The sequence below is a fragment of the Enhydra lutris genome, unplaced genomic scaffold (assembly GCF_002288905.1).
Source record: "Enhydra lutris kenyoni isolate GAN:26980312 unplaced genomic scaffold, ASM228890v2 scaffoldscaffold12, whole genome shotgun sequence".
In the NCBI taxonomy this organism is placed as follows: domain Eukaryota; kingdom Metazoa; phylum Chordata; class Mammalia; order Carnivora; family Mustelidae; genus Enhydra; species Enhydra lutris.
Window position 1 is genome coordinate 68,405,399 of NW_019154096.1, and position 63,451 is coordinate 68,468,849.

Sequence of the window (63,451 nt, forward strand, 5' to 3'; positions counted from 1 at the left end):
TAATAAATATAAATTTTTAAAAATCTGTCTATAACCAAAAGAGAACTCCTACTGCAATTTATTTTTTAACAAGAGGACTTGGAGTTCCGCGGTTGACCCTACTTTTGGAATCTTGCTTTTTTTCAAGTTAGAAATCAGCCTGTTGGGGTCCCCCACTGGGCAGGGGGCATGAAGTCCTTCAGAGTGAACACCCTGATGGGGAAACCCTAACCAGCTCAGTCCTTGACAGATGATCCCAGCTTCGCTTTTGCATTCTACTTTGCCCTTCACAGAGGTGACCCCTGTGTCCACAAGAATGACCCCTCTGCCACTTGACTAAAGCTGCTTCCCCAAAAGGAGGCCATCTCTGCCCCCCGCCCCCAGCCCGCCAAGTGCAGCTGCTGCCCACCTGAGTGTTCAGATCCTCCCTCCAAGTTCATGTAATGAGAACAAGGGTCACAGGCTCCGGACCTCAGAGGAGAAATGTCAACAGAGGTACTGCAAACAGCACCCAGGAGGAAAGCAGTTTGGGCCCATCTCCCTCCGCCAGACACTCTATCTCTGAAACTTCAAGCAAGTATTTTTTCCTAGAGTATCCAGGAGCATCCGTTAGAAAACCCAGCCTGCACGGTCTCAAACATGAGCGGATTCCCTTGCCTCAAGTGGCAAGAGGCCCGGAAGGAAATCACTGGTGCAACTAAGCAAGGACTTCATCAAGGCCCCGCCTCCCCTGTCTTCCTGCTCTCGGGTCCTGTGGGCTGTGGACCTGCCATTGCTGTCACAAGATGGCTGCGGCGCTCCCTGCATTTGGTCCGGTATGAAGGAGGAGAAGGATGAAAGGCTAACGGCCACATGCCTTCTCCACAGGACGTTTGTTTCCCAACATTTAACTTTGAAACGGAATGTTTACCATATGGTGAAGCTGAAAGTGTATTACAGGAGGCGTTTGTCTACCCAACACCTAGATTCTATCCTTAACCTTTTCCCATCCTTCCCTTATCACGTAGCTAGCCAGCAAGCCAGCTCTCTGCCTGTGCTTTAATTCATGGTGTTGGTTTTTGAGGCATTTCAAAGTACATTGTGGACATTGGTACACTTCCTCCCAGACACTTTGGCATCTTCATGAGGTTTTGCCTTGCCCATTCATCGACCAGCAATGTATCAAATGGGCCACATTTCTCCCAGCAGGCTGGGAGACCATCTATTTTAAGTTGTCTCTGCATCCTGAATAAAATTAGGATTACATAAGGAAGAAAGACAGGGCAGCGGGCTTTGGACAGGCAGCCACCAAGTGCACATAAGCAATAGCTCTCTATAAAGTTTGGCCCCCCTGGAATCTTTACCACTCTTTGAAAATGTGCCCAGAGCCAAGCGCTGATGTGGAAGATCATGAGGAGGAGCTTTTGGGGTGGAGCCCGTAACGATTTGGTGACCTAACCCCTGGCACATTTAGTAGCTGACCCCCTTGGGGACACATACAGACCGAGGAACTGCCCCCTCTCTCTGTCCCTTTGCCAGCTGCTGGCATGGTTCTCCATCTCACTGTCTCAAAAAGTTCACTGGAACACCAGGAGTTCCACATTTGTCAGTTCATAGGTATCTGATGGCCATGCTTCCAGAAACTCAGCCACCCAAAATGTAGGATAAACCGGAACAGAAGCATGTATTTCTACTTCCTGAGAGAACACATGGCGAGGGAAGGTCCTGTGGTGAGCACTGGGACTTGGGTTCGGATCTCAGCTCCGCAGCTAACCAGCGCGCCATCACCAGCTCACTTCTTCCAGACCCTTCCCTCCTTTGCTTGGGATGTAATGTATGTGAGCTGACAAATAGCTCTTCCAGATGAGCCGTTCTCTAGATTGTGCCTAGGATGATTTTATTGCAACCACATGATCTCTATCTTTACGAATTTGATGTCTATACAGTTGAACAAAACCTATTTCTTTACCCTGCAGGCCATACATTGATAATTATGAGTAACATAAGGCAGTAACTAGGCACAGCACAGTAAGAAATGACAGCCTAATGGAGAAAGGAAATAAAAGTACAAAAGCATCGCCGTATGGGGTCATTTAGTGAAGGGTTGAAAACTCTACACACAGCTGCCCCGTGGACAGCCCCGTACCACAATGCAAATCTATAAATGATGATTATAGTGATTACCTGGACCCATTACAATGTCTCAATTATGTTCAGTTAAATCTGGTTGAGAAGGTAAAGGCATTTGTAACTCATTCTGGAAATATTTCCATAAAGTGCTTAATATTTTCAATGCTAACTGCACTTAAGTTACCTGGATAATTCACTGACATGTTTTGTTTCACTTCCCAAAGATGTGAGATAAACCACATTCTGCTACCGTCCCACGCACAGGTTACGAATGCACTTACCTGTGGAGTCAACAGGTAGGGTCCCACCTCTGTGAGAACAACAACAAGAAGTACAAAATGGTGGTGGATAATTAAACAAGGGAGAGAGAGTCAATTTGAATTTCAGGGAAATAACGGCCCTTCTTCCACACCTGTCGTGGCTGAAGAGCGTCAGTTGGACAGCGATGGGGAAGACCCTCTTGGAAGAAGAAGGGGAAGTTTCAAGGGTCCAGGAGTGTGGAGGGTACTTCCAGAGGGCAGGAAGGTTTAGTGTTGCCAGAGGAAAGTGCCAAGGGGTAGATTATGAGTGATATGGGAAGAAACTTGGATGTTATTGACAATAAAGAGTTTTGACTTATCTGTAGAATATGAGATATCATTAAAGATGTGATATCATCAGGACTGAGCCTTTGGAAGAATGTTCTGGGAGTAATATGTAGGCTGTATGGGCCCAGAGAAAGACTAGAGACAGCAACTCAGTAAGATGTTGAAACAGTTCGGTGAAAAATTCACAGAAGAGTCCATGTAAAGGTTCAAGACATGCACATGAATTCTCATAGAAGCTTTTACCACAACTGCCCCAAACTGGAAACAACCAAATGTCCTTAGGCAGAAGAACGGATAAATAAAGTGTGGTTTATCTACTCAATGGAATACTACCTGGTAATACAAAGGAATGAACTACTGCTAAAGGCAACTACAATGAATGTCAAAATCATCAGGCTGAGTGAAAGAAGCCTGAACTCCACCCCCAAAAGACAGTATATGGTGTATGATTCCATTTATATAAAATTATAGAAAATGCAAACTAATCTATAGTAGAAGAAGCAAATCAGTAGTTCCCTGAGATGCTGGAGGGGGGTTTGGATGGCAAATGGGGCACAAGAAATATTTTGGGGGATGACAGAAATGTCTTATATCCTAATTGTGGTAGAGATTTTATAGGTATATGCTTCTGTTAAAACTAGTGTATTACACATTTTTTCTTTTTTAATTTAATTTTTTTAGAGAGAGAGTGTGAGCAGCATAGTTGGAGGAAGAGGGGGAGAGAGAGAGAGAGAGAATCATAAGCAGGCTCCACACCCAGCATGGAACCCTACATGGGGGTCAGTCTCGTAACCCTGAGATCATGACTTGAGGCAAAACAGAGAGTCTGATGCTTAAGCCAACTGAGCCATCCACGTGCCCCAAGCTACACATTTTAAATAGGTGCAGTTTGCTGTACATACATCACACTGCACTAAAGTTGATTTTAAAAACTAAAAAGGACTTCTATGGGCGCCTGGGTGGCTCAGTCACTTAAGCGTCTGCCTTTGGCTCAGGTCATGATATCAGGGTCCTGCGATGAAGCCTTGCCTTGGGCACTTTGCTCAGCAGGGAGTCTCCCTATCCCTCTCCCTCTGTGCTCTCTTTGTCTCTCCCTCAAATAAATAAATTTTTAAAAATTTTTTAAAAACTAAGATGGACTCCTGGACAAAGATACAGGATGGAACTTATTTACTTTCATCCTTTTGACCACATAATAGTAAAATCACTTTTTAAAAAGGCATACACACACACGCACGTGCGCTCACACACACACACATGTCTCAATTATGTTCAGTTAAATCTGGTTGAGATTTAACAAAAGGCATTTGTAAAGGCATTTGTAACTCATTCTGAAAATATTTCCATAAAATGTTTAATATTTTCAATGCTAACTGCATTTAAGTTACCTGGATAATTCACTGACATGTTTTGTTTCACTTCCCAATGCTGTGGGATGGATATATACATATATATATATAGACAGTAACATGATAAAGGAGGCATCAGCAACAAAATTCATAGAAACTGGAAAGGATGGAGTAAACCTGAGATGACTGAATCCTAAGGGGTCAGTGGGAACAGCCAAGACCAATTCACTGCACAAAGGATAAGGATAATATTACAATGGCCCCAGTTACCTCTGGTCATGAAGATGAAGGTAGGTTGGGTAAATGAGGACTGACTGGAAACCTGTTCATAGACATTCAGCTTTTACACAGATAGCCTTCCCCACCCTCTCTCTGGAGAAGACAGTGTCTTGGCACTAAGAGATACCAGACATGGTTGAGGGAGGGAAAAACACAGTAAAAACAGGGCAACAACAGGATGTAGACACACTGGGAGTTGAAATTCCTGCCCATTTTCTCATTTAGGCCCCAGAAAGTTTATAGCCTAGCCTTCAACCTCCAAGGAGAGAATAGAATCTTTGGAAAATGTGACCAATCTGAAAGGAAAAACCTAAAATATTATCATCAAGTCACAGCCCAGTGAGGACATCCTACCATAGATAAGGCCATGGTAGTTGAGCTCCCCTCATGCTCTCAGCACTTTAAGTAAGCATCTCATCCCCCCAACTCTGAAATATAACAGGACCAAGGATGATGATGCTAAGCATAGAAAACAAAACAAATAAGCATAAAGTAATTCAGAGGAAACAGATATATGCCATTTGAAGCAAGCCTCTGAGAAAGAAATTACTGTAGCCATGAAACAAGAACAGACTAGTATAAAAAGGGAAAATTCTGAGGATTATAAAAAGAGCTCTAAGAATTAAAAAAATAGCAGAAATGAACCCCTCGCTTGAAAATTCAGAAGATGAAATTGAAAATATCACCTGAAAAAAAAAAATAAACACACATACAAGGGATTCTAGAAAGATAGGTGAATTTTCTTGTAAAAAAAAAAAAAAGAAGAAGAAGAGGGGAGGAAATCAATAAAATATATCAAGAATGTTTCCTATAATTGGCAAATATTAGTTTGTATATGAAAAGGGCCCACTAAGTGCCCAGGACAATAAATGAAAAAAGACATTGCAAAGGCACATCAACATGAGATTTCAGAACACAGGAGACAGAGAGAAGAGATTATAAGCTTCCAAAAAGAATAAAAAAGAAGAGAAAAGAAGAGAAGAGAAGAAAAGGGAAGGGAAGGGAAGGGAAAGGAAGGGAAGGGGGGAGGGGAGGGTGGGGAGGGGAGAGAGGGAAGGAGATGAGGAGAGGGGAGAAGAGGGGAGGGAGGAGAAAAGAAAAACAGGTCAAAGGCACAAAAATCAGGAATTGTGACCTCTTCAGATTTCTTTTTTTTTTTTTTAAAGATGTTATTTATTTATTTGACAGAGAGAGATCACAAGCAGACGGAGAGGCAGGCAGAGAGAGAGAGGGAAGCAGGCTTCCTGCCGAGCAGAGAGCCCGACACGGGACTCGATCCCAGGACCCCGAGATCACGACCTGAGCCGAAGGCAGTGGCTTAACCCACTGAGCCACCCAGGCACCCCACCTCTTCAGATTTCTTAACAGCAATACTAGAAAATAGAAAATAATGGAACAAGACCTTCAAAATTCAGAAGGAATATTAATTCCAACCTAGAATTCCAAATTCAGCCTATTTATCAATTACAGGGTAGGATAAGGCATCTTCAGTCAGGCTGGCTCTCAATAAATTGTATCTCCTCTGCCCTCTTTCTCAAGAATGTCTGGAAGACGTGTTCCACCACAATGAGAAATTGAGAAAGATGTGGGGTCCAGGTAATAAGAGCTCAACGTAGGAGGAAGGAAAAAGAAATTGCTAGAATGATGATGTAGAGAGATCCCAGAATGATAACTTTGGTCTGTAATTAATAGTTGTTTTTCCTGTTAGGGGCTTATAGCCCAAGTTGCATCTCATGCTTTAAAAGATTTAAACACACACGTGCGCAGACACACACACACACACACACACACACACAAAAACTCTAACCATAAGGCAGAGTTTTCAAACATTTCTTTGTGTGAAAGAATTACCCAAGGGCTCACTAAAAATGCAAATTCGGTTGCCCTTATTCTAGGAGATTCTGTTTGAGGTCTAGAATGATCCTGGAGAAAATGCATTTTGACCAGTTACCTCAGGTGATTCCATACAGGTGGCTCCTGGACCACATCTGCAGAACATTAGTTTAAACAAGAGTACTAATCACTGAGTAAACGTAAGCTCAGCTGTCATATTTACAGCCCGCCAGCATTTTACTCTTTTTTTCAAATTGAGATCTAACTCACATAAGTAAGAAATATCACTTAAAAGTGTACAGTTCAGTGGATTTTAGTAAATTCACAGAGTTTTATGACCATCACCACTACCTAATTCCAAAACATTATCATCACCCCCGAAGGAAACCCTCTTCCCATTACCAGTTACTCCCCATCCTCTGTCCCATTTCCCTCCCCACTTCACAATTACTAATCTACTTTCTGTCCCTATGAATTTGCCCATTCTGGACATTTCATACAAATGGAATCACGCAGTATGTGGTCTTTTGTATCTAGCTTTTCTCATTTAACGTGACGCTTTCAATGTCCATCCATGTTGTCTTATGTATTAGTACTTTGTTCCTTATTTTTTTTTAAGATTTTATTTCTTTATTTGACAGAGAGAGAAATCACAAGGAGTCAGAGAGATGGGGGGAAGCAGGCTCCCCGCTGAGCAGAGAGCCCAATCCGGGGCTCGATCTCAGGACCCTGAGATCATGACCTGAGCCAAAGGCAGTTGCTTAACCCAGGGCCCCTACTTGGTTCCTTCCTGACTGAATAATATTCCGTTGTTTGGTTGTATAACATGCTGTCGATCAACTCATTAGTTGATGGACATTTGGGTTGTTTCCAACTTTTGGCTCTTATGAATAATGCTGCAATGAACATTCACAAATTATTGTATGAACACCTGTTTTCAATTCTCTTGCATATCCACATAGGGGTAGAATCACATAGGGTCATATGCCAGCACCCTGTTTAACTCTTCAGGGAAACCACCGAACTATCCTCCACGGTGGCTGCACCATTTTATGGTCCTTCTCAGAAATTCAGAGATGCATGAGGGTTCCGATATCTTCACATACTCACTAACACCTATTTCCCCCCCCTTTTTTTTTCTTTATTATAGTCATCCTAGTGGGTGTGAATTTGGGATTAGGGATTTGATTTTCCCTAATGCCTTGCTGGGATTTGTTCTTGTTTTTGTAATTCTTGTTCCTTTCCTCCCAATTTTTGTCTGTCTCATATGTGCATTGTCAGAGCCTATAGCTATCACATATTATAAACTTCCTTGATGCCCTTTGTTTTCAACTCTACAAGTTGCTGGTGTTAAGAATGCTCACCACCAGTTCTTACATCAATGTCTCTCCACTCTAAAGTTTATTCTTTACTAGATTCCTTAGGAAGGGCTCATGAGACCAATATTCCTGGAGTTTCTGCCTGACAATTTAGTTCATTGATGACCTTTATTCTTAAAGATCAGCTTTGGTGGATTAAAATCCTTGGCTCACATTTTCTTAACTTGAGTATCTTAAACATATTCCTCTGTTATCCCATTTTCTTATGACCTAAAGCATTGTCTGGAAAAGTCCAATGATAACTAATTTTCTTTCCCTCTTAAGTCACAGACTCTTTGGCTAAAGAGTCCCAGATTAGTTTCGTTTTTCTTTAAAGACCAGACATTTTATTGCAATTTGTAAAATGGAAGAGGTACAATAGGACATCAGTGAGTACCTACCTCACCACCACCCCCAAGAACCCGAAAATAGGTTAGTTTCAGAGAATTAACTCTATACTTAAATGGTTGTAACATAGAAGTCACTTCAGAAAGACCTAGAGGACAGGAACCTGATGGAAGATATTGACATAGCTAAAGGAAGATGGCGCCCATCAGAAGGGTGGTGGGTGGATAGCAGGGGCCAGCTGTAGAAGTATGGAGAAGGATGTCATCAAGGCTAAAGATGACAGGCTGTGATTTTGGCTCCCTGTGTCATTTTCTTACCAGAAGAGACTCTGGTAAGAAGTACCAGAGTCCAGTTCCCTGGGTAGTTTTGTTTCTTGATGTAAATTAATCAATTAACATCCAGTTTACATAAATCAGGCTCTTATAAGTTTAGTCAACATGAGTTAACTTCCCCACCTAGGAATACTGCTGAGAAGAATGGATCTGTACATGAGACTGACGCAAAGCCTGGCCTTACAGGAGAAGTCTCGGTGGCCTGGGCCGTCTTCGGGGTAGCCTCAGCCTGCGGCAGCATGCACCATGGACCTGGCCTGGGCAGCGGTACTAGGTTGTGCAATGAGACAGAGGAGTGTGGGCTCCTTCTGAGTGTGATCATGAGCCAAGCAGTTGCTGAGAGCTTTGACTCTGCAAACAGTATGTAAGCGGGGATGCTCTGTGAAGGAGGCTGGCTGCTGGCAGCTCCAATCATGTACCATTACCAGGAAACCCTCAAATATTGATCTTCAATGCCAAATTCTCAAGCTTCAAATGGACTATTGCAATTTAAAATCTGGACTGAAGTTCCCCTAAAGCTGTCCAATCAGAAAAGCTTCATCCTCTCCTAACAAAATAGTATTTAATGAGATACTTAGGACAACGGGCCAATTTCAAAGTTCTAATAAACCAAAAAATGAAGGGGATTTGTGTTTAGACATTTTCTATAACAATGACTTTTTGATTAAAAATTGAAACTGGAAGAAAAACCCCGCTCTAATGTAATGGCTTGATATCCATAAGCTGGGTGGTTCACAATAGTGACCAAATTGATAGTTTTTGTATTTGCAAACGAGTATTTGTTAATTTTCCTAATGAATTGTCAACTGAATCATGCTTATAAAATAACAACTCTGGAGTTTCATCAAGTAAATCCTTTTAAATAATTGATGATACAGTATATGTTAACTAAATAGAATTTAGATAAATACATACATACATACATACCTAACTGATGATAAGAAAAACATCTACATGATGGCGATGGGGGTGATGTTCCAGCATAGGGTTTTATCATGCTAGATGAGCCTAGAGAGGGGCAGGGGTAGAAAAATTCAGGCCCAGCTGCACAGCAGGATGGAGACCCAAGCACTTCTGTAATCACTAACATCTGTCAAGCCTACTAACTGTCCGGGCTCTGAGATTGCAGTTATCTGGCCTTGCCAAAGTGTCAGAAGTATTCCTAGGTGGGGAAGTTGACTTGTGTTGACTAAACTTATAAGAGCCTGATTTATGTAAACCAGAGAACCGGTTTTGCTGATCTCTTATGATATCACATGTCTGCCTGACACCAAAGGCCAGTGAACTATCGCCCTCCCAGAGTGCAGGGGAGGCCACAGGGAGCCTACTCATTCTGAGATTTGAAGGGCGAGTTCTTTGGATGGCCAGCCGTCAAGTTGCTGCATTCCTGAGGATTGTTTTCCTACCTGGTGTAGCCACTTCCAGAACCACAGTCCCCTTTGGGACAGTAGGGGATCATAGCAGATCTAAGCGCTCCCAGGTAAAGCCTCTTCAACCACAGAGGAAAACACAGGCTGTAACTAAATGATGCAGCTAAGAGTAGGTGGCAGGTGTGCAGAATGGCAGGCCATCGGCAAAGCCTGCGGAAGCTCAGGACAGGGCTGAGCTCACTGCTGAAGGGAGATGGGATAGGGAGGTCCAGATGCCAGCCCACTGCAGTTAGCAGCCAGGCAGTCTCAGAGCCTGGGTACCGAGTAGGCTTGACAGATGTTAGTGATTAGGGAAGGGCTTGGGGCTCTATCCTGCTGTGCAGTTGGGCCTGACTTATTCTACCCGTCCCCCTAGGCTCATCTCAGACCTCATCCCTCCTTTTTCTCCTCCACTCACAGCCCCCTCTCATGCCTCTAAGTGAGCATAGCAGAGGCTGTTCCCTCTGGGCAGAGTTTCCCTCCATGCCCACCCCTTAGAACTGAGCTCTATTCTCATGTCCTTAGGGAAGCATCCCTAGTCCTCCTTGATCAGGTCACATCTACTTATCAGATTCCCTTCTGGAATATCAAAATCCTTTAGACCACTTATCCAGTTATACTTTTATCTAGTTAGATGCCTCTCTTTCTCCTGCCCTGGACTGTAACGTACAAAAGGGAGGTGTGTGTCTGCAGCAAGGAAGGCTGCATCCTTTAATTTTTTTTTTGCCTTTAATACTTTTTTAGAGCAGTTTTAGGTTTACACAAAATTGAGAGGAAGGAACAGAGATTTCCCAAAATCTCTTCTCACAAAGATTTTCCTGCCCCTACACATGCACAGCCTCCCCCATTACCAACACCCGCCACCAGAATGGGATGTTTGTTATGATTAATGGACCTACACTGACACATCATCATTGCCCTGAGTCCATAGGTTACATTCGGGTTCACTCCTGGTGTTCTATGGGTTGAGACAAATGTGTAATGGCATGTACCCACCATTATTTTAACCTAGAGAATAGTTTTGCTATTCTAAATGTCCTCTGTGCTCTATTTCTCTCTCCTACCCTCCCTCCACCACACCCTGCTAAACACTGATCATTTTACTGTCATTATAGTTTTGCCTTTTCCACAATTTCAAATAGACATTGGAATCATACATAGCCTTCTTTCATTTAGTAATATGCATGTAAGTTTCTTCCACATCCTTTTGTGGTTTGATAACTCATTTCTTCATATCCATAATTCATAATATTCCATTGTCTTCATGTACCAGAGTTTATTTGTCCATTAACCTACTAAAGGACATCTTGGTTGCTTCCAGGTTTGGACAATTATGAATAAATATCCATGTGTAGGTTTTAGTGGACCTACGTTTTTGCCACCTTTGGGTAAAAATCAAGGAGCACAATTGCTACATCATATGAAAAGAGTATGTTTAGTTCGTAAGAAACCACCAAACTGTCTTCCAAAGTGACTGTACCATTTTGCATTCCACCAGCAAAGAATAAGTTTGTTGTTACATGCCCTCACCAGCATTTGGTGGTGTCTATGTTCTGGATTTTGGCCGTTCTAATAGATACGTAGTAGTGCCTCATTGTTGTTTTAATTTACATTTCCCTGAGGACATATAGTGTGGAGCATCTTTTCCTATGCTTATTGGCCAGCTGTGTATCTCCTTCGATGAAGCATCTGTTAAGAACTTTGGCCTATTTGGGGCGTCTGGGTGGCGGAGTCATGAAGTGTCTGCCTTCACATAGTCCTGGGATCAAGCCCTGCATCGGGCTCCCTGCTCAGCAGGAAGCCTGCTTCTCCCTCTCCACTCCCCCTGCTTGTGTTCCCTCTTTACCTGTGTTTACTTCAAATAAATAAATAAAATCTTAAAAACAACAACAACAACGACAACTTTGGCCTGTTTTTTAATCAGGTCATTTGTTTTGTTATTGAATTTTAGGATTCTTTGTACATTTTGGATAATTTCCTACATCAGATTGTCTTTTACAAATATTTTCCACCAACTTGTGGCTTGTCTTCTAATTTTCTTGATCCTGTCTTTCTCAGAGCAGAGGTTTTTAATTTTAGTAAAGTCCATCCTATCGATTATTTCTTTCATGGTTCATGCCTGGTGTTGTATTTAAAATGGCACCACCTGGAAATTTTATAGTTTTCGATTTTACATTTAAATCTATGATCCACTTTGAGTTCATTTTCATGAAGGGTATAAGTCTGTGCCCGGATTTGCTTTTTTATTTTGGGTGGACATCCAGTTCTTCTAGCACCACTTGTTGAAGAGACTACCCTTGCTCCATTGTATTGCTTTTTGCTCCTTTTGTCAATATCAGTTGACTCTATTTCTATGGGTCTGTTTCTGGGCTCTCCATTCTGTTCCACTGATCTATCTGTTCTCTCACCAGTACCACACTTTCCTGATAGCTGTAGCTTTATCGTTAAGTCTTGAAGTCGGGTAGTGTCAGTCCTTCAACTTTGTTCTTCTCCTTCAATGTTGTGTTGCTTATTCTGGGTCTTTTGTCTCTCCATATGAACTTGAGAGTCTGTGTGTCCATATCTGTAAATAACTTGCTAGGATTATTACAGTGCTTGGCATCAACTGGCACATAATAGTAAATACTTATTGAGTAAATAAATGAATTTATTTTCATTTTGCTGAATCTAGACACCAAATTCCTCTGATTCCAGTTTTTCTTTTTCTCCTAGTCACTACTCATTTCTATCCCCAGCCAATCACAGAGCTTAAATGCACATCTCATATAAATGTCTCCTGTCTGCTGTTCTTTTTGAGCTAATACCCTGAACAAGGACATGCCTGTTGGCTGTATGGGAATCCAGGTTATATTTATGATTCTGCTGATAGCTGCCATTATTTGCACTGGTTGGGTCCTCTGTGGTCCTGTACCTCCTAGAGCCATCAGAAGACAATAGAGAGGCTTGAAAATTCTGTGACGATGTGTGACTTGCACAAGGCCTTCTTTTCTCTTGTTGCCAGATGTCCCACCTCATCAAGACCTTGTCAAGACCTGGCCATTGTGTCAATACAGCACTAGCAGGGCTTTGGGCTTTGGCTTTGCCCTTCACCATGGCTTGGTCTTGGCAAGTTCTAGAACTTCCCTGCACTTAAGCTTCCATATATATAAAATAAGGATAATAGTATCTCTTTCACAGAGTTGCACAATTAAATGATATTGCCTAAAAAGTGCTTAGCACCATGTCAAACTGTGGTGGCTATATCTCAGCACGGGTGAGCATATACACTGACAGACCAACACCTGTCAAGCCAGGGCCCCACAGCTTGGCAGTCATCACATTCTGGGGCCACCTTTGCCCAAAGGTTTCAATTACTCCACAGGCCAGGTATCTGAGCAATATCTTGTAGATATATTTATGTATTTATACATTCTTGCTATCCAGATGAAGCTGCCTTTGGAACACCAGAGGCAGCCTGGAGGAAGAGAAGATGTCTGAAACGGGCAACCTGAAACAGTGTTTCTCTGCTCTAGGGTAACAGTACTAGTAGTGGAGGTGATGGTAATAGCAACAGTAAAGTAATAATCATAATGGTAGCTGCCGTTTACCATCCTCCACATTTAGTTCTCGTAACAGCCCCGATAAATGGTTATACTACCTTCACCCATAGCTAAAAAACACAGAGAAGTTGCCAAGGGTCTTCACAACTGGTGACCAGGAGAATCAGGCTTGGAACCTAGGTGCTCACATATTCCTTTCTCCCTGGCCATACACCCTCTCCCATCTCTTTATCTTGGCTGTCCGTGGGAGTGAGAGAGCTAACTTGATATGTGTGGCTGTAAGGGTTTGAGCCCAGAGCATGGCATCAACGTGTCTTTCTTCCCTGAATCCTTTCCCAGACAGGTCCTCTGAGGCAAACAGTGAACCCAGCAGAATTTAAAAACACGTTTGTGCATGGTGCACGACAGGCTAGCAGTAACTCTTTCCTAATCCTGATTTTACATCCTTTTGCTGGGCACTTCCTCATCCTCTTGGGCAAGTCCTAAATGTAGCTCTAAAACTTGAATGCAAATGGGTTTTGAGTAAAGACTCTTGTTTTCTCCTTCCAGGTACTTTTCATTTTTATGTCCCAGAAAGTGTTCCTTTCATAAACAGGTGTTATTCCCACGTGTCCATGCTCAAGGACTGTGAATAATAGGATTTTAGCTGTCTGCAAAGCTGATCAGAGCTAGAACTTCATTTCAGCACCTCTGACCACCATTCTTCGCTGATAGACTTGCTTTAGGACAAGAACTAGCTTGGGGCAGGTCATAGCAGAGCACAAAGATCATTCAAACTGGATCGGTACAAACATTTCTGGCCTTAAGTTTCACAATGTTCAGAGATTATCATGATATCTCCAGTGTTATTATTCTTGGCATGAGGAAGCATGAGGTCAAAGGGTGAAATTTTGGAGGGGAAGAGGTTTCACTGAACTGTCACTATCTTTAACATCCTACCCAAGAGTGATCTAACATGTGCAAAGCCTTCACCTCAAATGCATTTTTATTGTTAGGTCGCACTGGTAATTCTCTTTTGCGTTACCTTTCCTGTTCAAAAAAATAAATTAAAACAATCTAAGAAGGCAGATAATGTTTAATGGAAAAGGGTAGCAATGGGCTAATGGTTGCCTAGCAACCACTAGACATTGTTTTGCTGCTTCACTCTAGAGAAGCCAAAATGGCGGCTATAATCCTTCTATAGCCCCCTGGACAGTGTATATGTGAGTGACAGTTCCCTCAGGGCCCAAATCATTTTCTTCTTTGTCTTGGGCAGCAGATCATTCCTTTTTTAGCTTCTAAATGGGGAAAACTCACTGCCTAATTCTTGAATACACTAATGCCTACACTTTCATCTTCTCAGAAAATCTATGGCTAAACTTTATAGGTTCTTCCTTTGGGCAGTTCTACATAAGTGTTTTCATACATTCCCCATTTCCCCCCTTGAGTTCCCCTGTCAATCAATTACCAACCCTGGTTAAGTATTTTTCTGAGGTCAAGCAAAGCATTTGACATGATTTAGTTTTAGAAAGTCTTCCCTTGCCTTATCCTCTTTTCTACTTCCAGAAGGGTCTTGACTGCTCAGTTCCCTAGGGCCATGAGAAACTTGGTAATTCTCTGGCCATTGGGTTTTCTCACAACTAGGGAATGGAGGGGGAAGAGAAATATGGTTATAGAAAGTATGTTTAGAATTTTCAGGGTTATAAGCATGATCAGTAAGACTGAATTACTTATTTTTACAAATAACATTTCCATTAGCTTATCTCAAAAACCACAAGTCTATTGTAAGGAACCCAAAATACCTGAATTGCTTTAACGCTTTGCTACCCCTAAATCATAAATAGATTGGAAGTAGGTTTTGTGTAGCCTTGAAGAGAGACAGGAAAAGGTACTGGGTTGTAGATTTTCTATGACAGCTTGCTGATTTTGATAGATGGACAGGATGTGATTTTGTACCCACCTCAGTGGGCTGGGTCTCCTAGAACAGGAGTGTTTAAGCGGGGTTCTCAAGAGGGCTGGGGACAACTGGAATCACGTCAAAATGCAGTGTGTATGTTTACACGTGTCTCCTTTCATAGGCAGGATCTGTCTGTAGCCTCCAGGAGGTTAAAAACCAGTGGCAGAGAAGATGAGGAAATGAGGCTTTGTCAAGATTTTTGTGTGTGTCTGTTCAGACAAATACAGTGATAATGCTTTAAAGCAGAAATGTTCTTAAAAAGAGACTAAAGAATTTGTTAACTAGTTAGTAGTTAGTAGGTACTTTTGAATATAATTCTCCACAAATATTTACCGAGCATCTACTCTGTACCTGTCAGTGTGAAAGGTCCTACAGATACGGTCATGAAAAGGGGACAGTTCCTTAAATCACCAGGTTGAGGCCTAACGGACTGAATAACATTAGTTGAATACATACTGTATGCTAAGGGTTTTACAAACACTAACATAATTTTTCACCAACAGCCATATAAACTTCAAATTATTATATTATCGTACTAAACCTCAAATTATGTATGAACTGAGAGCCTTTTGACTCTATGTCCTGTTCCTTATCCACCTCACCTATAGGAACTCAGCTTTGGGGAATTCTCTGGACAGAATCCAGGGATACACTGAGTTGAGGTTTGGGTAGTTCCACATAAAACAGCTTCAACCTGCATTCTAGCACAGGACTGGGTCTTATTTCCCTAAAGATCCAGGGAGAAAACAGAAAATGCTCTGTTCTAGCCACCAAATTAATGCAGTAAAACCAGCTAATGGTAACTGTTTACTGCATGTCAGGTCTTCTGGTAAATTCTCTGCATGCATGATCTTAATGTTCACAACTTTACAAGGTAAGCATTAACACCATTTTCCAAGTAAGATACTGAGACTTCAGCAGTTCCCATAGCTAGAGGCCAGAGCCTAGATTCAAACCCAAGCTTTACTGTCTTTCATGTCAGCTTTACATAAATATTTAACCTCTTTGGGTCACTGGGAAACTCTCTGAAGGCTGGAGCTACCAGTTACATTTCTGTTTCTTCCAGAAAATTGGCACACCGTGGGGAGTAATAACAGTGATACCGACACACAGAGAAACACTTACATGGTATCACGAAGAACTGAGAACAAGCTGAGACACCCTACTTTGAGTTAGGAAGTGAGCCTGCCACGGTATCGTGGCTGCTGGAGAAAGACATTAGATTCAGAGACAAAGGGACAGTTTCTATCTCATGAGCAGTAAGCCACTGTCCTGGCATTGTTCACGCAAATTCCTACAGTGTGATATGAAGAGGGCCAGATGCCACCTGCATGCCACATGGCTCTCATTAAAGGAGAGAAAGTCTGAGCTTAGGAAACTGAATCTTTTATAATGGGAGTTAAGCATGGCTGCCTGAGCTCCAGAGGGAGGCACTATCTCAATCTTCCAAAGATTCATATACAAACATCTTTGGAAAAGATAGTTTGGAAACAAAGGGTAGTTACTGCTTGCTTGCAAGATGTACAGAAACGCAAGAGACCCCGGAGACCTCTCTCCCCACAAGGATATTATTTGAAGTGTGTCAGGATCTCAGCACTCCACAGCCCTATCAGGTGGGTACGATTATGATAGCCCATTTTGCAGGAGGTTAAGTAACCTGCTTGAGGTTACGTGAATCATAGTGACAGAGCTGGAATTTGAATCTGGGTTTCTCCAGAGTCTGTGTGTAACCACTTCACTATTTCAACATTTGCAGCAACACCCCTCTGGACCCTCTCTTTTTTCTCCATAGCTTCTCACCGTTACAGAGCCCAGTGGTTCTCAAATGTGAGTGTGCATCAGCGTCACCTGGAGGGTTTGTTACAAGAGTTTCTGGTTTGGGTCTGGCCTGGGACTTGAGAACATGCAATTTCTACATTTCCCAGGTGCTCCTGGTCCAGCACCCCGTGCTGGGGACCACCGTGATGCCATATAATTAACTTATTATCTGTCTTCCCCGCCAGAACAGGAGAGCCCACCCCATACTGCCATATCCTCAGAGCTTACAGTAGTGCCTGGCACATTCCAGGCCCTCAATACATATTTATTGAAAGAATCAGGAAAGAAAATGGGAGAAATACTCATGTCTTCCAAATTGTTATGTGCCCTTAACTTTGGAGAATGTTCTAGCGCCACCAACCCTGAGTGGTCCTTATTGCCAGGAGGCTAGAGGTAAAGGAACCAGGACACTGAATCCTGACGGAAGGCGGCTGTTCCTGATGGAGCCGCCCAATTTACACAGCTTCTGACCTCAAGAATTGTTGGAGCCACTTCTGGTAATTTGTGGATTTCATAAAAATGCCTTCCAAGGTGCAGAGAAACATCTGAGGACTTTAATTAAGCCCTCCACCATGGGGAATGGAACTTTTATGTGCAGGGACTTTGGATTTTCTTTTTCATTTTTGAGCACTTTTGGCAAGGACGCAAGTACCAAGCAAGGATTCCAATTGAGTTCTTTGACACGGAACCTTTTTTTCCAGTTTTTATTTTTGGTTTTGTTTTTTTTTAAATGAAAGTGGTTTGCTGAGTAGAGCCGGCCAGTTGGGGGATTTGACCATTTACATTAATGAATCAGACTCAGAATTTATACTACATGGTACACCTCCCTCCCTACGGTCTGTGATAAGACGTGCACGAGCTTCAATGGCTTGTTTTTCTTTCCCATTCCAGCTTTCCCCCTGGAGCCACGAGGTGTTACTCAGGACAATGATTCTTCAATGTTAGTACACGTTGACCATAGAGAGCTTATTAAAATGCAGAATTCCAGGCCCCACCCTCTTTAATTTACATATTTAACAAGTGATTCTTCTGCTTGTAGTTAGTGCCTGGCTCCCACTTTGAGAATCACTGGAATGGGTGGGGAGAAAGAGGAAAGGCCCGGCCCGGGTCTAATCCTGATGGTTTATGCTACATGTATGGCTTTCGAGTTCTCTCTTAAAGGTCCCAGCAGCTCAGTTTCCTCCTCTATAAAACAGGTGCAATGTGTGTTTGGCTTCCAAGAGCATCATATGGAAAGAGTAAATGAGAACATATTAGCTTCTCAACCTGATAGACTTTTCTGTGATCTATGAGGAATTTAGGCATTTCTTTAAGGCAGAAGCACAGACAACACTGAATTCTGAGTTTTAAAAAATATTCAGTAGAACAGTTCCTTGGAAAAATAGTCCCAAGGTTTCTATTCTCAATCAGTCATGAGTATTTAGTGAGAACATCAAGACAGGATTTTAAATGGTTTAACAGGAAGGACCAAGTATGTATGTATTTACCCATCTACCCATCCAACCATCCATCCAACCATCCATCCATCCATCCATCTATCCATCCATCCATCCATCCATCCATCCATCCATCCTCTCATCCACATAAAATGTTGGCCTGCGATTCTGTGCCCAGCTAGCTGCTGGGCATGAGAATCACCTGAGAGGTTTAAAACAAAAGTTCCAAACCACATAGTCATTCAGTAGGTCTGGGTCGGACTTGGAAACCTACATAATAGAGGAGTACCAAGGATGTGATTTCCATGCCTTGGAGGAAGACATCAAGGAAAACCTGGGAATATAAGAATTTGAGGTGAGCCGCAAATAAAGGATGGGTTCCGCTCGATGGGGATGGGGAGAGTTCAGCACGAACACAGAGTGGGGAACGCATACAGGCTCTTCCGGAAGCTCCCAGAGCAAGAGAGCTGTTAGTCTAGAATGTTATCATTCCATTGGTATTATACGTTAGATTTGGATTTCTCGGGGTGCTGCAACTAAATATGTGGACTGTTAATAAATGGTTATGTGACAAAACAAAAACATGTTTTTAAACAAAAACTGATAAGCATCGTGATGAATATCAGCAGAGGTGTCCTGAGCTCTCAGAGCCCTTAATGTGCTTATGACATGCCCTGGGACAACAGCATGTGATATTTCCTGTAACTGGCCATAGAAATCTGTTTCCCCTTATGGGACAAGATTCCATGGAACTTATTTCAGAAGTTACTCTCTCTCTGTTTGTATCTGTATTTATGTATGTGTCTGTAGATATCTGTTTATCTACATATATAAGCACATACCCTGTTGTAGTAGATTTTTTACTCCTTTTCCACTGTCTGAACAGCACCTGCTGTATGCACAGTTATAGGTTAATCATGAATTTAATTCTTTAAACAGCTCACTAGTTTTCATACTATCTCAAAGATGGTTATTAAAGTTAAAAGGTTTAATTTATTCTTGGAATCAATACTCCCAACACTTCGGATTTCAAACCCCGCAGACTTCCATGTAGCACCATCGGTCACATCAATTCACATTTACTCAGGACATCAGGCGAGCTGTGGATTATTTACATGCGCCAGGCTTCTGGTCCACCACCCCATGCTGCTCGGGGAGACCTGGGCCCAAGCCACAACTGGGACTGTCTGTGCACATACCCGTATGAATTCACGCTCCCAGTATCTCCCCTTTACTGAGTTGGTGTACCCATCCCCCACACCCCCCCAGCTGCTATTTAGGCTGCTGGCAGGTCCCCCTTTCCAGAGGATTGCTCACCACAGAGGGAGGCCACCTTGCCCAGGGAAGACATGACCCTCCACCCCAGGGGCAGCCCACGGCCCCTGACTGACCCAGATGAGGGCAGGAGAGGCTGACTCTTTTGCGGCAAGGGTTTCGGGGGAGGGGTTTCACAGATCTAAGACTCTACTGGCTCTTTCCTTTCCACATCAGCTTCCCTCCCTCCCTTACAGGTTTTTCCAGAAGCACACACCTTTAAAAATAACTTCCACAAGGCATATGAGACATCCCTTCTAAGAAACTGGAACAAAGTCACCGTCTGTTGTGATCATGCCTCGATCCTGGATTTGGCCCAGATCCCCAGGACTACCTGATGCTGTCTCTAAGGGCTGTCCCCCCACGGCTATCTTGCCTGGCGGCTCAGCAACATTCGCAGGTACCTCAACACACTGGGATTCCGGGTCTACATCACCAAAAACGACTTACTACAAAATGTCGGGCTTGGCATGACCGAATGGGACTCAGTTGCAAAATATGACCTACATGACCAGCTCTCCAACTGCCTCCCTCACGCCGTGTCACCGTCCAGAGGCAGCCAACCCTCCCCGCGCCCCTCCCACCCCGTGCAGTCACTGCGTCTTGCCAGGTCTGCTGCCTGAACACCTCCAGATTCCTGCTCTCGAGGCCCACCGCTCTGGTTTAGGTTCTCTTCACTTCTTCCCCGGGCTACAGAACAACCTAACCGGCCTCTCTGGTTTTGCCTTCCAACCCCCCATTCCTCATACACGAGTTTGCGCATTTCTCACTTAATATGTGTCAGTGTCCCCTTACTCCCTACACTCACTCCAACCTTCCCAGCGCGTCTCACAAGCTGTACAAGTGGGTTCCAGGCACCCTGTGCAGCGTCGTCACTCAGGCAGCTGACTGACCTCCAAACTCCCATCCTGCCCCACTGCCGAATCCCTTGCTGTGCTCCCACTGTGCCACACTGCTCCTGCTTGGGATCCTCAGGCTTCAACTGTGTCTCCGGGCTGAAGTCCCAATTATCCTTTCTGACCTCTACTTAGCAGCCTATGCCGTGAGCCTTGATCGCCCTTCCGCGGATCGCAACTACATTCTCACTGGCGGCCTCGCTGAGCGTACAGTTCTACTTCAGCACTTAACACACCATCCTAGATCCTCACGACCCCTACCACGCACATTACCTGGTAACTGAGTGGCAATTTTGATCAGCTCTGTGAGCACGTGCACGTGAGAATGCCTACATCAAATCACAAACAGCAGTCGCCACCACTCATCATGCCTCCACAGAGCTTAGCTACTCCTCCAAGTCAAGGTCCTACGTGACTGAGGCAAGGTGCCAAACACGGCTAGGGATTTGCTAAAATGTATTTCCTCTTCTTCTTGGGGAACAGCCAACCTACACTTTACAGCCTCCATTGCAGTTAGCTGTGGGGAACTAACGAAGTTCCAGCCAGAGCCAGTGCAGAGGGACAAGTAATGGGTTCCACTTCCAGGCCAGGCCCCAAACTTCCCATGAGTGCCCTCCCATGTTCTTTTCCCTTCCAGTTCCCTGAGATGGTGACACCAGAGTTACTAGGGAAAGAAGATGAGAGTTGCCATCGGCCTGGGTCTCTGTGTGACTATATGGAGCAGAGGCCATACTGACAGAACTTCCTTTGTTCCATGACCAAGAAGTACACTTCTACTGTGTTGAGCCATCCTATTTTGAGGGCCTATTTGTTGCAGTAGTTAACGTCACCCTCACATGCACAGACACTATGACACAGCCATTCTAACAAAGAGGACAGTCTGTGTTAGTCTAAGTCAGGCTAAGAAAAACATAAAGCCTAAAATTACCAAGTATTGTGCAAAAAGAGCTGCATCCATTCCTGAATCTGACTCTGTCAAGACCCTCACCTCCGTAGCAAGTCCGGGAAATAAAGTGAAAATCAGGGTCAACCCCATTCAGTGAGGTGTGTATGTGTGTCAGTCACTAAGCTAGTGAGAGGCTGTGGCTAACTGCCCAGCTAGGAAACTCCATCCTGGAGAGAAGTCCTACTCATCCACATGACTCAATTTTTTAAGTTACTTAATTTATTACATGTACATGGTTCCTTTGTATTTGGCAAAGAGAAAAGTCACTGATTTTCTAATATCCCACCTAAAAATCAAGTTGTCCAAAACATGCGTTACCTCCATCTCCCATCAGACGGTGCTGACTCAACTGTGCAACCACAAGAGTTAGGTGCTCAGTAAATGTTTCTCAGATGTTATGTAGGGAGGAATTCACAGCAATCCAAGATTGCATTGTTTCACTCCTCCTTGTGACATTCTTAATTACTTCTTCTAGTATCACCACATTACAAATGAAAACTTTTTATTCTGGGCAGTCATAATTATACACTATCCATCAAACAATAAAATGTTTATAGCTGAGGCACATTCAGCCTGAAGATGAAGTGATATATTAACTTCTTGATCAAATGCCAGAACGTAGAGATGAATATGAAACAGACATCAATAATTACAGCTTGTACTGGAGCTGTTGGTTTCTAAACCTTTAAGTTCAATGAACAAGTAATAACTGGACAGACACACCCTTCAGAAATTAGAGGTGGGAAAGGATGACCTCATTCCATACCTATCACATAGCAGGCCCCCTGCAGCAATTCAGCAAGAGACATTCCATGGGCCCCAGAGGAGGTAAGGGCCGAGGCTTCTAGAACAATGCCAGGGCCTAGGCACAAATGGAAACCTGGCAGAGGAGTACTCAGGAGCTAAGGCTTCTCTCTTGGGCACTACGCTCTTCTCTCCTTCCATTCCCTTTAATTCTGTGCCTCCTTAAGAAACTTGTTCTGGGCATAAAAGGCAGGTACCCAAATTCAATGTCTTAAAAATGCCATCTCACAGGGCACCACCTGGGTGGCTCAGTTGGCTCGGCCTGGGTCATGGTCCCAGAGTCCTGGGATCTAGCCCTGCATCAGGCTCCTTGCTCAGCAGGGGGCCTGCATCTCCCTCTCCCTCTGCTGCTCTCCCTGCTTGTTCTCTGTCAAATAAATAAATAAAATCTTTTTTTAAAAAATGCCATCTCACTAGGAATATTTTTATGCCTTTTCTACTTAAATCTAAAATTTGTTACTAATACTAATAAAAAAGAGAAATATCCCTCAGTTACTTGATTTTACAAGCCCATGTAAAAATAGAGGACACTGCGTAGCATTTAATGGAGTGTCCTCCCAACCCAAAGCCTGTCCTTGTGTTCCCGGGATCCAGATCACAAAAGCCGATGCTGCAGGAAGCTACTCCGACGGCACCACTTTACTGAAGAAAGTCTAGCAAAGTGAACGCTTATTTCTAGAATACTCACAAGTGAATAGGAGGAGATACTGTTGAAGAAGCAACACACTTCATTTTAACACTAGAGCACAATGGTTTGGAGGCTCCCTTCTCAGTCTCTTTGTGGCCATCTTGATTGGCTACATACTACCATGTTTTTGACTGGAGTCACAAATCGCTTTCCCACTAAGTCTCGGGGCTGAAGACAGCTCCAACACTGAGAGCGTCTAAGTGCGTGCGCTTGTTTCAAGGTGAGCAGTGTGGAAGGACGATAAGATTATAGAGACTAAAAAAGGCAGTTCTGCTCATTTTATAAAAATCTACAGAGAGCATCCCAACCTCAAAATGGAAAATGGGTCTTATTGTCTCAGTATGCTATGGAGGTCGTGAATAGATATACACTGATAAAATAATCTTTTGATAGTTCATTGAAATTTACTCTTACATATATTCCACTTCCTAGCAGAAAGTCTCTCACTAACTTAAACCTGGAAACCTAGAAAGATCCTCTGATTACTTCATAATAAAAATTAATTCCTTGAAATTCATTGCCCTGGGTTTCTAAATGCCTTAGACTTGCAAAGTACTTTTAGATCCATTACCATGTTAAAAGGCACTGATGCCACAAATACCAATCTACATTTGGTTTTGGAAAAAGATTTCCATGTACGTATTTTGTCCAAATATTACTATTTGTTTCATGAAAGTCAGGACTAAGACTTTAGTAGAGTGTAAATTTTAAGCCAATGAATAAACAGTTGGCTTGAAAAAATATTAAACTGACATGCAAAGCATTTGTTGCTCTGCCAGATACTAAAAATAAAAGGAACTTCTGCCAACATGGAAAAACTTGAATTGTTTCAGTTGGTTCTGGATTTGACTACTGGGTTTCACACCAAGTTAATTTTCCAAAATGAGGTCTGACATAATATTACCTTGTTTCCCCAAAACCTTATCTCATAAAAAAACACATCCAATTGCATCTTATTTAAATATCGACCTCATACAATATTTTTTTAATAGTGTAGCTGGACATAACATTTCTAAAAAAGCAGTATCTTTACCTAGCAAATAAAAATCTGGACATTTTGGAAGTTAACCTTCATAGTTTAAGAATTAAATTCAAACTTGGCTTAGAGTAAACAGTAAGTGAGGTTATTAAAATACCGAAAAGAGAACATCTTCGACCAAAGGTGGCAGGGAAATCAGTAGATTTTAAAGGTGAAGTTCTAGGCTGTTACTCAAAGTTCAGATAACATTTTATTCCCATCCTTGGCCTGCCCCTCCCTTAGTTGTCTCTCTGAAAAAATAAATGGGCTTAAAATACAGAGTCTGAGATTTATGATCAGTTGCAGAAACCTGTTTAACTACTGATTTATAGTTTTGGCCAAGGTATTTAACTCTGTCATCAGAACTAATTATAGCAAACCTGAGATTATACATTCAAACTCTCCTTTTGGTGAAAGAAATAGAATGTTCTGCTGAAAATCAGAAACAACCTGAGGGCTCCCAACAAGAACGCACTACCAACCTTCCTTCTCAGAACCAGCACTATAAAGCTCAAAATTACTGTTCCTTAGTAAGTTGTTTTAGCCTGAAGGACTGAAACAGTAAATCACAGTTACGTTAATGCTACACCAATGGCCTGAAATGTATTCATCTCAGTTAACAGTAACTGACGTTCACATCCCTCGTCTACTTCAGGCATTCAAGCAGCAGTAAATGCACACGCTGAAGCTTCGGGAACTGAAGTTATGACTGATCCAAAAAGAATCCTCATTTTGCTGTGAGCAGATGGAGAAGACAAATGACTACAGTTTTTGGGCAACATGGGTGCTCTAAGAATAATGTTCCCATTTTATTGCTTTACTGAGCAAAATGTCTACTTCAAATTAAAGCTGGTAAAATAAACCCAGTCCCGACGACATGCCAGCCGGGTTCATCGCAGACAACCAGTCCCTTCCTCTCCCTCAATTTCCTCCCTTGCCCCCGCTTTCCTGCTATACCGTATTTTGGAGCTTTTCGCAACCCAGGCCCCCCCAAAATGAAAACTTAGGAGATGCGGCCCCCTCATCAAATGAGTCCGCAGCTACATTCAATCCCACCGGGATGCCTTCCACGGGCTTCAAACGCTCCCGTCTGCATGAGGGCCCCGAGGACGGCAGGACGACTGCCGGCCCCGGACAGGCTGAAGAAGGGCATGTAGGGCTGGACTTCCGCTCATGGGCTGCCAAATCAGCCCCTCAACAGGCCTCGCTGGCAAGGCGTCAGCGCGAGCAGAGAGGCGAAACACGCCTGCGGGGGTCACTAAGTGAAGGAAGTGGATACGGGAAAGGAAAAACAGAGCTTGCAGGGAACCGGCGGTGTGCGGGCCCTGGGCTTGCGAGTACCTACCCTGCCCGCCTGTGCCACAGTGACATATTAATGCTTCAGACAAAACCACCGGGCTGCACAGTGGAGACTTCCCCCACAATGGGATTGTTAGGGAAAAGGTTTCCATACTGGAAGTTTGTATTCCCTTATGAGGAGTCAGAAATGAAATGCTGTAGGTAAACAAAACAGGGGATATTGAATCATAAAATAAAAGATTTTCTCCTATTTGGTCTGGACACCTTTTTTATGATGAATTCTGTAAGTAGATACCTAATCTCCTAAAATCTTGCTTTTTCTATAATGGTTCTCACCGAAATGGAAGCAAGAAATGATTTTTGTTCTCTTAAATAGCAACTAGTTATTTCCTTATTCCAGAACATAAGAAGAACATTAAATATGCTACCATAAATTAGTAGAATTTTGCTAATAATAAAACAATAATCAAACAATAATCATAACTTATTTTCTAATGTTCCCAAATTTACATCATCAACCCAGAGAAAGTTCATACCAGCCAGCAACCAAACCTCTGGGGCGCCCAGGTGGCTCAGTGGGTTAAAGCCTCTGCCTTCGGCTCAGGTCATGATCCCGGAGTCCTGGGATTGAGCCCCGCATCAGGCTCTCTGCTCAGAAAGGAGCCTGCTTCCCCCCACCTCTCTCTGTCTGCCTCTCTGCCTGCTTGTAATCTCTGCCTGTCAAATAAATAAATAAAATGCTTAAAAAAATAAATAAAGGAATAAAAAGAAGCTACCAAACCCCTGAGGAAGGCCGAGGAAGGCTGAGGAAGGGAGGTAAACGGAGCAAAGCAGCAGTAAGCAGTTCTCTACCTTTGCTGAGCACTTGCTGGGCACGAAGATGTCAAACCAGCAAACATCCAGTCTTATTTGCCTACTTCTTATAAGATTTCTCAAAGCCCCTTCTAGTTAGGTCTATGAAACACACATCTAATGAATACTTCCTGTGGCACCAATCCACTTTATGCTCATTAATTCATTCAATCTTTTAAAAAGTAATGGGACGGGCGCCCAGGTGGCTCAGTCAGCTTAACATCAGACTCCTGATTTAGACTGAGGTCATGATCTCAGGGTCCTGGGATGGAGCCCCAGGTCAGGCTCCACACTCAGCATGGAGTCTGCTTGTGATCTCTCTCCCTCTCCCTCTGCTCTTCCCCCGGGTCATGCTCTTACTCTCTCTCAAATAAAGTCTTAAAAAAAAAAAAAGAAGAAGAAGAAGAAGAAGTAATGGGAAAGAGGAAAAACAATCAAACTGTTCTTAGAAGGTTCCAAGTTGTATCGCCTGGAGTTGTAACTGCCTAGTACAATTATACCCTCTTCTCTTCTAAGAACCATCTCATAATTTAAGGAATGATAAGGCTGAAAGAGATATTTAGGAAGGCATTTCCAGGCAGAGCTGAATTTAAATCATCGTCCAAATACTACATTCTGACCTTTTAAAAATTATTAATATTTTATCTGAAGGTATATAAAATTAATCAATTGCTTTCATTATTTGACTATGAAATATCAATTCTACTGCTTCCAATAAAGAACCAGTAATTACTTTTATAACATTAATATAATTAATTTATAAAGACAGTATAAACAGAGACTTTCTTGCATTTATGACTAATCCATTATAAATAAACGCCAATCTTAAAAACACGATTCCAGAATAAGTGCAGTTACACTGGATACAGATAAGAAAGAAGAAGGAGCTCACTGGGTACGCTACACCAGATGAATGAAAAGTACAACTGATTTTATACTGGAGGGTTCAGTAAATAAATAAATAAATAAATAAATAAATAAATAAATAAATAAAACAAAGTCCTATCCTTTTTCCTGCTACGTACGCTGAGATTTCTTGTACAAACAACAGAATGCTCCATCTCATTCACTTCAATCGAATCAACTCTTTAGAAAGACTTGAAAAGATTTAATAATCAACTCCCCAATTTTATGCTTATTTTTCCAATTTCTACCAGTTTCCTGACATAGTTAACATAAGCAGGAAAATCTTTTCAGTAAATTGAGCAGTTGAAGACTCAAGCAAAAACCCAAGTCAAGACTCAAATGTCTTGAGGAATTGTGGCAAGCTACATATATCCCATGTTGCTCTTGGTTTCCCATCTCTTCTTTGCTTCAAACCTAAAATAAAGAACATAGAAATCTCAATTTATTTTTGAAATACTTTCTTAAACATGCTTTCTAAGTGCCGCAGTAAAATAAAACATTTCCACAACAAAGTAAATATCAAAAAGGATAAAGAAATGCCTCCATATTTACAGTATGATAAATATGCAGCAAAGACACAAAGAATAAAATGAGTAACAATCACACACAAACTGGATTCATATGATGTATTCCAGGATTTCTATAATTCCTATGAAGTTACTAGAATTACTACTAAGTCTTAAACAAACTTACCCCCATGCAAGTTTCTTCTTTTTTCGGGCAACCTGTGAATTTTCAGCATCCTTTTTGGCTTTTACAAAGTTGTGGCAGGCAACCGCCTTAGCAATTTTTACGCCAAGCTATGAATTACAAAGGAGAAAAACAAAAAAAGTGAAAAACAAAAAATTCCAGCTAATACAAGAATGACAGTCAGACAAATACTTGAGAACTTGTGGGTATGAAAGCCGTAGCTACAAATTTGAAATTCTTATGCTCAGGTTCCCTTGAAGAAGCGAAGTAAACGAATGCGCAGAGGAGGCCCGGATTCCCTTACCTCCCACGGACCCTATACCCTGGTTATACCAGTTTCCTGGATGGAAATCCTTCCCAAACCGAGGGCCCTCGAGGGTCCATAAGGATATGATGAAGATCTTCAAGCTATTCCAGCATTTCAGTAGGCCAAACAGGAATTTACCCCTGATAAGGCTGCGCAGACTGACAGAGACATCAAGTTTCCTTGCTCTGGGCTAGAATTATAGCAACTCAGTATGGTCACATCAGTTATCTCATGCTGATCAGAAGCTCTGATTGGCAGTCATAGATGTGATTAATAAAACATGGGAAAGCTAATTACTGCTTCATAAACACACTTGGTATGATGGGCGACAGCTTTTAATTCACTGATAGAAAACAGAATATAGGGGGTGCTAAGAGGCGAGAAGGCCGGGCCCGAGGACCAGAGCACCTAAGGGTTCCCTTTGTGGGCCCCTCTGTTCCTGCTCGGCCTGACACCCATCTGCACCAGTCCTGTAAGGTCCCATTAAAACAAAGCCTCCCACCCACCCAACCCCACGGCCCACCCCACCTCTCTGCATTCTTCTCTAATCAACCTAAAACAGTCTTCCTTTCTGTACTTCTCCAGCCCTTTAGCCTCTATGCCATAACCTACAGTTTGCATACTCTACTCTACACAGCTCTCTGGCTGCTGAACTTGCTCAGCAAGTACCTCCGGGACAAGCACGGCGATCTTCTTGTTGTAGTGGCTCTGATTTTCAAAATGCCTGCCTACATGGATAGCTCAAAAATAAAAATATCTGTTAAGCACCCAGGTTGAACAACAAAGGCTGAAGATCTCCCTTTTTGTCCCTGGACTCACTCAAATGCATATGAGTGGACAACAGATGGGAAGACAAGAAAGAAGCCACTGTCAGGCCCATGTGGTAAAGCCCGAGTTTTAGGGACCTGCTGGCCAACAGTGAGGCATCGTGGGTGGGTTAAGAGCACATGTATGAGAAGCCAATTTAGGAAAGTGAGGTTTGACATGCTTGACACTTCTTTCAGCTTATTCTGGAGACAGTTTCCTTTAGGATGAAACGAACAAGTAGGAATCGAGCACTGCTTAGGCTTTATGAAGGACAGCACACATTGATTTCATTTTCCAGTCCAGATAAGAATATACATGAAGAATGGAAGCAACCCGACAACCAAATCAGAGTGCTGAACTGGTCAACACCCACAGGAAAACCACTGACCAGAGAAGGATCCACTGCGACTTAGGAGAGCACTTGAGAAAGACTAACTTCGGAGTCCCCAAATTCACACCAATATGACCAGCACCACCACCTTCATCGTCTTTTTTTCACAAGACAACATTCATTCAACAACTATCATGAGGGCCCAAAGGCACTGTTGTGTTTGGCCAGGCATTGTTCTAGGCGCTAGAGGTACAGCACTGAACAAAAAAAAGCTGATCTTCACACTGGGGGCTAGGCAGAAGGGGCTGCCAGTGATGCGAACTGTTTGACTCTTTCAATACTGGTCCCCTTCCCCTGGTTGCCTTTTGTTTCCAGTTCTTCATCATAGAAAAGTTCAGATAAGTCAACTAAGAAAAGGCTACAAATCAAAGGGCTTAAAGCAGCACCACCTGAGGAGAAAATACAGCTGGAAAGACACTGTGGCTATTTATCATGAAGATGGATTCCACCGGAAAAACTCTCCATTTGTCCCTTCTAGTCAGCCATGGCATGGCTGGGCGCTCCTCCACCTTGTGACACCAGCATCTCAATGCGTGACTTTCCAGTTTGGTGCGGAAGAAGAAGAGAAGGATGTGGAGGGTCTCATGTTGGTTCTTAAATGCTTTAGTCCAGAAGCGACACACATCGTTTCTGCCCACAGTCCTCTGCTCACAACTATTCACACAGTTCCACCTAAAGTAAGGCGGCTGGGAACATGGGGGCTGCGGGCTCCCAGTGGAGCAGCAGATGCACCTAATAAACTGTCCACCGTCCTAAAACCCAGCTTGCTACCTGTGTGAAGATGCACGCCATGTCTCTCCACATCCCTGCAAAATTTTTAGCAACTTCCCTGCCCCTCACCCTCCAAAAGGTAAAATGTAGAACTCTGTGTTTTTCTATTTAGCTATATTCCTATGTATTATGTATCAAATGCAAATTTGATATATGATATAGTTTTGCCAAGTCTACCTCCCAACAAAAGTCCCATTTGGCAAGTTTATCTTATATTTAAATTGAGAATATACTTGGGAGGATAAAGCAAAAATGGTCTGAACCATATCTGCCATGTACCATTAAGCATGTGAAAAAATTATTTTCTAAAACTGTTGTAAATTAACATGTAGCTTATAATTTTGACTTATTGAAATTTCCCAACCCGGGTTTTTTGGATTGGGGGTCGATAAGCCAAAGAGTGATACCTCAATGTGTTTGATTTAAATGGGACTCATCATCTCAACATGGTCACACACCCTAAGAAAGTAAAAGCTTTTAGTTTTCTGGCAACGTTTAGGCCAGACCAGGACAATCAGCATCACAGTAAGGATTTAGAGCATACATTTCATAAGACATATATAAATTTATTAAAAATAATTCATTAAAATATGTAAGACACATATTTACACGAGAGGGCTCCATCATTTCTGTGGACTAAGTAGATATAATAAATGGCCAGGACTATAGGTAATACTTTCAAACAGACCTGTCTGTATAAAAGGTATATTTTCCAACTATATTTTGCCTTGGGTTAGGTTAAATGAAATGTTCTTCAAGTGATAAACATTCAACAAGCCTCGTTTATGTATTTTACAGAAAGAATCTCTTAACTTGTAATGATGATGAAAAGTCCTATCAATTTTTTGTCCTTCACATGCTTAAAATGTGTTTCACTTATTCCTATGGAGAAAGAAAAAAGAACAGAAATATTTGGAAATATGAAAAGATAATAAGATCTTCTATGGAAGAGACAGTTGAGAAGAAACTCATTTTCCCAGGCAAGATGACTAAACCGAGTTCCCGAAGATAAAAGAATATCGCGCTATGTTTCAGTATTACAAATAATATAGGCCAACAAGAAACCCCCTTTCACTTCTATAAAAAGAAAAATGCATCTTCATGCCCAAAGTAAACATCACAAAAGCCTGGTCAATGGTATTCATATTTAAAAAAAAAATGTTTTGGGTCATCAGATAACTACAGCAACCCAGTGTGGAAAGAAAATGTTTAAAATGAATAAAAATATATACAGAATTTCTTGTATGTGTAGCCAAAGTATCAGCATTTTCCATATAGAACATCCAATATTTTGCTGCATTTTAATTAAGGTGTCTAAACATTATCACAAAGAACTGCAAATTGGTCAGAGCAAGCGGTAAGGAAAATTAAGCTCTAAAGGCTTTTTATCACCATATTTCAGGAACCAAGGGTGTAAAATGTTCTAATTTGGGATATATTAAAAGCCATAAAAGGTCTTTCAAAAAGATTAATGGTACTTTGCTTGGATTTAAGATAAGGGCTTTAGCTGGTTGGAAAAGCAGGGCCCTGGCTGGACCCTTGGGGCATTCATCTTTACAGCCACTTGGAAGATTTGTAAAAGCGTCTGCATAACCTCAAGCAAATGCACGGCGACATTTTTTTAATTCCTTTCAATTTTACAGGTTTAGCATGTGTAAATCATATTGGGTTGTAAAACAGATATAATGGAGCATCTTGTAACATAGTAGAAGATTTTGAAAAGACAAACTTTCAAAATCAAGTTGGTTTTCCCAGCTAAACCTGTGCCATTCCAAAGTTTGCCGATAATCATTTGAGGCATCTGATTCAAACAGCTTCATCTAGCGTAACTGTAAACTTCTTATCCATTTCATAAAATATTTCACTCAAAATTACTAGCTTGTAACAGATTTATGAAGTTTTCTTCCCTTTTGAACACTTTCAAGGCACTTATTTAAAAATACCAATTATCATACTTTAACTTTTTATGGAATGATAGGTCTCTATGAAAAATATTTATGCCATTCTCTTTTGTTCTTTAATTAAATGAAAACAGATGTTTTCTGAAGTAAAGCGGAACCATTACTGGAGTACTTAAAGTGTTAAGGTCTTTCATTTTTATATCAGTTTGGTCGCCAATTCCTGATTGTCTTTACTCAAGCTCAACATTAATGTCAAGCAAGTTACCTAGGAGACGAAAGAGATCAAAGAGACAAAAACCGCTCCAATGTCTGATTAATCAAGCCTGCAAACAGCTTATTTCTTTTAGCCTGCATGCAAGTATGAAAATGAGATTCTGGGAGCCGAGCATGGCGCAGATTTGTTCATTCTTATCAGAACAAAGCCGGCGGCGGCTTATTTCATGGATCATTGGCACTGTCGCCAGTGCTACACAGAACGGGTGACAACTCCTCATTTTGAGGCTTGAACAAAATTAGCAAAAAGTCGGCACAAATTAGCCTCTCATCTTTTTGGTAATATGACATTATTCATTTACTTTTTATCCAATTTTTAATTTTTTCCTTGTCAGCTATCCCTTTCTAGTGTCTCCTGCATGGCATCCTAAAATGCCTTCATAAAAACAAGCACAGAAATAGCCAAAGTTGAAATGACATGGAAAGTTTAAAAAGCAAAGAAGAAAAAGCTCTTCCAGGGACTGATGACGCTTCTTGTTTTTTACAACTTTCAAAACTCTGCGCTGATATTGATAAATAGCTCAGAACACCACGCAGCTAAGGAGTTTTGGGAAATCAGTGGCAAATTCCAATGAAGAATATGATGTGGCTAATGTGTTTCACTCAAACTACAATGTAATGTGGCGATGTGCTGTAGTAAATCTGGGGTGTCTGCACTGGGACTGGGTCCTCTCCGTGATCACACCTGAGATGCCAAAGCTGTGATGTCTGCACACAGGCCACGTGCTCTCCAGTCACCTTCTACATCAAGTCGTCTTCTGTTACAGAACCAGACTAATTCCGCTGTCATCTTAAAATGTGCATGCACAGGTTTACACGTTTGTGTGCTACACCTATCTGTATGTGTTCAACTGTAGAAACCTATTACTTATTTTTATACCTCAACTGTCTAGGAGTTAAAGCCAAGTAGTTTTTATACTTCCAAGCACAACCCCACAAATTCTGTTTTTCAAACACATCACAAAGATATTTATATATAGCCATATCATATATACTGTGAGTGCGTGTGTACACATATATACGCTCATATATGATTTATCTGCAATCTATAGAAATAGTATGTGTTTGGTCCACGAGGTGTAAAGAAGATATACTTTGCTTCCTATACTCAACTTTGATTTCACAGTGAAATAGTTTATATAACACCTGTTTTAATGATGACTATTAAGGCATCAAATTATATGTAGATTACAGTAATCCAAAGGAGGGCGAAAAGACGTTATACTGTTGAAATTACTCCTGGATATAGACATTTATATTCAAGCAACTTATCCCATTCATAAGGGAAAAAAAGCATTAAAAAATTAACCATAAGCTGTTAGATGCTTTACACAGTCCCCATAAGAAAGACAGTTTTTTTTTAAAAGAACTGTAGTACTGTTTTCAGCAATTTCTTTATCTCTGTTCTTCTAAGTAAGAAAGCTTATTAACAAGCTTTGAACTTAAAATCACATTTACAATAATGTGCCATCAACAGTTTTATAAGCTAATTAGAAAAAGATTAATTAATGACTGGCTGCTAATAAAATGGCAATCATGAAGAAAGAAACCAAGGGTGCTAAGCTTCAACTACCACCAATTAAGAGCTAATTACAAACAAATTATATATGTGTTTTGCTGTGGGCTTTAATTTACTAAAATGGTTTTAATTAAAAGAGAAAACATGCTGATTAATTGAACTGCAGAAAAAATCTACAGTATAAACTGTGCTTTGTCTGTCTCTTTAATTAGACTTGTAACATCTGAAATCTTTTCTTAAGATTTGTTAAAGCACAGATAAACATAATTAAAAGAGAGCATACGGAACACCATTCTAGGTGATCACCCAATCATACAGAAAAGGTTAAAAGAAGACATCCTCAACGCAAGGAGATCTAGGCAGGCACACCTAAAAACCTGAGAGGAAAACCTATCACTCGGCCCCATTTTTATTTTTCTTATATTAATACGCTCCAACTTCAAGGGTATACACAATTTTTTATGGGAATGAATCTATCTTTAAACTCAACGTAAAGGAATTCAAACAGCCAGACCTTCCCTTACCAGGACAGGCATAGCTTATTTCCCACACCGTCCGCTAACTGTTCATCTGTATGAAATTATTGAAATTACTTCTAAGAACTAAGAAGAACAAGGCTTCAAAGAATTAAAATCACCATTTAAAAAGCCCCCCGGACCATGCTCAGAGTACGCAATGATAGACAGAAGAACACTTAAATTAAGAAACCACTGAGAAATGACCAAAGTTAATGAAAGTAAGTCAGTTCTAGATGATCCTTAACAGACACACAGCCCCCCCCACAGAGAAGGCCCGACCTCCCCAGGTGGCTGAGCACACCACTGCCAGCAGAAGGCTGCTCCGAGAGGGCTTTTCTCTCCCCAGTGTCCTAGATTCCTTTCTGCTGCGTATCAGGGAAACACACCACAAAGAAAATGGTCCTAAACTCTCCTAACTGGAAGTAGGAAACAAACAAACAAAAAGAAACCCAAAGAAAAAGTAAAGGACCGAAGGCAGGGCAGTAACATTTCAAATACTTGGCAGACATTCGATGATTTTGTATGAAATAATGTATTCTTCACCTACACCTTCTGGTACTAGCAACAAAAATAATATCCTTCCTAGAAAACGAAATGTTGAAAGGGATATTTTAGAGTCTCTCTCTATATATAATATTTAACACATTATATTTTGTATACCCAATCTTTAGTGGTAAGAGATTGCAATAATTAAGAAAACAGAGTATGTATCATCTTTCTTAGAGTCACACATTCCAATGATAAATTCTTACAATAGCTAATTGGAATGTATATTCAGTTTCATATCTGAATGAACTGTTTTACCTTTGGAAACATGGTTGTTAAGATATTTCTACCCCAAAAAAGTATTCACGAAAACGAAAAGAAAATAATTTTGCTCTCTGGATTATAGCCTAAAAGAGCTCAGAATGACAAGATTTGCTTCATTGTAATATATTTTTCAATTCAGCTTTTTTTTTTTTGTATGTAATGCAAACAATTAGAGCTTTGAAAATAGCACTGACAAAAAGTAACTTTAAACTTACCAAGTTTGACAGAATCTTTATTTCAACAATTTAAACAAATACATCAATTCTGAACCCTATGCATGATAATGTTCCAGGTACTCTGACAGGTAAATCTGCCCAAACCACATTATCTGGGGAGAGTGGGGTGATTCAAGTTCTTATTCCATTAAGACAGCACCACATGTATGTCAACATAAAACTAAAACCCAAGATGAAAAGAGTGCACTGTAGCCAGAGTCCTCTCAGAGAAACTAAAGCCAAACAATGCAGCGCACTGGAAAAATTCTGAACGCGACAGCAAGTGCAGGAGCACTCCGGCATTTCTGAGAAAGGACCCCTTCTTAGACGGGAACCTAAAATGCAGCAATGATCACCTCCAATGTATATTTGCCCCTCTTCGATGAGAATGCCTTCAGATTTTTTAGGAAATTGCTCTAGAAACAGAGCTCAGGCTACAAATTAATAATCTCCCCAAATTAGAGAGCATTCTGTTTATTTAACTAGGAAAGAACACGACTCAATCAATTCAAACATTAGTGTTTTTCTTTTTTTAAAGGCCACTCCCATCTTTGTTATTTAAATATTAACAAACTACCCATATGTCAACATTATTAACTTTACCTATGTTTCGGAGTCCAAAAATTTAAGTCGTCTTATTTAATTTCACAAAATTAAAATTTATTTCTCCGTTTAATTCATACTGCCAATGTAATGAATGCTCTTTTCAGGTTACACAAAATAATGACCATGTTACCACGTGAAGTACTGATGTTTTCAAAGAATGAAGTTTAGCTGGTGCTGCCGAAGACTATCCTACCGGAGTCATTTACAGAAAAAGTAATTTTTAAGGACTTTTAGCTATACAAAATTGACAGACAACCTCTCTTTCTCATTCATTTCTACTCTGACACTGTACAGTTATAAATGAAGTCAACCTGAGCAATAGATCTAGGTAACGGAGACGTGATCCATTCCATGGCAGAAACTCACCACTGCCAAACCAAGGGGGTCTCATTTGCCTACAGCGGGCTAACACCAGTGAAGATGCCCAGAGAAAATTCTCTTTGCAAAATGTGACATTCAACCCAAGTGTTGCGTACTTAATTAAATCTAGGCTTTAGCACTTAATTTTAAAATATATGTTTCTACTCACTTCTATTAACTGGTATAATTTGGATTATAAAAAAGAAAATATGTCATGAAAGACCAGTACCAAAGGATGGAATTTTTAAGGATCACTATCAATGAATGCAATGTACTTCCAACCCAGGCCTTAGGTTAACAAGCCACAAATAGAACAGTTTCATCAATATGACACAAACCCAAGTATATTATTCCACTATCTCTCCTTCAAGACTGTTAATGACAAAGAAGTTTTAATCAACAGGAGGGACAGTCCCAAAGCAACTATGTTACTACATGGCAAAAACCAAAGATGTCAGCAGAATCGAGGCTTCAAACATACGAATTTGAGCTGTCCCCTCAAACCAGAAAATACGCATCCTTGATGTGATCATTAATTTAAGGGAATGTGATTCTGGAAAATATGTATTTGCTATGCCACAATGATAGTGCATGGACAAATGCATACCGTTGTTTTTGTTTTTGTTTTTTTGAGGAACAATTTTCAAGGCCCATTCGCAGGCACGGTCCTACTTTTGGCTTCCGTTTTTTCAATACTGATGCTGCCCTATTGATTTCACAGGCTTAAAAATGTTAAACATCAAAAATTAGTTTCACTTATTATGGTTGGAAAAGGTTTTAAGAACTCTGGGATCTGTGCCTCTGAGCAAGGGCTTTATCAGCAGGTCCCAGTCACTGCTTCTTGAAAAAAGAAAACGGAACTGATTAAAAACCAATATACCTGATTTCCAAAAGGACACCTACCATGCACTTACACAGTTAATTCATAAAGGGTTTCTGCCCCAAACTCACAATTACTTACTTCTCAAAATCCCATCTCTCATATCCACAGTGATTGGCACCAAGGGGATAAATACAAAAAATTAAATCTCAAACTAAACTCTTTATTCAAGAATTCCATCTTGATTACTTTAGTCATTCTTCACGGGTGTTTAATGAACACAGCACCGGTATCTTTCCAAAGTCTGTGTCTGAACAGCAAACACTTTCCAAATGTTTTGCCATTTACATAAGGAAAAGAATAGAATACATTTTATTTTTTCTCCTAAACAGAATTCTTTAAGCCCACACTAAAGAAGTCTAATTTATTTTACTAGAATCAGGCATTATATTTATATGGAAGTTAAAAAAACAAAACACTTGAGAAAAAGGTTTACTATCCTTGCAAGTGATGGAAATATCCTTTATTTCTGAAGCAACCTCATTTATCACAAAGGTAATAGGAAATAACACTCTTAAAATACCTAGCCAGTGCTATGCAATTCTCATTTCTACAACAGCAGTATAACAAAACCAAACACAAAAAAAGAAACCTAATATCCTGAAAGAAAACACGCATCTCTGAGGCTGGTAAGGAGCTACTTCTGTACATTCTGACACGCAGCTTCCAACGGCAGAGGAAGGAAAGCTCACGAGTGATCTCCGACGAAGCAGCTAAGGAGGGAGTTACATGCAGCTGCTAGTGAGCACAAGGCCACGGTGACCCCATCCCCTCCCAGTGCATCATTTAAAAAAACTATATCCAGTTCTCAACTGTCCAGGTTTTACTGCAAGATTTAATAAATACGTAAAAGATTATATAATTCATTATCTCATTTAAGACAAATTTTAGGTCTGCTTTGCCAGGTAAAGATGAAAAGTACAATCCAATAATGTTTTAAAAATCTAGTTTGGCAACCACCACCACAGTAACTGTCCCAAACAGGAAAAGAATCAGCAGTCAATGCTAAAACTAGTAGGTAAAGTATAATGACAGAAGAGTTACATAGTCTCAAATTATCTCCCATCTCTCCATGAGATACTTATTAACTACATATGGGAAAACAGTAACATTATAATGTGGAGAAACCTGGCCTTAATCAAAAGCTCAAAGTAACATCATCAATAAATGGGGCAAGCAGAAATCATGTGCCTCCTGATATCTTGCATTGAGAAGAACACAGCATCATTTCTGTGATATTCCTGCCAAAAATGCAAGAGGAAATAGCAGACAAACCAAAACTGAAGGGCATTCTACAAAATAATTAGCCTCTATTGCTCAAAAATGCTACCGTGCTGAGAAATAAAGACAGACTGAAGAACTTCCCAGATGAAAGAATAAAGAGACGTGACAACAAAAAGAAATGTCCTAGACCTGGAAAAAGAAACTATCCTTTCCTCTATAAAGGAAATCAGTGAGACATTTGGCAAATCTAAATGAGGTATATAAGTTGGAATGAATGACAAAGTAAATATTAAATGTTAACATCTTGGGTACCTAGGTGAAGGTAAAAAGAAAATCTTTGCAACTTTCTGAAAGTCCAAAATTACTTCAATATAAAACTTTTTTTAAAAAAGTCAAATGTGGGGCGCCTGGGTGGCTCAGTGGGTTAAAGCCTCTGCCTTCAACTCAGGTCATGATCCCAGGGTCCTGGGATCGAGCCCCACATCGGGCTCTCTGGGCAGCAGGGAGCCTGCTTCCCCTTCTCTCTCTCTCTGCCTGCCTCTCTGCCTACTTGTGATCTCTGTCTGTCAAATAAATAAATAAAATCTTTAAAAAAAAAAAAAGTCAAATGTAAGCAACTCTTAAAATTTCAGCATTACTAACTTTACCTAGAAAACACACACAGCCTGCAGTAAAGTAAATGCTTCTCTCTGAATTCCCCTTGCCTCAGATGGGGGTGAGAGCCAACAGAAAAAGACAAAAAGAAAAACAGCCAGCCATGGATGGGTCATGTGGAGCCCACATTTTAATGCTGCAGACTAGGCCTTGCTTTATTCCTTCTTGTTACTAAGCCAAGATCTGAGAAAACTTAGAGACCTCGAGCCTCTGGCTAAGTCACAGTCAGCCTGTTATTTGGTAGAGATTACAAAATACACAACTCTCAGGTCTTCCAAAAGGAAGAATGGACAAACAATGACATGGGGACATCAGTTTGTTGAGTCCTATGATCCATGAGGGAGAGGTAAAGACGAAGAAGTCTACAGTGTTTCTGAAAACAATCAGTAGGCCAAACCCTAAGGCCTTGCTGGTTTTACTATGCTTCTATCCTTAGCTTTACTGGAACTACACAGTCATCTCGAGATCAGCCACATGCTAATGGTACAGCATTTGCTGGAGAGCAGTCACAAATACCCACAATTTTTAAAGGGATTCAAGAGACACCTGCTCAAACATGTGGCACAACATGGACCTAAGTGGTGCCTTTAAGGACCGGTTCTCCAGAAAGTTTTGCTTCTCACCCAAATAAGGTGGATATCCAGAGAAAGCTGCCAACAGCTTCCAAACCTGCCTATTTAGATGTGACCAAGATTAATGATTGGTGTTGCTGCCCGAGGTGCCTTTCAGATTCTGAAAGCCTACTTATGCCTTCAGCCACTCCCTCCATCATCCGTCCTACTGTGCCCACTCCTCCCCATCCCTGCAGCCATATCTACCCTACCCACTGGACTCTCTTCCAAGCTCCAAAGCATGTCCCTCCCCATCCTTCTCTGACATTTCAGGGTCAGCTCCCCAAAATTTGAAGATGAGATCTAACGATACAATTTGCTATGCTGTATATACTTGCAGGCTACCCAAGAAACTTAACTACTACCTCTAACAACAGTTCTATGGAAAAATAATTTCCAGGTACCAAAACAGTACCAACAAACATTAAGTGCTCTACTGTTGAACAGAAGTTTAAAGATGGTCTTTAACACAGAGCTGATGTTTAGAGGTAAGTGCCAGGTATATACCGAGCTAAAGAAGCCACTTCTTCTGCCAAATGACACTTAAATCCTATGGGGGTTGTGGTACCACTCAACATACTATCAAATTCATTTTATCAAAATGTAACAGGGGTGCATGGATGGCACAGTCATTAAGTGTCCAACTCAGTTAAGGCTCAGGTCATGATCTTAGGGTCTGCTTAAGATTCTCTCTCCCTCTTCCTCTGCCCCCTCCCCCACTCCGTGTTTGCACATTTGAACACATGCGCGCTCTTTCTCGCTAAAATAAATAAAATCTTTAAAAACATGTAATGCCTAAATCATTCTATTTGAAAACAGAGTGATAAAATGCTATTATATCCAATGAATGTTATAATCAATAAAATCAAAATATGGCTCCTTTAAAAAAGAAAGAGAGCAAATATCGAAGCACAAGAAATATCGTAAGCTGGAAAAGGAAGAATGACTCTTACAAGGAAAAAGTAAACATTAATTTTTTTAAATGTCACTTTTTGAAAGGTCCCCTAACTGCCATTTATGCTGCTTCTTGCCTAAGTCCTAAACTCAAGCTCTAAGCTTCATAATTTCCTGAAGATTAGCCATTTAATAAGTAAGCCCAAATACACAGACATGTTACAAACAGAAGTATTTACTGTGTCAACTGATCTTAAAGGTTTGTGGGAAAAAAGATGACTTCAGAATCCTGAAGCCCCACTTCTGTTTATTTGTTTATTTGTTTATTTCCCTACATAAAAACATACACCTTACAAGATACTTCTGGCCAGCACCCCAAAATAGGAAACAAACCAACAAACAGCAATCAACAGTGGTTTTTGTCACCAGCAGATGGAAGAGCAAAACGGTTCTTCCACAGAAGAATTTACTAAAATAGTTAAGTTTGTTAATAGTCTCAGTTTAAAACAAATGCTCACCTGGAGGTGAGTAAGAAAGAACAGGGCACGTGGCCAGCCGTTTGCACAGGTGACTGATGGTGCTCTCCAGGTAATTAAACCCCAGGGAGTGTAGTTTAAGAGTAAGGTGAAGAACATAGGGATACACTAAAAAAGAAAGCTATGGTAGAACTTTTCCCCTAAAAAGGACAAAAAAGAATCACAAAACCAGTAACAACAACCCAACATATGCTGATATGAGCTCTTTACTCAATGTGTGACTTTGCCTGGCGACATCCAGCAGCGAATGTAGAAATATCTCCCATGAAAGGTGCAAGTGAGAAGTTTCTGGAAGGTTCTTTGTACTTGGAAAAAGAATATTCAATATATCTATTAGTTTTATAATATAATATATCTATTAGTTTTATATTCTAGACTCTCAAGTTTTAAAAAGCTGAAAATTATTCAGGGTTGGGGAAAAGTTTAGAATGTGCGGCCAAGAAGGCACTTGGGGAAGTGAGGGCGAGGAGCACTTTGAGATACGACATTAGAACACACAGCTGCCTTCAGGGAGAGTTAAAGCGAGTTAAAGCTGCAAATGGAAAAAGAAAGCTAGTCTTTTCATCCTAACTGGCAAAAACCCTCTGAACTAGGTGAAATCTAGAGTTGAATATCAATCACGGATTATTTCCACCATAAGTTTTAGACCGGAATAATTTTAAAACATTAAAGACAAAAATAAAAACCCAGCACTTCAAAATAAATGGCAGCATGAGAGGAAAGAAAATGGACGGAAAGGAAAATCTAAAATCAAATATTTGAGGGGCACCTAGGTGGCTCATTTGGTTAAGCGTCCGACTCTTGATCTCAGCTCGGGTGTTTTCTCAGAGTCACGAGGTTCAAGCCCCACACTGGGCTCCACACCCACTACTTAAAAAACAAACAAACAAACAAAGCTAAGAGAGTATCTGAATATGAAACTTAACTCATGGTCACAAAAAGAATGTACATCCATTTTAGAAAACTTGGAAATACTACAGTTGACTCACCTCTCGAGTAGCTAGCTGGTTGCTGAGCTCCTCAGCCTTCTCAATGTTCCACTCCTCCACAGCCTGGTCTATGCTCTTTTCAAGGCCCGACTAGAAAGTAAAGAAACCTAAAGCTTAAAAGCAGGAAAAAAGGCAAATATTTGCTGGCAAAGACTATGTCACAGGGCTACACCGAACACATTACATACTTTGATCATTTAATTTTCATGATGACCCCTGTGGTAGTTGGTACCACTCCCATTTGCTGATGAGAAGGCCACGCAGAGATTATCAAATGACTTATTCAAAGCCAGATAACTTCCTGAACTAAGAAAAAGGAGATGCCTATACAGACTTTTGTGACTTCAAGGACTACGCTTTCCCTTAATAACAATATAACGTTAGCGACAACAACAGTTAAAATGACAGCACGCTTATTATGTAGTAGACCCTGACTTACAACTATAAGAAAGCTCATTTATCCTCCTAAAAACTTCACAAAATACTGTTACCCTATTTTTGAACATGAAGAAACTGAGGCCTCAGACTCACGAACGTGGCCAAGGTCAGAACCTGTAAGCGGTAAGGCCATTGCATGAATATGGGTCTGCCCAGAGCCTGTGCTCTCAACCACCGTTTTCCTCTGCCTCTTCTCTCTACTGCCCCTTCCTGTAGCTTGAGGCCTTCCTTCAATAGCCCCTCTAGTCTTTGACGATGGGTATCAAGTTAGATATTAAATAGGGGAATAATGTAACATAAGAGAACAAGTTTTATTTTCCTATGGAAATGTTTTTATTTACTAGGTGAAGATGCTTTAGGAAATCATAATTAATATTTTCATGTGATTACCAAACACACCAGGTAGGATTCGTCATATATTTATGGAAAGAAGCTTAGACTTAAATAATTGAGGTTAGCCTGTGGAAATAGTTACCATGTAAAATAAAAAAATATTTAAAATAGTCTAATGTATGGTTCCCACAAGAAAATTCTGCCCTAACAATGGCTTAGCCAGTGTGTCTTCCATGTTTTTAGTTCCCAATTTCTCTCTCATCTAGTAAAAGGGACCCCAGGAATGCCTCTGCCTGTCAGCGTACTGCTTGATTACAGCCATCATCTAAGTGAAATTTTGTTCCTGTGCAGCCTCTGTGGAAACAAGACTTAAAAATGCCAATTTACACACACACACACACACACGGAACACTAGTCAGCCATCAAAAAGAATGAAATTTTGCGGTTTGCAATGATGTGGATGGAGCCACAGTGTATTATGCTGAGGGAAATAAGTCAGAGAAAGACAAATACCGTAAGATTTCATTCGTATGTGGAATTTAAGAAACAAAACACAGAGGAGCACCTCGGTGGTGCAGTCAGTCGAGCATCCAACTCTGGATTTCCACTCAGGTCATGATCTTGGGGGTCTTAAGATCAAGCCCCATGTCAGGCTCCTCGCTGGGCAGGGAATTTGTTTAGGATTCTCTCCCACCACCCTCTGCTCACTCACACCCTCCCCCTCTCCAAGTAAATAAATCTTTAAAAAACAAACCAGATGAACATATGGGGCAGGGGGTGGGGAGAAAGAGGGAAACAAACCATAAAAGACTCTTAATGGTAGAGAACCAACTGAGGGTTGATGAGGGGAGGTAGGTGGGGGAGGGGCTAGATGGGGGATGGGTCTTAAGGAGGGCACTTGTTATGATGAGCACTGGGTGTTATACTGTAAGTGATGGATCACTAAATTCTACTTCTGAAATCAATATTACACTCTATGTTAACTAATTAGAATTTAAATGAAAATTTGAAAAGAAAAAAAAAATGCCCACACATAATCTGCTTAAAAAGATGATGGAACACAGACCAGTAAGGTTATCATTAGTTGAATGAAGATCATCCCTTCTCACAATCCCTCACCCCACCTAAGGTCTTGATAGGATGACACACTTATAATCCTTGCTCCCAACTGTAGCTTAAGACCATCATTCAGTAGGCCTTAGTCTCTGATCCTTGGCCATGATCCTAGGCCAGGTGGCTCTCCTGTCCTTTTCCCATTCTGGCCCTATGATCACCAGTGTCCAGAAATTCTTTTTGGGGGGCACCCGTGTGGCTCAGCCAGTTAAGCATCAGCCTTCTGGTCAGGTCATGATCCCGGGGTCCTTGGATCGAGCCCCAGATTAGGCTCCCCACTAAGCAGGGAGTCTGCTTCTCCCTCTCCCACTGCCCCACCCCCAGTTTGTGCTTTCTGTCTTGCTTACTCTCTCTCAAATAAATAAAATCTTTAAAAAAAAAAACAAAACACAGAAATTCTTTTTTGTATTTCTGAAGAACTCTTCTCACCACCCAAAAAACATCCTGGACTCACTTTTCCAACATCCTTCATCCTCAGGGACCTCTAACTAATAACCCACCCCAGAGTCCATACTCCAGGCCAGTGACACTCCAAGTGTGGTCTGTGCACCTCTTCAGGTCTGTGAATGGTGCCGGTCTATGAACTGAGCTTGTGCCAGAATGCAAATCAACTACAAGACTATACTCAGCTTTGACATTTTTTTTTTTAAAGGGAGAAGGACAACAAGACTTTCTCAAATCAGAAAGTAGTACACTGAGCTATATTCAGATACAAGCTCTGTATCTCTTGGAAGACCAATTCTTTGAAAAGGCTTGCTCTGGACCAGGCAATAGACATCACCTGAAAGCTCTAATTCCAAAGCTTTACAATCTGGAATTCTCTCTGAACTCAAGATTCTGTCCTTTGACTTATCCCAAGTTTCATAGCCAGAGAACCTGCATTGTCTTCATTTGTAACCCTGTCCTGGGACCACTGTATTCATTCTCAGAGTCCTTCAGTCCCTCCCTGGATTCTTCTAACCTCCTTCTCTGGCCTGCCGCCCATGATTAATCTTTTCTAACTCTAAGCCAGGAGTTCTCCAAGTTGAAGTCTGGACCAGCAGCATCAGCACTACTGGGGCACTTGTCAGAAATACAAATGCTCTGAATCAGAAACTGGGGTTGGGGCCCAGCAACTCACTGACGCTAACAAGGCCAAAGTTTGAGAACCACTGACTTAAGCAATACCTTCAACTTCCTCCCACATGTTACCTTGTTTTGGCTACTCCCAGCCACTTGTTTCTACTACTTTAACATCTTCCTCTTCCTTCTTCTCAGTAATGTATGCAGTCCTAGGGCTTCAATTACTTCTTATAAGCTGCTTTACAGATCTCTGACTAATTCAAAACATCTGACCTCTCAGCTATTCCAAGATCTATATCTCCAGCTACTTGCTAGTTATCTTCATATTGAAGCCTTGCAAAGACAGGGTCTCTAACTTCTTGTTATGCCTAAAACAAGCTCATCACTTACTGCCCCCCTGCTTCCCCTTCAGAGCTGACAACCCACTTAGTCACCCCAGACAGAATCCTTAGTGGTCTTCAATGCCTCCAATCCTTTGCTCCTATTTTAACTCTTTTCATAGGGTGTCTCATGTTTCCTTTCTGGGCTTCTTCAAGGTCTCATCATCTCCTGTTGGGAAGATGATAGCCTTCTCCAAATTAGTTTTCTGTCTTTCTAAAGTAGAGATACCATGTCACTAGCCAGCTTGAAAACATGACCACTTCTTTATTCCTTTTGAATTACACCAAAATGCCTTCACAATAGGTTCCCACAATGCTTTCTCAGTCCCATCTTGGGTAATGCTGTACTTGCCAATCTCTGGTCACATCTACCATTCTCTTACTGTCCCCTATGCACCTGATTTGTTTCTACTGGAAAAATCTTAACCATCCTTGCACGTCCCATGTCAAATGTTACCTTCCTACCTCTGTAGGTTCACTTATCAGTACACACCCACGGACCCTGCTTTATTCTGCCCCATGCCCAGTACCTAAGTGCCGTGTGCACTGCTCTCCCCATGCTGTGCTGTCACTGCACTCCAAGACTCTCGTTAGCACCCATGGGTCTCTCTCCCCTCCCAGGTTCTAGGCTCACCAAGCACAGACCTCTTCAAGCACCTAACCTGACTGAGAGGCACTCAGTCAGCTTCTGTTACTGAGTTAACGGTCACAGTGCAGTAATCCATGATTGTATTAATACTGAAAGGATCCCACCCAAATGAGGACCATTCGTGACCTAGCCACTGCTTTGACAAGTTCCCAGGAGAATTCTACAACAGTAATATTGGGGTAATAGTACCCCTATGACTAAACAAGAGCAACATTTTCTTATACTTCTTGATGTATAAATCTTTCCCACTACTGGCATATGCATTTCTTTGAGGGCATGGAGAATATCTTCCTCATCTTGGACTCCCAGAGCCCTAGCAAAGTCCCTGTCTCTAGAATTTTATTTTTTGTTTTTAAAATAGAAATAAAATATCTTATTTAAGAAATGAGAATAAATGGCTCTCCTTCCTGCACAGAATATTAGTTATCTCCTCAAATATATATGAAAACAAAATACTAACAGCAAACTTCAATTTTCCCTGCACCACAAATTCTGGGGGAGCCAGTTATATCAACCCAGACTTCATCTATCCCAACCTCTCATTTCAGCAACCTGGTCCCTAATGTCATCCATTCTTGCGCCTGTCCAGCTGATTCCACATAATAGCTTTGTATGTTTCCCTCCAATTATGTAAGTTTCCTAAGATTAGTTAGACCTGGGTGCTGTACTCCTTTAGTCTAGGACCTAGAGTAATCAGATGAGTGAGTAAAAAGGAACCCACTCTATTTTTACCACCAATACCCTGAATAAACCAGGGGTCTGCTTATCAAGTCATTTTGCTTCATCAACTTGCTAACTTCCCTTTGGTTATCATGGAACCACTGCTTATAGTTAATGTCACAAAGATAGAAACCAAAAATACTCCCCTCTTCTAGAAACTTATATGAACTGCTGAGCTTGTAAGTATAAATTTTCACTTAAAAATAAGTCAGCTAAAATTACACATCTATCTCTTCACCATCAACCAACTCCCATTCCCCCAGCCATTCAGAGCACTGGCACAATATAGCAGAAAGAGCTGGAACAGAAGTGGTGGTCAGGAGCGGTGGTCATGGCTCCCGGCAAATGAGATTTCCTCGAAGGAAGAACAAAGCCTCAGTTTCCTTCAAGAAAAATGACATGACAGGCATGATAACCAAAATTCTCTCCTAGAAATAAAATTGCACTTACATGTTCAATTTTGTTTTTAGCTCTTTTGAAAGTTTTTTTATATTCAACAAAATTTCAATAGATAAAACTTTATTTTTTCTCTCCCTTTTCCCCTTTTTCTTTCTTAGTTTCTTTTTTTTTTTTTTTGGACAATATATTTAAGTAAAATATAATACTTCCTTTTGGCTCTGAAAAATTTCTGGTTCCATCTAAAATGATACTAACATTGTAAATACACTCAAAATGCTAACATTAGTAAAAAAAAATATCTTAAGGTAAAACATTTCCATCATCTTAAGACCATAATAACAGTTTACAAAGAATATGGCTGGTAAGGTCAGATCCAGGGGTTCAAATTCCAGCTCCTCTACTTAATGGCTGAGAAACTCGGTGATTCCTAGACCTCTACAGCTTATAGTTACCTCACCTGCGAAAAGAGAGTAATACCGCATCCTCTGCAAGTTTACGGTAAGGGTCAAAGGAAATAGATGTAAAATGCTGAGCAAAACTTTAGAATATAGCATCACTCGATAAATAAGCTGTTCATATTATTTTATCTAAATATCAGGATACCATTAAAACCAACAGGCGGTCTAGCTCCATACAGCTACAGATCTCCTCATAATTCATCAAGGCCTGAGCCCCAAGCGTACAACCCAAGAATTCAACTCTGAGTCAGAAAGTAATTTCATGGGGCGCCTGTGTGGCTCAGTGGGTTAAGCTGCTGCCTTCGGCTCAGGTCATGATCTCAGGGTCCTGGGATCGAGCCCCGAGTCGGGCTCCCTGCTCAGCAGGAAGCCTGCTTCCCTTCCTCTCTCTCTGCCTGCCTCTCTGCCTACTTGTGATCTCTGTCAAATAAGTAAATAAAATCTTAAAAAAAAAAAGAAAGTAATCTCATGAAGTAAGGTCCGATTATTAAGTCTTAAAAAATATTAAGTTGAACCCAAGAGTACCTCTACTGGAATTATCTCTGATGTCTCTCATAGAACAGAAGTGGGACTGATGATACTCTGCGGGGCCTCGGTATGCTTCTCAGGTGTCTCTTGTCAGGAATCAGAACTTAGCTTAAGATATATGCACTTCAATACAGGCAAACAAATTTAGAGACAGCACTTCGGCCACAGGTGGAAAACATCCTAGGCCAGTATCTAACAGGTTCCCACAAGGCCATAAATAACCTCTAATTAACAGTTTTGCTGCAGATCTCAAGAAGACAAATATCCAAGAAATGTATGGGTACGAGGTCTAACATGAAGGACCGGTCACCCAGATGTGCATAAGCAGAATCTGTTTTAACATACGATTAGAGCACCTCCAGGCAAACTGTACAATATATTTCTTTCTTTTTTTTTTTTTTAAAGATTTTATTTATTTATTTGACAGCGCAAGTAGGCAGAGAGGCAGTCAGAGAAAGAGAAGGAAGCAGGCTCCCCACTGAGCAGAGAGCCCGATGCGGGGCTCGATCCCAGGACCCTGGGATCATGACCCGAGCCGAAGGCAGAGGCTTTAATCCACTGAGCCATCCAGGTGCCCCATGTACAATATATTTCTACAGAAATGTTGCTACTAGATATTTGGATAATATAGTCAATGTTTAAAGCTTAATACAAGTGAACTATCCACTGAAGTTTGCTGTGTCTAATTAAAACTAATATCTAAGGGAGAAAAAAAATTAGGCAATCTCTCCATAAAGAAGGAAGGAAAATAAATAACTAAGAATTAGTGGTGTTACCTTTATGTATAAATCATACCTACTTAAATTATCTGAATCACCACCTGGGGATCAAAAGATAATGCTTTGGGGGCACCTGGGTGGCTCAGTGGGTTAAGCCTCTGCCTTCAGCTCAGGTCAAGATCTCAAGGTCCTGGGATCGAGCCCCGCATCAGGCTCTCTGCTCAGCGGGGAACCTGCTTCCCTTCCTCTCTCTCTCTGCCTGCCTCTCTGCCTACTTGTGATCTCTCTCTCTCTCTGTCAAATAAATAAATAAAATATTAAAAAAAAATAATGCTTTTTAATTGTGTAACTGATACCAGGGGAACAGTCATGGTTCCACTCCAACCCTCCCCTTCACACCACCACTTCTGCCTCCTCCAGACCACTACCCTACATCCCTCCCCCACCAACACCTACGCGGGCAGTCAGCCTTTTATCTCATCTGTGTTTTAGAGTTTCAAGTAAAATTTTGGTTAGAAAAAGCATCCTACTAAAAAAAAAAATTTGAAAAAAGCTACACTATACAATTCAAGTTTCTTCTCATAAACAACTAAAAAAATTATCAAAGACATTGTGCAATCACTCTTAAAATTATTAAAATTTAAGTCTGGTTTTTCATGCCAAAAAGTATACATTAAGTATACATAAAACTACTTCAATAGTGACTGCTGATGAATCAAACTGATTCAACTAAAGAATACTTGAGATATTAATGATGAAATTAATGAGTTAAATTTGTTCTAAAGATATTCCTACGTAGATTCATAATAATTATTATTATTACAGAATTATTAATAAGTCCCAGTACTACAGAAACAGTATTAAAGCTGTAATTAATACAAAGAACACTTTAGAACAGCTTTGGATGTTAAGAAAATTATATTTAAAAAAAAAAAATCCTCTCTGTATTGTGAGGAAAGCTGGTGACAGCACTGTTGTAAATACACATCCTTGGTTGAGCAACAGTTTTAGCTTGGCAGGGTTCCAAAGAAAGGAAGAAAGGAAGCAAACAAAGCAAGCAAGAAAGAAAACATGGTGGGGGGAGGACTGCACAATAGACATAAGATTAAGAAGTTTGGTTTTTCCATTCTTGAGGACTGAGTGAGATACAGAATAAAAGGGCTCTTTCAGATATGGTAAGAGACGAGCCTCTGCTCCTGAGAAATAAAATAATGGGCTGGAAATCCATGTGAGCTTTGTCCAAACTGCACCACAGATTTTCATGATCCTCTCTGTACTTCTTCAGCAGCAGTTATTATCGGCTAGACTTACATTTATTCTTCGCTTTTATCTTGGTGCCTCCAATGTGGACATTCCTTAATGTCTATTTACTCTGTTGGATTCACAGTAGATTTTAGCATGACAGCAAAAGGGGCGCAAGTAAAACAGGGAGACAGTGATCCCAATCCAAAGGAGGGGCACAAACCTGCAGGCGCACACTCATGCTGAACTATCAAGAGAATAGGACATCATTTGGCCCATTAAATCCTTCTCTTCCTTTCATGCTTGCATTTTTTAACAGAATAGTACATGCTGGCAAAATCTTGGGCAGAGGCAAGCCTGGCCAATGCCAGTTTCCTTGTTTAGAAAAATGCCGTGACTTTCTTAGTCAGCTGTCATTCGTACAGAGGAATGTCTACCGTTCAGAAAATCCAACTTGGGGTGGCTCAGTCATTAAGAAAATCCAAACTCATCAAATAGATTAATGAGTGATCACAAAAGGATTTAGAGGGGACTTCCCTGAAACAGAAATCTTGTTTTTTAAAATGATGTTTGACTTAAATTTCTTTTCCTAGAGTCCATCTAACATATAATGTGAAACAGAACATTAGTTCATAAAACCGAGTTGCTTAAAAGAATTCACCCAAGTCATTCTAGCCTTTATTAAGATTACTCTATGCAAATCTCAAATTCTAGACAATGAGTAAGAGCCGTATCTAGCCAGGATCAAGAAGGTACAATTTCCTATACGTAGGATAACAATAAAATTCTAATTTGGAGAAATTTTTTAAAAATCATTAATTTTTTACTTTTTGGAATGGTTAACAGCTTCACTAAGAAATAGTTTAGACATTCTGAAGTCAAGAGTTCTGAGAAAATATAACAAATACTATAAATAAGGGAAGATCAAAAACCACCTAATTCATGAGTAAAACTTAAAACAACTTTCCTATTCGAACCAATACTTAGCATTCCTTCCCTCAAAACAACAACGTAGTCAGCAGTGGGGACTGTACAGCAGGATGGCTGGAGACCGCCCACTCCCATCAGCCATGGCCCTCCTCCCTCACGCTTTAGAACAGGCTTACGCAGTCCAGAGTATCCTTCTCACAAGATCCCTCCTCCCCGCCCACCAGACTCACAGGGGTCAAGAGCAGATAACTGCATTTTGAAGTGCTGACCAGTTCTTCTGCAGTGAAGCTAGAGAACGGAGCATGGGGTCATAAAGCCCGGGTTTTACTGTCACCTCTACCAGCGATCTTTCTTTGTAAGAATGTAAGCATTTTTGCACCTGCTTGAACATTTGTGAAACAGATATTGCTCAGTCAGTTAAGGGTCTGTCTTGATTTCCAACTCAGGTCATGATCTCAGAGTCCTGGGATCTAACCCAACATCGGGCTCCCGACTCAGTGGGGAGTCAGCTAGAGATTCTCTCCCTCTACCCCTCCCCTCACACGCATGCATGCACTCTCTCTCTTTCTCTCTAATGAATAATCTTTAAAAAAAAAAAAAAAGAAAGAAAGAAAGAAAGAAAAGGAAGTGGTGTTGGTTCCAATTCCCCAGGGTTCTGGGGACTAAATGACAAAAATTCTTAGCAAAACTGGAATCAAAAGGTTCACATGCAAAATTCTACTGTCAGTTCCTTCATGCACACACCCTCAATGACGCAGTACCACCCGATGATGGGTTTAACATCTGAGGTTTGTTTCACAAGAAATATTGATCAGAATGATCTCTATGTACCCACAGTAGTCTACAGGTCTACAGAAATGATTCATGAAGAAGGAATCTGTCTACACAGGCAGGATACAATATACTTGGGCTTCAACAAGGCAGGCGCCTGAACCTCTAGCCCTATCATTCAGTGCTCAATTTTCATGCTCCTGAAGTACACACTCCCTGATGTGAATATGTAAGTCACTCATGCATTTAAGACTCTACTAAGTGTTCACATCATCGATAGACTGATGACGTCCAAATGTGGATCTCCAGCTCAGATTCTCCTGAGTTCCTGCCTCATTTTTACCAACCATCTCTCTACTCCTGCCCACTGATATCACTCATGCCCCAGTGAACTTTGGACAGGCCCTATCCACCCCTCTCCCCACCCAGCCTTCCTATTTCGTACCTAGCATCACTATTCACAATGCTGCTGAAGGTAAAAACTGGAACGGCTCTCTTCCTCTCCTTACGCCCCACTTCCTCTCCACCACTTCACAAAGCATCAGAGGTAAATACTGTCCATGCTCCTCCTAGAGGAGACCCCAAATCCACCCACTTTTCTCCATCTTCAGGAGCATCATTCCTGCTCAAGCCACCATCCTCTCGTGCCTAGAAGAGTCTCTTCTTGTCTACTTTTGCTGCTCCTGTTTTTTGGCCTTTCTCTACACAAGAGCAATCTTTACAAACATAACTTCGATCATATCACTCCCTTAACTTAAAACCCTCGAATGACTCTCAGCTACACTGTAACTAAAACCCAGTTCCTTATTCTGCCCCTTCAGGGCCTTCACAGTTTGGTCCCTGGCTGCCTGCCTCTCCTAACCCGTGCTGGGCTACTCTCCTTGTTGACCTCATCCAGCCAAGTTGATATTCTTACAGTTACTCAAATGTCCCACGATGACTCATTTTCCCCAGGACCTTTACCCAGGTTAGTACCTCTACATGAGTGTTCTGTATATAGATGCTTTCTTCCCATCTTTCAGGTCTCACTGAAGTGGCATCTTCCAAGAAAGGTCATCCCTGACCACCTAAACTAAAGTGGAACCTCCATTTTAACGTCTTCGCAACATCCTGTTTATTTCCTTAACACCATTTTTTTTAATGGTTTGTAACTATATATTTACTTTATTACCTAACATCTTGTTTCGTGTACAGTAGGCATTTTAACTTTTTCACTGAATTAATTAATGAGGAAAATACCTTAGGCAAGGCTAACCACAAACATTTTCTACAGGCTAATATAAGATGCGATAAAAAAAGATCTTACCTTGTCAACTTTTTTCTTTTTAACAGGGGGGTCAAACCTATCATTGATTCCAAAATACTGAGTAAGCTCCTTCCACTGGGTTTCACTTGAGGTCTGTTCACTGCAAGACAGACAATAACTTATTTTTAGTGTTTTTAATTGGTTACTACAATTATAAATCACAAAAACTAGTTCTTATGTTTAAGAGGTAAGAAACTCAATTATTGGTACAAGTTCTACAATATTATCTAGAATAGATAATAATAGAATAAATAGATATTTTACCTATTCATTCATAGAACCTACCTATGAGTCTCTTCCTCATTCTTCAATTTACCTGAAAAGAATTCACAAAGTGTCAATACCTGAATATTCATTTATTTCCAAATTAATGTTTATTAAAAACTGTTGAGCTCAATCATTCACAATTTAACATTAGCAATACTGAAAATTAAATTAAAACAAAACACCTTTCCTGGAGCGTTTCCTTTTCTTCCTTCTGAATCCTGAAGTTGAGGTTTTCTGTTCAGCATGTTTTTTATGCAATTCTTGAAATTTCTATATAAAAGTTAAAAAAAAAAAGAGAAAAAGTAGTAAATATATTTTGAAGCAAAGCATATATTCAAAAATTACAAACATGTTGTGATAAAAATATATTCTAGCATTTATAAAAATACAAATTTAACAAAAGTAGTTCAGTTCTTCTTGACATACCCTATTTTCCAAGATTCTTTGACAACCTGATTTTGTATCTTCATTTATTTCGACATAAGTCAATCTGATTAGCTGAGAGTAAATTTCGATGATTCATACAGATGACAAAGAGATCAAATTAAAACAGAAGCTCATGTATTATGTTGAGCAAAGTAGCTAATCCTACTAAATGTTTTACTTCCTCTTTTTATAAAACACACCACCAAGATGAGAGTAAGTATCTGAGTGCCCAGTGAGCTGACCACAAACCCAGAGTATTCTGAGTCAATCTTCCCTACCTCGCAAGTACAGGCCCTCTGACCCTGGCAGAGACAGGAGCGTGCACAGACACACATGCACAAGCTTTAATAAGAACACATCAGAGAAAACCTACATGCCACATATTTAAGGGAATTCCAGAGGGGCACTCTTTGTATGCATTTACATTTGCCTCTGCCCCAGGTTTTGGTCCATCAGTTTGGAAATCTGAGATCTCTGTTTTTGTAATGGCCCCATCTTCTTTATCTTCCTGTAAGTTAAGTCCAGAGTTCTCTAATGGGGCTTCATCTTCAGAATTCAACTCAACATCACTTTCATTTAGGCCAGGAGGTAGTAGCCCACTCCACATCTTTTCTTCTGAAGAGAAAAAAGATGAATTTAGACATACAAAGTGGACATGGAAAGGAATTTAAAACCCCAAGAGTTTAGTAATTATCCCAGTGGTTTGGGAACAGTCAATCTAGACTTTTTTCTTTTAATCTAAAATCACATATACCTTCCATATTAAAAGAATTAAAATATTTGCTTGTACAAAATAAGTCAATCAGAGAAAGACAATGATCATATGATCTCTCTGATATGAAGAATTTGAGAGGCAGGGTGGGAGGTCTGGGGAATAGGGAAGGAAAAAATGAAACAAGATAATATCAGGAGGGAGACAAACCATAAGAGACTCTTAATCTCACAAAACAAACTGAGGGTTGCTGGGGGGTAGGGGGGTAGGGAGATGGTGGTAGGGTTATGGACATTGGGGAGGGTATGTGCTATGGTGAGTGCGAAATGTGTAAGCCTGATGATTCACAGACCTGTACCCCTGGGGCCAAAAAATACATTATATGTCAATAAAAATAATTAAATAAAAAAAATTTGCTTGTATAAGATGTTTTAAAGAGTACAAAGTAGTTAATTTGTTACAAGACAAACTTACAGATGAATGACTTAAAGAAAATAGGACCTGGATTCTCTAATATATATAGATAATTTTGTCTAAAAAAAATAAACTCAGTAAAAGCATTCATTGTTCTAAGAACCTAACAATATATACGTCACACAATTTAAGATTTATAATATTATATCTCAAGCTATCATAATTAAAAAAGAAAACAAAGTCAGATGTTTCACTGGTATTGAAACGAACTTTCAGGGGACTTACTGCCAAAGGAGTATGAAAACAGTTACTCAAAGGAAAATTTTTAGGCTGTGTAAGTAGTTTGAGGAAAGCATGGTGGTAAAAAGAATGTCCTAGTTTTAAATTTTACGAGTGGCTGCTAAAATACCAAATGGAGAATTAAATGTTAATCCTAACAATTTAACAAAAACATACAGCTTTTTTGAGTAACAATATCGTGTTTAGGAAACTACGGTTCAAGTTCAGGATAATATTTATCATTAGCTATCTGGCCCATTGGTAGACGGAATATTAACTACTGTTAAGCTTATCAAAAATGACCTTTAAAATTGGGAGTTATAATCATTTGCTAAAATAATAACGGAGGACGTTTTCAATATTAATCACATGGCATATGTCTCGACTCAAAACCACTTCATTCAAAAGATGCGTAAATAAGAGAAGTCAATTATACTGCCTGCTCATGATTTACCTGAAGGAATAAAACGCACGGATGGAAATTTTTGCCGACTTTTCTGCCCCCTATTGTGGTTAGCCTAATGAGAAAACCACCACCATTGTCTCTGAGACAAAGGCATCACTGGATTTTGCATTAATCTGAATAATGGATTCCAGATAACGTTTAAGGATCTCCTCCCAGGTCCAAAGAATCAGATCTTATTTTTGGCAGTATGGATCCCAGCCTCCTGAGCTGTTAGCCCTCTAAAACCACCTCACCAAAATACTCTTTTGGCTTTTTAAGAAGAAGGGCTCTGACATCTAACTGCTTCAGTTGTAATCCTCACCCTATCATATACTAGCAGTATGAGGAAATCATTTTTAACCACCTCTGACCCTCAGTTTTTTTCTGCTGTAATACAAGGATAATTATATTGCGTACAGGGCTATTCTGAGAATTAAATGAGATAAGCTATGAAAACACTCACCACAATGTTTAGGAGGTTCTAGGGGCTTGATCAATGCCGAGCTCTTTTTGCTATTAGTATTTCTGTGGCCATGTATTATATTTTTATAATTTCTGTTATGGGTGGCAGCATTCACAAGGTAGTTTTGAAGTTTCTAAGGTTGAGGTGCATTCACTTAGCAATTGATCCAAATCATTTACCTCCCTGATTTCCAAAGTCTAACATAAGTTTCTATAAAAAAATACTGGAGTCTGGTTTTCTGAATGGAGCAATAAAACCAGATTCAGGAAGACAATGGAGCCTAAATGTCAAGGCTCCTCTTTTGCACAGGTCTTTCCAAAGCATTATACCCAATTTCTATTTAGAATTTGTATTCCTTTTCTTAAAGAGGACACCCAAAATAATATAAGCTCCAAGCCCCATAAAACCTGGATCCATGCCTAAACCTAGACTGAGGATTTTAATAGTTGGAATGGGTAAACTTTAGATACTTTGTTAGCACAAAAGACATCATGTGAAATATGCCAATATTGAAAAACGAATGTTATGCCATCAATAAAAATATTTTTACTGTTCTGAGGAGTAGATGGAGGGGGAATGATAATAAGCTTCAACATGACTTTGCCACTGACAAATAAACCTTTAGGCTCATTATCTAATTCAGAACTTAAGGATAGTAACACATTTCAGATTCAGCGTTCTTAGCAAAATTGGGGTTCTATGTTTGAAACCAGTTTCTTTTCCCTTTCCATAGCAGCCTGTGCATGGCCACTGTGTGCCAGGCTCTCTTTAAGACATGAAGACAGGCAAACATATCTAAGGGAACCGGCATTCTACACACATGGCAAGTGTCTGTCCATCAGCAGCCAAGTACCACTCGGCCCAGACTTCAGTTGTGGCTGCTAGTGAAAGGCGCGTGCCTCTCTGATGCGCACAGTTCTACTGGAGCACACTGTTCCAGCATCCCTACAGGGTGTGTCTGTGCTCTGGGCACCCACATGAGCTTCACTCTGAGGAGCACTCTCGGGTGCCTTGGAGTCACCTGTCCCCATCAGCTTTCAAGCATTTTTGATCACCTTTTGGACCTTCTCAAAATCATCTATTTTTAGCTCGTTGCTGTGGCATGAAGTACTGTTTTCAGTATGACACTGGCTAGTATGATAATTTCTTGTGTGTGCCCATGGAAAAATGAAGAACTAAAATAAATTTTAGAAAGTAGATTCTACATCCAAATCCATAAATTAAGGCAAAATTCAAATAACACGTCTGAACTCAATCCCTGAACATCGTTCAAGTGGCGTGCCATTCTCCTGTGACTGCAAACACACACACACACATATACACACAAGGGCAACCCCATGGTCACTGATAAACACAGATAACTCACCGAGAAGACTGCAAAATGGAGCTGCCCACGTGAGCAGCAGTTCAACTGTAAATCAGCCAAATGAAGTGACTGCTTTGTGACTTGCTTTGGGCTCACGTTTGAAAACACTTTGAAAATTCACAGTATATTCATGTCACTCATACATTTCCAACTGTACTATGGTACCAACTGGTACCAACTGGTACTAGGTTAGGCCTCGTGTTCACTTGTTTTGGCTGCTCTTAAAGATGACTCTCTAATTCTCTGAAATGTCTCTTACCCTATGCCTTTATTCTAAAGCAAATCATTCCAAATTACCCTTTAAATGTGAAAATTATTTGGCCATTCTCAAGAGATGTGATGTACCAGTCAGATGCAATACTGGTTAAACCCCCAGAGGATAAGGGTTCTCTCCTCAACCCCGATACCACAGCCAAGATTTCTAGTTTTCAGTAAGACTGCATGTCAGACAAAACACCTGAAAGATGGGGGCGCCTGGGTGGCTCAGTGGGTTAAAGCCTCTGCCTTCGGCTCAGGTCATGATCCCAGGGTCCTGGGATAGAGCCCTGCATCGGACTCTCTGCTCCGCAGGGAGTCTGCTTCCCCCTCTCTCTGCCTGCCTCTCTGCCTACTTGTGATCCCTCTCTCTCTGTCAAATAAATAAAATCTTTAAAAAAAAAAAAAAAAACACCTGAAAGATGCTCTAGAGAAAGCCAAGGAGACCCCAGCAGTTACACAGAAGCAGAACCAGAAAGAAAAACAAAGCAAGTCAATGATGTATCTGGCATATACACAATGTCACATATAAACAAGATGACAGAAATTCTTTTACCATTAATCCCTACAACCACCCTTCCACTAGAAATTACTATCTAAACCCCTTTTACAGGTGGGGAAACTGACTTGCCTAAGGCATTGTAATCCGCTTATTTTACAAAAACAGAACTCTAGGGCTTCAACTTATTAACTTTTAGAGGCTGCAATTTAAGTAGTAATATATTCTTGGAGACAAAGATTTGAGAGTGGGTCTAAAGAATGACTCTAGCCTGTAATTTTGTTAAAATTTTGCTTCAGAAAAAAACTTACTCTTTAAAAGGAGAAACTTACGTAAGATCCTATACTAAATGTATACATAAAAATGACATTGGGTAATAATGTCACATTTTCTGGAAGATCAGGCGACTGCTTACAACCAAAACCCAATCTGAGCAGTTTAATGGGTAAATGCCTCCTGTCACTACTATTCCAGAATTTCAACTCCATTTTCACCATACGAAGCTGTCTTCTCATATTTTGTATCCAATTAGAATAATCACAGAAACCTGAATTTTGTCTGATCTGAATTTAATCCCAACCTGTATAATAATCATAAACCACCACCCACCCACCATCATGTTAAATAATTCACACAATAATCAGTTTCCATGATGCGGAATTACCTAACTAAAATACTTTTAAGCATGTATCAGCATTAATGTAAAAGTCCCATTCATGAAATATGCTGTCTTTTCTCAAAAAGATAAACTGAATCAGAGGCCTGACTTCGAATTAAGCTCCCAGTCTGATTACCCAAACTATTAACTTGGCAGGAGTTTGTATGTACGCATATGTTCCACTAAAAGACAGTGTTTAGTCGGGGCCTGGAAAACACGTTCCAAGACCCTGCACGGAAAGATTTCCGGTTAACCAATAACATTTCGAGGCTCACTTTAAGGCGGATGCCGTCGCGAGAATACTTACAAGGTTCAAGACTGCAAGAGGGTGACTCTAGAAAGGAACACCGCTTCCCGCTCGGCGGCACGACCCGGAACTCGGCAGGCTCGCCGGCGGCAGGGCCACACTCCGATCCCCCAGCGGGAAGCATCCCGTCCCGGGCACAGAACTAAGCGCCGCAGATTCGGGTGCAGGACGTCTAGCCCGCTGACACTCCCCTTAAATGCAGCTCTTCCCCGGGCTACAGCACTTGTAAACCGGAGGCTGTTTCCCCAGTCGAAAGCCTCTTCACCTTCTCACTTTGGCCGGGGTGGGACGGAGAACCCCTCTCCCACCAACAGGCTTCGGGAAGGCGCTACGTCCCTTCCAAGCGAAGCAGAGACCAGCCCTACGAATGCTTCCGTGGGCCTAGCCGGGGGTTCTGCCGGCTCGGCAGTGAGGCCGCCCACACCTGCTCACTGGCTCCCCGCACCCGGCCCTCCCGAGCCCGTCAAGTCGGAGGTCGGGGCGGCCGGGAAGCAGCCCGGCTATCAGCGGTACTCACCAGTCAGGAGCCGGCCCTCTGGCCGCCATCTTAAGACCCCGCCAACACCGCGCCTTCCCATTGGCTCCGGCATCTCAGCCAATGGACTGGGACCGTTCTGGCCCCGGGGTCGTCATGGCAACCGACCGCGCTTAGCGCCGCTTTCAGATCTGTTTGTAGCGCCGGATTCGTTCTTTCTGCTTCTTTTCTCTCACTGTTTCCCCCTTTCTTCTGGACATTTTTAAAGGCTTTGTTCTTTTCCCCATTCCCCGCTTCTCGCTGGTTTTGGGAATGAGGAAACTGCTGGCTTAGACCTTGAACTGAGTTCATTCCTCCTAGGCGGGAGGTTCGCTGTAGATGCTCTTTAGGCTCTTAAGGGAATATTTCCATTCCTTCAGCCTTTTACCCCTCACTCCCTCTCCCCTCCCTCCCTTTCCTTCCTTTTTTTCCTTCTGTACATATTTATGGAGCAGGCACCCTGCCAGCCTCTGCTTAGCGGAGAACAGTCCCGACTCCTGCTCTCCTGGTGCTTACCATCTGCTACACTGATCAGATGTGTGGCCTTGACTAAAAGCTTATTGAGCCCCTTTTCCGTGACAGCCACTGGTTCAGGCCCCGAGGGGGGGGGGTTGGGGGAGCATAGAAAATAAGTAAGGAAAAAAAGAGGAAAAAAAAGTGCTATGAAGAATACAAAGCAGAATAATGTAATAGTGATGAGAGTGCGGGCGATTTTAGAAATGCTTCCACTTTCCGAAATAGTGCTCTGTAATAATGATAAGACCACTTTCCTATCCTCGTGAGGATGATAAAAGAAAATACACATAGAGTCCTTAACACATCATCTTGCCTATAGTAATTTTAGTCTTAGCTACTTGTTACTGTTGTTAGCATTATAATGCCTTTCTTTGAAGCATTCTGAAAATGTGTAAGAATTTTTGCACTGCACTCTAATATATCATGATTTAGTGTAAACAGATGTTTAAGCTTATTAGGTAACTATCCATTACCTCACCCCCAGGGTCTCCCAGAGGGATATGCCAGTTTTATGGCATAGATTTCTGTAATCTCAGAATCATAATAAAACCCGAACTGACAAGATCAGGTCACACAAGTCCTTCTCCTGCTGACCTTCTCTGATTCTAGATGGAAGCAGATCGAGTGACTTCAGGATCTGTGTGAAAGTCTCCTGGCCAATTGTGTCTAGGTCTCAATAGCATTTTTCCCCAATCCAAATCTTTAACAAGTCAGGCAGTTAAAGAAAGGATTTGAGTAAAAGTGCTGCTATGGTTAATACATTTGGGCCTCTTCAGTACTGTCTTAGTCTGTTCACGCTACCAGAACAAAATACTGGGTGGCTTAAACAATAGAAATTAATTTCACACAGTTCTAAAGGTTGGAAACTCTAAGATCAAGGTGCTGACAGGTTTCATTCAGGACCCTGTTCTCTTGGCTTGTAGGCAGCTGTCCTGCTGTGCGCTCACAGGATCCCTTCCTGTTGTGTTTGCAGAGAACGAACGTGTGCACAGGAGAAAGCTATGTGGTGCCTCATCTTATAAGGACACTAATCCTAGAGGATCAGGGCCCCACCCTTATGACCTCATATAACTTTAATTAATTCCTCATAGGGCCGGTGTCCAAATGTAGCCACACTGGGGGTTAGAGTTTTAACAAAGCAATTTGGGGGTACAAGAAACATTTGGTTCATAACAAATGCTATTGGTGGAAGTGTGACCAGAGTGGAGGAAGAGAACACAGAGGGGGAAGAATTGAGACACAGGGTAGGAGGGATGGGATGTTGACCTGTTTAAGAACTGTTTCTGCACATAGTCTGTCAGAGTACTCATTATTCAGCACATATAAATGTACAAAGGACAGAGGAGAAATATAATTAATCCCAAGACCCATAAACACCAGGTTTCATATTAAAAGTTTTGGAAAGGGCACCTGGGTGGCTCAGTGGGTTAAAGCCTCTGCCTTTGGCTCAGGTCATGATCCCAGGGTCCTGGGATCGAGTCCCGCATCAGGCTCTCTGCTTAGCAGGGAGCCTGCTTCTCCATCCCTCTCTGCCTGCCTCTCTGACTACTTGTGATCTCTGTCTGCCAAATAAATAATAAAATCTTTTTAAAAAAAAGTTTGGAAAGTCCTACTCCAAAAATATGTATTTTAAAATTTGAGAATTCTCAAATGTCTGATTGTTTACTCTATCATATTATTGGATTCCTGTACTAAATGTAAATAAACGTAAATAGCTCAAACTTTTCTTCTGGTTCTGGTTGTAAGACTTCCAGTCTCTGAATACCATTGTTTTGCCAGTTTTCTGGGGGAAATGTCAGTCATTTGATTTATTTTAATCAATAAATTTACCTCTCCTCCAGCAAATTCCTGCCCTGGAAACCTGCCAAACCATGCATTTTGTGAATGAAATACTTGTATTTGTGAGATTTCTATGAAACATAGAATTATTGAATCCCTTTTACTAAATCACAGTAAATGTGATGCAGCTAGTGAATTGGGCTTGAATTGTGTTGCATCTGTCCCTAATTTCAAACATGTACATTTCATTTAAATTCTCAAACATATCTTAAAAATCATAAAGCAGTTTTTCTTTGCCAAGAAATGTTATAGTTTATGAAGAGTTTTCCCCTCTATTCAGTAATTTTTTTTCTTAGTGTGGAGATTACAAGTCACACTCATGTTATAAAAGATTAATTGTGGAGGCCTTTCTTGGTAGCTGTTAAGTCTCTGATTGATGAAAATTTCCCCAAATATAATGAAATCCCTTAAATATTTCTCAGTTTGGAAAACTGAATATGACTTTGTGGAACATATAATAAATGTCCTTCTTGCTGAAACTGAGAAAGAAAATAATTAATTTCCGCCTGTACAAAATGCTTCGTGTTCTGCATTGAAGAAAAAGTAGTCTAGTGACTTAATGCAAAAGGATAGAAAAAAAGGGAGTTCTGAATTTCTGGAAATGTGTGACGATTTCTCCCCCTGGATTTGCTTTCTAAGTTTACAAACTGAACCATCTATAAACAGTGCTGGCCTTCCAAGGGTAAGTTGAACAACTAACACTATGACATCAGCAAGAGTTGACATTTGAGGAAACAAAATTTCTGTAATAAAGGATGTTGCCAAAGAAAAGGACTTTTTATTTATTGTCATGTCTGGCACTTTCAACTTCTTCAGTTCCAATAGGTTGTACATAGGAAGAGAGGGAGGGCCAGAGAAGAAGGCTTTTAGAGCACTTCTGTATGCTGTGTATTTTGCAATAGATATCATATCATTTCATGAGGTAGTTACTATTGTATCCATTTTATAGACAAGGAAATTAAGTCTTCAAGGATTTAAGAAACTTACCTAGTGTGACACAGCTCATAACATGGAAAACCAGGTGGGAAGTTTCACCGGACTCTGAGGCTCATGCTCTTTTCATGGTCAACACCACTCCTTTTAAGGTGAAGTTCCCTGACAAATGAAGCCCAGCTTAGCACAGTCAGAAAAGTACAGACATCATTGCTACCAAGTAGGATGCGTACTTGGTGAGAGTTTATGAAAAGAGAGGCTTCAGGAGCAAAATGTGTCTCCACTTTTCATCCCCCTTAGTACATAGCAATTGAGCAAATCCCATTAGAGGAATCCTCTTCAATCACTTCTGGTTTGTTACATTGAGGTCTGTGTTCATCTACCTTTCCAGAACACCTTCATCTTCCAAAACAGCCCACTGCATGATTAATGTAAATGAAGGAATATGTGTAAAGCTTTTAACACAGAATCAGCATGTAGTCAGCAGTTTGCTACAATAAATACTAGTTTCCTTCCCTT

General features: G+C 41.0%; 1 protein-coding gene across 3 annotated transcripts; it reads right to left on the reverse strand.

The window, feature by feature from the left end:
• Positions 1 to 27,222: 27,222 nt before the first annotated feature.
• On the reverse strand, positions 27,223 to 59,708 carry LOC111145078 (family with sequence similarity 204 member A). Of its 3 annotated transcripts, none has more exons than XM_022499701.1 (8): positions 59,648 to 59,708; positions 54,106 to 54,347; positions 53,489 to 53,576; positions 53,325 to 53,355; positions 53,040 to 53,139; positions 41,992 to 42,081; positions 27,729 to 27,835; positions 27,223 to 27,449 (listed from the first exon to the last, which is right to left on the reverse strand). In XM_022499701.1, exons 1-8 carry the CDS (start codon positions 59,706 to 59,708, stop codon positions 27,398 to 27,400), a joined length of 771 nt encoding a protein of 256 aa, XP_022355409.1. In that variant the 3' UTR covers positions 27,223 to 27,397. The 3 variants fall into 3 exon arrangements, with proteins under 3 accessions (XP_022355409.1, XP_022355411.1, XP_022355410.1); XM_022499703.1 differs by having other exon boundaries at positions 54,106 to 54,344; positions 59,648 to 59,666; XM_022499702.1 differs by lacking the exon at positions 59,648 to 59,708 and adding an exon at positions 59,131 to 59,635.
• Between the last annotated feature and the right edge of the window lie 3,743 nt (positions 59,709 to 63,451).

Coding starts and splice junctions, on each gene's coding strand:
- LOC111145078 (XM_022499701.1), bottom strand. CDS start 59,708: ATGGGAAGGCGCGGTGTTGGCGGGGTCTTAAGATGGCGGCCAGAGGGC. Junction 54,348..59,647: donor AGAGGGCCGGCTCCTGACTG/GTGAGTACCGCT, acceptor TTTTCTCTTCAG/AAGAAAAGATGTGGAGTGGG. Junction 27,450..27,728: donor AAGAAGAAACTTGCATGGGG/GTAAGTTTGTTT, acceptor TCTTTATTTTAG/GTTTGAAGCAAAGAAGAGAT.